The following is a 72,089-nucleotide window of genomic DNA, read 5'->3' on the forward strand; positions in this document are numbered from 1 at the left end:
TGAGATGGCAGTGATCCGTAATGGAGAGCGCTTCAGACCACTCGGGGCCCCGAATTCCAAACATAATTTACTGACATAATCAATGTGTTTCTTTATGAACGTGGTGTTAGGCCACCAGAACCTACAATTGTCGGATTTCTCAGGCAGATATTTTCTATCATTTTATGACAATTGTTCAAGTAAAATATAATAATTTGTAAGAAAAGAGAGAGAGAGAGAGAGAGAGAGAGAGAGAGAGAGAGAGAGAGAGTTTTGTGATTAAAGAAGTTAATATTTTTTTTTAGCGAGTGTACTTCACACTCACCTTTATTAATAGAAGCACTATGACAGACCCTCCATGTTACCAGAGAAAATAATCGAAGCTGAACAGCGGGTGTGAAATGAAATTGCCAAGAGAACCGTGCTAGTCATGAAATATATAAAGGCATGTGTAGTTGTAGATGTTTTTTGTGGTATCACTGTGGCAACCAATGTTGGCCTGTCGGTGGTGGGAATCACGATTACATTTACTATTGCAGGCACACCAATCGGAATTGTTGTTGGAGCCATATCAGTAGTAACCGTTGTCACCGGTAGGTCTGATAAAATAATCTCATCACTGATGTATTCACTAATACGTGTCTTTTTAAAACTTTTCACAGCGACACAAAGCATTCTCATGACAATTACCAAGCTGTACCCGATGGCTATTGAGGATAAAACGATTAGCATGGCTAAGTTAAATACTGTATTGGTGGAAATCGAAAACAACCGGCGACTGCAAGGAAATATACAGTATCGGAGCAATAACAACTGATGTACAGGCAGTTAAAATCGAGTACACGTTTACAGCCCGAGAGCCTTAACAGTGTTAACAAATTTAGCTTGAAGGCTTTAACAATGTAGGGATCGGATGCTAAGCGGACGTCTGTCAATAAGCCTTTTCCAAAACTGTAATAATGATACTACTTTCAAAATCAGAAATATATTACAAAGAAATAGGGCCTTGTTTGTATGCTCTATTTGCCAGTGATTTATGTGATAAGTTACTTATTGCAAAGATTATGAAAGGGTAGACCTGAACATTTTTGAAATTATATAGATAGTTGCATTTATTTATTCTTTAGTGAGAACAGTTGGATGTAAATTGTACCTGGTTTCTGGGCCATACGGACGCTTTTTAGTTATTTTCTGTACATCAGTTTGTAGACATTAGATATGCAAAAATAGGAGCCCATCAACGTATGATTAAACCGTGCATGAATTTTTTTTTTTTAACAAAGGGGGAGTAATTGTGTGAGAAAAAGTTATAGAGGTCTGTCAGTTAATGTAAAAGTAGTGTTATGACTTTATGGTCACAAACTTATGTAACAGAAAATACTTATGTAACAGAAAAGAAAAAACAACAAAAACTTAACAAACAATTTAATTATCAAAGTTATAAATAAAAAATGTAATAGGAACTTAATATATGAAATGTACTGGTCCTCCAACAACCGTGACGTTGTCCAGAATTCCTTCGAATAATTTAACAGTTCCAAAATAATATTATAGTCCAAATAATAAGCACTTTAAAATTCCACTGAACAGTCCAAACAAATGTTTTTCCTCTCGAAAAATTTCTAAGTACGCGACAAAACACATATGCAGACATACATCAGGAACACAATAAGTGTGAATGACTCCGAAAATCGGAATGAATGTGAATGCTTAAATTTTTCTGTATGATATGCGCTGTATATGGCGACTGTACTTCACGTCAGACACCACGTGGCAGCATATACTATTGATTTTGCATCGAATTAAGCATATTCACGTGACCTCGCGCAACCAATAGGAAATTACATAATTATTCTCGAAACACCGATATCTCATCAGTCACTGAACAACTATACCTAAGGCGCCATTTAAGTTTTATTATTAAGATTATTATTAATAAATGTCAACACATATGTAAACATCTATTTATAGCTCCTATGCAAGATTATACTGTTGAACAGATTGATTTTGGAAATATCTTGACACACTCCATAGAAGGCACTGTTACATACAGTACATTTATATAGGAAATTTGCTAGGGACAAAATAGAATTGGCTATTGTGAACAGGTGACGCCAAGTTAAGGTTAGGACAGGTTTGACTATATATATATATATATATATATATATATATATATATATATATATATATATATATATATATATATATCAGCATCTGATGCTAGTCAAGTTCTTTGTTTGCCTTGACAACAACTGTTTGTTGTTTCTTTAAAACGACATGTCAAAAGAGAATATGATTGTTTTCTGATTATGTTCTATGACACATGAATATTAAAATCATGTGCTTCCAAACAACCTACAGAGACAGATTTCCAATGATATTCCTTGCATCTGCTAGAATATTATTATATAACACAGGTATTATTATATTAACACAGTTAAGTGTCGTTGCCAATGCATCCTGTCTTTTTACCTAGTTTATACCCAAAACACATTTTTTTAAAAAGTTTTAATTCAACATTACTTTAAATTTATCATTGTATACACTTATATGCTCTATTAATCACTACTATTGATGACACGATTTTAGAACTTGGATTGTTCTGCTTTCTGACATTTTGAGTACACATGCATATACATGGTTATTATATCACAAAACTTTTGTTTCTAGTTAGCATACTTGTCAACTACTTGACGTTTCTGGGCCATACGGACGCTTTTTAGTTATTTTCTGTACATCAGTTTGTAGACATTAGATATGCAAAAATAGGAGCCCATCAACGTATGATTAAACCTTGCATGAATTTTTTTTTTTAACAAAGGGGGAGTAATTGTGTGAGAAAAAGTTATAGAGGTCTGTCAGTTAATGTAAAAGTAGTGTTATGACTTTATGGTCACAAACTTATGTAACAGAAAATACTTATGTAACAGAAAAGAAAAAACAACAAAAACTTAACAAACAATTTAATTATCAAAGTTATAAATAAAAAATGTAATAGGAACTTAATATATGAAATGTACTGGTCCTCCAACAACCGTGACGTTGTCAAGATGGCGTTGTCCAGAATTCCTTCGAATAATTTAACAGTTCCAAAATAATATTATAGTCCAAATAATAAGCAATTTAAAATTCCACTGAACAGTCCAAACAAATGTTTTTCCTCTCGAAAAATTTCTAAGTACGCGATAAAACACATATGCAGACATACATCAGGAACACAATAAGTGTGAATGACTCCGAAAATCGGAATGAATGTGAATGCTTAAATTTTTTTGTATGATATGCGCTGTATACGGCGACTGTACTTCACGTCAGACACCACGTGGCAGCATATACTATTGATTTTGCATCGAATTAAGCATATTCACGTGACCTCGCGCAACCAATAGGAAATTATAGAATTATTCTCGAAACACCGATATCTCATCAGTCACTGAACAACTATATCTAAGGCGCCATTTAAGTCTTATTATTAAGATTATTATTATATGCTCTATTAATCACTACTATTGATGACACGATTTTAGAATTTGGATTGTTCTGCTTTCTGACATTTTGAGTACACATGCATATACATGGTTATTATATCACAAAACTTTTGTTTCTAGTTAGCATACTTGTCAACTACTTGATACAGAATGATCTGATGGAAATGGCATACTTTAAGTGTGTCGTGTAGAACATTTCTTTTGAAGAGCTGATGTACACAATGTCACCATTTAAAAAAAATGAACAACAGATAAAAGAGGGGTATGTAGAATTTTAGGATTTTTCAATAATTTTAAATTTTAAACAAAATGTAAACTTAAGGCATTCACCATAAAATTTGCAAGACAATAAATCCAAGATTATATACAATAATAACCAATAATTTAAAGTTTGCAACAATAGGATAATCTTGTAACACATTTTAAAGCTGATCTCAGTTTTTCCTTATAAGATTCTGATCTTACGATGTAAAAGCTCGATTCATCATTGGTGGTCATCATAGTATATTCCTATCTAAATTAAGCAGTACCTAAGTATTTGCAAATGCAAATACAGTGCTAAAAATCTGATAGCTAGGTGCCTGGGGCCACTCTAATTTCAGATTGGGCCCTTTCTGTATTTTAAGTGAAGTGCCTGTTAGGCTTGTTGAAAAAATAAAATCTGATTTGCCTGTGAAAACTTCAATCACACTGACAAACTAGAAATTTATTTAGAAGTTCTTTAAAGACTAATAAATCAATAAATCCTCATGATAGTCCCTTACCCTTAGGAAGATCATCTACTTACACATTCAGTCAAAGCTGTAAGCTTTGTGTACAAAGCTAAGCATGTGACCTATCAATGGAGAACATAAGTACCTATAATTAATGCTCACTTGGCTTTAACATGTAATTCTACCAATTGTAAGAAAAAATACCATTTTTAAGGAAGTCTACTGCACATAGTTTTATAGTTGAAATCTATCACTTCTGAAACTTAACTGATTTTTGAAAACAAAAATGAAAACCCAAATTTTTATATGTTCTACCCATGCATTACAGAAACCAGCCAGAACCAGTCTACTAGGTACAAAATTGTTTTTCAGCACTTGTTGCAACCAGAGCAATGATGCATGATCCAATAATGTGATTATGGCTAATATGTATACACAACAAGCTTTTAACTGATACCTAATTGTTGCAATCTGGACAGTTTAGGCCAAATACGCAATGTTGTTTTGAGGTATTATAATGATGGGATCAAATGCGGTCCATAATGGCTTTCGAGTCTTGATTAAAAATTAGCTGTCTTTTTGCGGAGGCATACATGCCAACCATGAGAGTAGTATAACTGTAATTATAGCTGATATAAGTGGCCAAAAAACACAGAGCATAAAAGTATAATCTATTATGTCATAATTACAGTACACTGGGTGAAAAAATGTACATTTTTCTTTTGCTATGAACCTTGTTTTGCAGCTGGACAAAATACTTGTCACAAAGAACTGAAATGCAAACACAAAACATTCTGACACATTATTATTATTATTTAACACCGACTTTAACTAGTCCACATGTGTTTCTTTGCTGAATGATCGCGAAGTGCAAAAATTCTGCAATGAGCATTACAGCGTACTCAGTTCGAGTGCTGTGTTGCATCACTATCATATTCTTCTTTTCAAATTTGTAAAACGGTGTTGATTTGTCCTTTTCCTGATCTGACAAGTTTTAAATTTGAAAAGATCAATCTGCTTTAACATTTTAGTCACAGAACATCCATAAGTCACATTCTTATGCTGCTTTCATATAACATGTGGCACCATTTTATTTCAAAGTACAGACTGGTCCACTAACATACTATATTATCAATATAATGAGTTTGTCAGGCAAAGTTTCAAATCGAGAAACCCATATGTTTTCTTGGAAATGTGTCAGATACAGTTGCCATAAACAGAAACAAAGGAAAGTACTTGTATATCTAGGATGGACAAATGTACTCTTATGCTCTTCTTATGCAACAGTCTTCTTTTTTTAGAACATTCTCAAATTTATATGATGAATTGAATTAAAGTGATGATAATGAAAATGACAAACACAACCTTTTATTGCCTTATTTTTAATGTACCAGAAAAGCATAATCCATATACAAGCAAGCGTGAAGTGTAATTAGGTGGGAATAAAAAGCATAATGATCACACCAAATGTGTAATGGTTGGAATGTGTGGAGGTGCGTTAAAAAAGGAAAGATAAATGAAGTAATTAATTTACGGTAGGCAGTATTACTCAAGCATTTTGATTTTTTTTTCTTGTTTAACTGCTATTGCAACGTTGATGTTTCAAGTTAAAGTTTGATGAATAATAATTGAGCTGTCATTTGCTCACACTTACACCAGTATAATGCAACACTGGTTAAACATAGTACGTTGCACATATGAACAACATCAAAACTGTAGAGAAACTGTATAAAGCAAGATGCGCTTCAGATGCTAATGAATATTAACATCGCTAATCCACTGAATAATGACAATGATGGATCAATTGGACAATGAATGACAGAATAATGAAATAAGTAATTTAATATGATTCTGTTTATTTCTTTTCATATTTGAACATAGGCATTAACATTTTGGAGATGTTATAAAATCGGCTTTAACATGTTAATATTACTGCTTTAATTTTTGGTTACCATAGTATCAAAACTATTCGCAAATTCAATGTAAGACCAAAATATATTTCTATATTTTAAATATTTAAGACCAGTACATTCAAGAAAAATGTAAGCACAAAATATACAGCTAAACTCTGCTGACTTTAAGTATTCAATCTTAATACTTTGCTGAAAACAAAAAACCTGTTGTGTGCCCATATTTGGTGGAAGGTGGACAATCTAAACCAAATAATGAGAAAATTTTGCTTTTCTCAATTATAAATTTTAAAAAAAATTAAAAGCATCACTAATTTGGTAAGAAAGTAATAAGCTCATAATAAATTAATACTGAAAAATATGTAAATATGTCATGATTTTTAAAAACTCTAAGCAGGATTTGGTTGCCATGGTAACCACTATAAAGAAAATTATCATTGCACTATAAGTAAGCTCAAAAGGATGCCAACGTTTCAATTAATGGATTAATCCTATGCAAATCAAACAGTTCAACCTCAGACAGATGCACAGTCAAAACGTAAATGGCTGAAAAAGGGCAATTTTTCTGATAGCAATTTCAGCATGATCAATCTGACAATCCATCCATAAAAAGATAGTTACTGCACACAGACCTGTGATACGCAAGTCAGATTTGGTCCATGTTATATCTGTTCTAAACATTTTGGAACTATCTATTTAATGGGATGATGAAATTTTATCATTTGGACACAGGTAAGTCCATTCTGGAAAAAATAGCAAGGCAATAATGGTAAGTAAACTATTAAAACAAGATTTTCAAAATGGCACAATTTTCATTTTGGCTCATCTAGATATAATATAAAATGATCTGGTGAAAACTCCATACTAGTATGACCGTGTATTCAGAAGCCATAGCAATAACAATATTTTCAAGATGATTTTGGATGTCCAAGGAGTACCAGTTTCATTTAGGACAAACTAGACCTTGGGATTATTGTGTGTGCATGTGTGTAAAGTTTTGTTCAGTCTTCCAAGAAACATGAACTGACAGAAGACAGACAACAGGCCATCCCATGAACTTTTCTAGTCTAAAACCAATGTACCTCTTTGTAGATCCTGCATTAGCTGTTAAAGAGTGCTGTCTCACAGGCAAATGGGTATGTCTGACTGGTCAGTAATCCTTACAGTGGTACAACTCGGCTATATTAATAACACATTAAAGTTCCTGCAACAATATACTAAGCATTCCATCACTATGCAAAATAACTGCCAAAAGTATAACTTCTGAATACACTCTTCCATTTTCTTCTTCTGAACAAAAAATGTAGATAAAAACAAAGACTTCAACACAAAGGTGCCTTAACCGGATATATAAATAAAGACTGTACATTCACATACAACACACTGCATTTCTGATAAAATATATAGTACCTATTTCACTAATATCCAAAACAGTTAATTAAGCACAGTATTTTAAAAATGTAAATTGTCAAGAATGTTGTATAAATCCTGATAAAATCAAAACATACAAATGTTTTAAATTAAAAAGGGAATAAATATGAAAAGGAGAGCATCAGCAGTGGCTTGCCACAGCAAAATCACCATACTCTGCCATCACCAACAGACTGTAACCTAGGAGTCATTATGCAAACTGTATCATAAATATAAAGTATCTTCTTGCTATGACCATATGTAAATACATTTTTTATCAGAAATATTTAAAATTGTCATATTGGATGCTTTTTACATTTTGTCCTTCAATCCCTCTCCTGGACATAGATAGTAGCCAATAATAGCACTCCTTTAAAACATGCAAACTTTTGTGAATTTCCATCCTGTGGTGCAGATCTGGAAATGTTCAGTTGAATAGATGGACAGGTGCTTACAAAATTTACTGCTTCTCAATATAAAATATATTTCCTAAAATCACTGCAATTCATCTGCAATGTCAACATATTTGTGTCCAAAACAGAATATACCTTACATACTGTATAGAAATTCATCCTGCTGCATTGCAGCGAAGGTATTCACACATTATCTATTTTTTTTTTTTTTACTTTGTCTGCAATTTGGCAGCTAAATGTCTTCATATTTATATACAAAGCAAATTTAAATCATGTAATGACAATAAAAGTTACTGTATATAGTGATGTTCCAGTTAATCTTATTGGTTGAGCACTTGTAACTTTCACGAAATAACCAATCAAGTGAAAACAATTTCTATTATCTTCAGAGGTCTCGCTAGGATTTTAAAACTAGGAGTCTAGGACTCCCATTTTGGTGAAAATAGGAGTCCCACCATCAAAAGTTGCAGTCCCTTCTTTCCTACAGAATCAATACAGACATGAGTGCATCTATTTTTAGATGGAGAGGTTTTCGTAATGTAATCACTCACTTTAATATAGCTTCATTACAACTTTCCATTGACAGGATTGCAAATTTATGGTTTATTTATTTGTCTACGTCCTTGTAGTAATTTTAGGCAATGGTTAAATAGTATCTGATTTGCTGTTTTCCCTGTATTTTCACAAATACGTGTCAAGTCGGAAAATAGCTTAGACCTTAAAGTGCACCTCGAAAATTCCACAACATAGCATTGTCCTATACATTTCTGACCTACATAATTTGCAGTTTAAAGTGAATTCTTTAATAAAATAATACATTGGCTTTGCTTTCAATGATTTGCATATTTTCTGAAAATATTTGCCCGATGATTTACGAAAACAATCTAATAAACTGGTACATCCCAGATTTAGCGAAGTCTGCCATTATTTCCCGTTAGGCCTACTGGTTCACTTACAGTTTCAAACTAATTTTATGACGAAATAGTGTATAAGAGACGGTTAATATATATCCAGATCACCGATTCTGATCTTAAAACACATGTTTGTATGTTTTATCATCAAAGGATATCATGCAGGAAATTGATAGTTGCTACCTTACTTGGAAAAGGATTAATGGTCAATCAGCTATCAAAACATATGCTTTTGAATGGGCAAGAGTTTGTCAACGACACTGATATAAAAACAAGGCCTAGCTACTGATCTATTGATGAATACATTTCGCTAACAACACTAGATCTAACCGGGCTAAGGCGAGGGGCATTTTTAAAAAAAGTATAGTCAGTCGATGTACCTCTTAAATAGCTCTTGTTCGTCCATCAGAGTGATACTGAATTTTGTCAATCCAAGTAAGGACTTATTCCTAACACTAAGCTAGGCATCACACACTTTCTTACACATAGCTAGTGCCCTATCCGAGCTATCAATTCTAGCAGCTTTAGCACTCATCTGAATCTCGTTACAATCTTGGTAAGTTTGACGTTTAACCCCAAAATACTTATCCAAATTTACAAATGGCATTTTGTCTAAGTCTCAACATGTCTTGATTCTCGTGCACTACTTATTCCGATACATTCGGAAATTAACACAATAACAAAAGCTAAAGTTGTTTATTTGATGTACTTTAACAAATGACCACATGTACATCTCTGGGTCTTTCTGACTCTGGATTCAATCGCTGTAAATATCATTACATTTTCCCACTCGGCCGCCAATCAAAGCCTTTGAACTTGCCACCCAGCTATTGCATCATGTTCTTTTTTATGTACTCTTATAATGGCAACATAAATGTACATCAAGGGATTTCAGTCACTGAATTATGTCATTGTACATATCAGCACAGCAAACTGATCAACACATTTTCCCACAAAGCAGGACTGGCAAGTCTTTTGAATTTTGCCATCCACCTATTACATGCGCACGGAGGACTCTTGCCTCAGTGATTTTCTGCGTCCCAGATAAAAAATTGGCGTCCAAATACGCGTAATTAAGTGTTTCCGAGATCTCTGAGCTTGGTCAAAATTGTTCTCCGGTTTCATGATTCAGGTTACTTAAAAAATAGCCATTGATCTGTCTCGACCTTTTGTTGACAAATTAATGACTTATGAACCAAGCACCACATGTACATGTCATTTGTTCCAATAAATTAGGTAAAAATACACAAAAATGACAGAATTCCAACAGCTGGTCTGTTCCTGGATAACATATCCAAATGTATATATTAATTAAGTGAAGAAAAATAGTTCAAAACCACAAATGTCATATGACAAAATGAACCATCAGGGATTAGTAGATCCAACTGAAACTGATTCCTCTGTATCATCTGGCTGGTGAATGGCTTGAGACAAATTTATCCTATAAGAGACTGTTTCAATTTGTGCCTTACTCACATGTAGCACTCTTTCTATTTGTTCTTGACTTGTCACAATAAATGGTGTCTTTAGCTGTCCCCAACTGTATGAATTTAAATTTCCAAACTCATCTTCAAGCAAGTTGCAGCCTCCTATGTTGATTCCATTCTCTCCTACAGCATCAAAATGCACTTCCATTGCATGGGATGAGCCAAGATAAATTCTGAGATCTCCTACATCTCTCAATATGACAACATACTTGATGTTGTTATCCTTGAAGATCTTGAAGATTGGCTGAAAAAGGCAATAATTCTTTATTGTAGAGGCCATGGTGTATAGATAAAAAATAAGTTAAAATATTCAAGTACTAAGTTAAAATATTCAAGTACTATTAAGAACGAAATTTATGAAACAACTACAAGATACAATGTTTAAAACTCTCACTTAAACATTTGTCTTTATTATTATTCTTTACATCTGTACTAACTTGCATATATCTAACCTGAACAAAAAAATGGCCACCAATCTCTCACGCAATACAAAACATGATCATGGGAAAATCCTATGCTGGGTCATTCAGTTTAGCACCATTGGAAATGAATACATTTTGTCGATCTAACACAGCAATCACTATTTTTAAATGTGTCAAGTTAAAGGATTTATTAATCAAATCAGAGAAGAAATGCATTGTACTCAAAATATAATACAAGATAGTTGTGTGAGTTGTCTGAAGCCAGAAAAGTTTCTTGAAGTCACAGTCTTGAAACTCAATGTACTTGAAGTCACAGACATGTATTTCACTGCATGTCAGTAAAGTAGGAAAGTTCTTCTGAACATGTTTTCTTATATGGTAACCAACTTCTCTCAAGATCTTTCGAGCAGAGACCAAAATTTTTCCAATGCATCTGTACATGTCCAGCAAAATACTAGATAAACAATTTTAAGAAGATGAGACACAGACAGTCGAAAATGATAGCTTTCCAAGACATCCAAATGAGTTGCACAAGGGTTATTTTGACTGCATTACTTCATTACAGTCTCGCAGGAGTTGTCTCTCTTTCATTACAGCTTTCCTTTACACTACATTTAAAGTAACTCATTTCTGTATGCAAAACGGGAAAACAATAGCCAATATCCTCTCATTTTCAACCAGTTCCTAGGAGGGGAGTGGGATTTGTCAATAGTTTTCCTTTTTGACACAAAAGTGCCTATGACAACATTGCTCAATAAGGAATTTGTTGGGCGTTTGTGTGTGTGTGTGGGGTTGGGGGTTGGTTTTAAAGGCATTTTTAACACATTATTGGCTATAATATGCAGAGGCAATGGGATTTGCCCAGTAAGTGCCTTTCCCCAATGACACACAAAGGCAGCAGACCTGGGCTGGTATTGAACCAGCAACCCTTGGATTATAAGTCTGGCACTATACCAACTGAACAACTGCAAGATAGATGATTAATAAACAAGACAGCTTTCATTAGCAAGTAAACTATAATCTTTCACTTGCACTTTTGGTTAGTATATGAATATTGTACATTAAGCTAGCTGCTTTTTGAGACAATTCTATATTATTACCTTGAATGAGAATGTTTAAGCCATATGTATTATATTCTTGACAAGTTTGTGAACAGCGGCAATGCTGAAGTGGGATTTTACTGCATATATAGAATGTAAAACGTGATCATTTCAGCTGTCGGAATAGTGTTCAAGTGTAATTCATTTTTAAAGAAAATAGCTATCAGTAAAGCCCAACAAAACATTTCAGAACTCTAGCGAGATCGAGTTTTACCCGGTAAAGCATGCCATCGTAGCGATGAACACTAACGACACTTGCATTACCTTCAAGCCTCTTTGAACCCTATTGAATTTATATTTGAATTGCTGCTTTTGCAATGTTGTGTGACAATATTCAAAAAGGGGAAATGTTGGGCATGTGGAATTTAGAGTTTGGACTTGTGGAATTTCAGTCATGGCTTGTGAGTTTATTTAGGCCACCAGCCCAGTACTGGTGTCTAAAAATTGTTTCTTTGAGCAATGTCTTATCTTGAATTCATGGAAATTCTTTTTGCCCAGTAGAACATCAGTTACTTTGAGGGACTTTAGTTTACTGTATTTACCTAGTTGAAGCTTGTTCTTATAAAAGTGCCAGTTTATTATGTAGTTGTAGTTTATTATAAATGTATTTTTTTAAAAATTATTTTGTTCAGTATGAACCTAGACATTGTTTTTATTTTGTTCTTTGTTCCTTGAGAATGAATTAATAGTATGTACAATTGTATATTCTGTGGAACTATGTATGTCAATATGTAAATCACTGAGGGCTACAAGTAGTATTAGTTTCATGCAACTAACAGTGCCACCCTCTTTAAATAAAGTCATAATTATTATTATTATTATTTATTATTATAAACTCTTGTCCCCATACCTATCATTTCATCTCACTAATATGAACAAACTTGAAAAGCTCTGAGATTTGTCTTTACTGATTTCAAGAAACACTATTCTGAACTCTGAGATTTGTCCAACTCTCCACACAAGGATGGTGACCACAGCACCTGAAGTTTTCCAAATTTTGTAAGAACTGTCCAACACTTAAATGATCTGGTAGTTTAAAAACACTAACACTGGAGATACCAATTACAGAGGTCTCGCTAGGATTCTAAAACTAGAGTCCAGGACTCCCATTTTGGTAAAAATAGGAGTCCCACCAACAAACGCTGCAGTCCTTCTTTCCTACAAAATCAACACAGATGTGAGTGCATCTATTTTTAGATGGAGAGGTTTTCGTAATGTAATCACTCACTTTCAAATAGCTTCATTACAAGAGTCCACTGACAGGATTGCAAATTTATGGTTTATTTGTCTACGTCCTTGTAGTAATTTTAGGCAATGGTTAAATAGTATCTGATTTTCTGTTTTTCCCCAGTATTTTCGCAAATATGTGTCAAGTCAGAAAATAGCTTAGACCTTAAAGCGCATCTCGCGAATTCCACAACATAGCATTGTTCTATACGTTTCTGACCTACATAATTTGCAGTTTAAAGTTAAATCTTTAATAAAATAATACATTGGCTTTGCTTTCAATGATTTGCATATTTTCTGAAATTATCTGCCTGATGATTTACAAAAACAGAATCTAATAAACTGGTACACCCCAGACTTTGCGAAGTCCACCATTATTTCCCGTTAGTTTCAAACTAATTTTAAGACGAAATAGTGTATAAAAGGCAGTTAATATATATCCAGATCACCGATTCTGATCTTAAAACACATGTTAGTATGTTTTATCATCAAAGGATATCATGCAAGAAATTGATAGTTGCTACCTTACTCAGAAAAGGGTTAATGGTCAGTGAAAACATGCTTCTGAATGGGCAAGAGTTTGTTTGACAACTTAATTGATAACAAAACTAGGCCTAGCTACTGATGTCTTGATGAATACATTTCGCTAAAACACTAGAACTAACTGGACAAAAGCGAGGTGCATTTTAAAAAAGTATGGTCAGTCAATGTACCTCTTAAATAGCTCTTGTTCTTCCAGCAGAGTAATACTGAATTTTGTAATCAAAGTATGGACTTATTCCAAACACTAAGCTAGGCATCACACACTTTCTTACACTTAGCTACTGTCCTATCGGAACTACAAATTCTAGCAGCTTAAGCACTCTTCTGAATCTCGTTACAATCTTCTTAAGTTTGCCGTTTAACCCCAAAATACTTATCCAAATTTACGAATGGCATTTTGTCTAAGTCTCAACATGTTTTGATTCTGAGGTCATGTGCACTACTTATTCTGAAACATTTGGAAATGAACACAATAACAAAAGCTAAAGTTGTTTATTTGATGTACTTTTATAAATGACCGCATGTACATCTCTGGGTCTTTCTGACTCTGAATTCAATCAATGCATGGCTGAGCAAATTTTTTTTTAACACTAGTCCAGGACAAGTGGTTTCAGAAAATTCACTAATCCCACCTTTCTCTTCACTAGTCCCACCTTACATTTCACTGGTCCCAAAATGGTAATCACTTGCCGAGATTTGATGAGACGTATGTACTTAATCCATAGAAAGAAAAAATATACACAACATAATTATTTCTTAAAAGAATTTAATTTTTCGAAAACATTGGTTATTATACATTTCGATTCCTCATCTTCATTGATATATGTTTTAGGTGATGGATTTGAAAATATGTCCATGTATATTTCTACCACCTGCACCAGCACTAAGCTAGCAGTTGATAGCTGTGTCTGGGTTAAGGTCATCAAGCTCTGGTCCATTTGCAGAAATGTTCATTAGCATTTGTAAACTCTTTTGGTTTAAGGAATTCCTGAAAGAAGTCTTGATTAAGTTCATTGAACTAAATCCTCATTCACACTCAGAAATTGCTACCGCACACTCAATATCCATCTTACGTTTTATCCCTCTATTTTCAACAAATTTACCTTTGCCAAATCGCCATTATTACCTTCCTTGCGAAAATAATTTAGCAAACTTATTTTATCCACTGAGTAACCATCAGCTTGCTTGACAACTACTTCTAAAGTGATCATAACATCAATTTTCTCTTTTAAATACGAACTGAAACCAGCTCATTAATTAGCGTAATTGTTTCACTTCAAAACACAATATCACACGTGGAAGTTAATAATCTGTATCATCAATTACAAATTAAAGAATTATTACTGTCATTTAATCAGTTCATAAAGGAAACCAACACTGATGTCGGTAAAGTACCTTTCATTAATTTAAATGCACTGACTCGCTGGATTAAAATCATAGTGAACCGCTCGTTATGATCTAGATTGAGTAAACTCACTGCAACAAAACCGCTTACAACACTGCTAATTGATCATACTGGCTTTCTTTTGTTTGACGTGTTTTGATTTCCCGATAATTTGGTCGCTTAGCCCAATATGCAGTCGAGCGGTAACAGGATGTACATGTATACGCGAAGAGGGGTAGAATCAAGTATTCAGTACACCCAGGGGGCATGATTGGCCAAAGATTAAAGCATGAAAATAATAACTAGCCCAAAGTTTTTAAAAAGCACTTGTCCCAGACTAGCGACTTGGAATATTTTACTTGTCTGACTTCAAAAATGACTAGTCCGGGACGTCGGGCTATAAGTACATTTTCCCATTCAGCCGCCAGTCAAAACCTTTGAACTTGCCGCCCAGCTATTGCATTATGTTCATTTTGATGCACTCTTATAATGGCAACATGTATGTACATCAAGGGGAGCAGCAGAGAGGGTGAACAGACCACTTAAGGGAGTGGTCACCCTTGTGTTTTACCAAAAAAAAAATAGTGACCACTCATAGAGGTCAATTACCACGTCTACGATTATTGTTTGTCCCAAACAGAATTGTAGACGAGCCCTCTCTGCTGCTATCAGTCTTGGGAATCATCATCTGAATCATGGGAATCTTCATCTGAATCTTCGGAATTTGTTCTATGTTTCAAGTAATATTCAAGTTCTGATGGTGGTTTTTTTATTTTTGGATTTATGTTCTTTCTGTGTTTATAATATATCATCAAACTTCTGTATCGATCTCCACCGCAATTTTTACAAATCTGATATAATCCTCTAACGCCGTTGTTACATCCAACACAACTTCGTGGACCAGCATGAGGATTTTTCTTTATAAGATAATTATGTTTCTTGCAATATTCTCCACGGCATTTTTTATTACAATTGTTAGTGGTTCCTTGACGTAACCACGCACAGTTGTTCATTATATTAATGATATCTGTTTAATTCAATTTAATTTTATCATCACCCCTCTCTGCTGCTCCTCTTCTGCTGATATTAATTAAATTATTATGTTATAATAAAATGATACATCCAGAATCTCATACTGCAAGAACAGCTCGAGAACGATTAGAAGCAATTAAAAAATTTCTTCCTGTCAAAGACTCATTTAGAAAAAATCTACAAGCGCAGCAAGAAGCAAAAGTTGAGTATGAAGAAGACACTAAAAAACTGTTCAAACCCGTCACTGCAGCTACTGAACAAGTTGCAACTGTCATCAAAGAAGATCTTCTTCCGGTATCAGAAAAAATAGCAAGAAGAACTAAACAGGCAAAGAAGATTTTACGAGACCTTCCAACTGACATAGCTGCGGCTCAACCTCCACCCGTTGGTGAGGAAATACTTGAAGGTATTGGAGAACTTTGTACTGAAGTCGCCGATGTGAGAGAGAAACTTGCATCTAAATCCAAATCAGGAGGAGAGAGCTTAAAATTAATTGCAAGATTTAACGAAGGAGTTGTTGAGGAAATTAGAAATATTGAAAGAGAGAAATTACCTGAGATGATATCAAAAAATATATCTAATAAATCTAATTTTTTAAAACCCTCTCATGAAAATACAAGTGATGATAATTTCATTAAATGGATATATCGCGTATATTACAATAAAAAACAAGCTAGAGGTCAAGAATTTAAAAGATTTAATGAAGAAGTAAATAGACTTAGAGGGAGACGGGAACAACTAGGACAAGGAGAGTCCTCCCAGTATCAGCTTCCTCCACCTCTGCAACATATAGAACAACAACAATATTCTTCGCCGCAGCAGAGGTTGGCGTCAAAATTTAAAATAACTGAGCAAGCAAGAAAACAAAAGGACCGGGAAGATCTGGAATTGGGTGAAATTAGACGAATGAAAGGATTATACTCACCATCTAAGAAATCAGACGAAGGAGCTACTGGCAGTGGTCTGGGAAATAATTTTATTTGTCCTGATAATATCATCAATGACGTGTCACGGTTAGAAGTTCTCATAGGAGGAAAACGTGCCGGAAATAATTCACCAGAAATAACCAATGAAGCAGCTGATATTTGTCGGCGACTATTTCAAGGTGGTATCATGGATATTGGCGTTTACCGAGAACTTATTGATGAGCTCGTTGATGACTAGTTGTTAGATAAATGGTAAATAAAATAAGATGATTGTGCATGATAATCATCGTAAACCCACACAGGTTAGAGCGGTAAACTCACGATTACCAATCTATAGTGTTATTTACGGAAATGGACTTGGTGATGTCATTCGGGGATTATTCACGAGGATAGCTCCAAAAGTAGCACCTGTTGCAAAACAATTATCGATGAAGGCTATTGATATTGTTCGTGATAAAGCTCCTGGTGCAATTGTCAATGTTGCTGGTAAGGCGTTCTCGGCGATCAAAGAAAGACTAGCACGATTACTGCGACGAAAACAACAACCACCGGTGAAACTGGCAAGTACTGAGGTGATGCCCGCAGACGTAAGTAAAATAATAAATCAGGCTGCAAATCAAAAACTAGCGGCGATATCTGAAGAAGCAGAAAAAATATAACAGCAAATTTAATAGCAGGAAGCGGTCTTCGTCGACGATGATCATCATTTGAAAAATGGTAACTATAATAAAAATGTTCAGGCGCGAATCAGACCCAGCATTTGATATGGAGGCACCTGTCCTTAAGTACGAGTCGGTACGTGATTATCAATTTTATTCTTATGACGCAAGACTACCAAATCAGCGAGGGAGAATCGAATTACAGGTTCATGATACAAGTAGATATTTCTTGCCCGCTGAAGCGTTTATTAAAGTAGAAGGTAGACTTGTAACGAATGTTGTAGCTAATACGGCATATGCTGCTAATTTGCGTGTTGGTTTTGTCAACAACGGGATCATGGCATTATTTAGTGGCGCCACATATATGATTGATGGAAAAAATATTGAATCAATTCAGAATGATGTCGACGTTGCTACAACAATAATTGGTCTGGCGAGATATTCTGACGACTTTACAAGATCGGCTGGTCCAACAATGATGTTTGCCAAGGATATTACTGACAACGCTGATCATGTTCAGTATACTAAGTTACTGGCAACACGAAATACTGCAGCTGATCCACAAATGGCTGATTTTGAGCACGTAGACAGACCAGGTGCTGATTTTGATATTATAAAAAGCGTTAATGCGACTTACAACCTGGGATTTGCAACACGCCGAGCAGCGCTGTCAGGAAATGATAGAAATTTTTCGTGTGCAATTCCATTATCTCACATCTTTGGATTTTGCAGAAATGTTAGAAAAGTCATCTTTGGAGCTAAACACACAATTGTGCTCGTAAGAAAAGGTGATGATAATGATACAATCTGGCGAGGTGCTGGTGTTGCTGAGGGTAAAGTAAATATATCAAAACTTTCACTATGGATGCCAGTAATGACTCCATCTATTACTGAGGAACAAAAATTACTATCTTTTATGGATCAAGGCGGTAAATCATTGCTATCATGGTTAACAGTAACCACAGATGCTGCTCAAAGCAATATTAATGGTTTATTTACATGGCATATAGCATCACAACAGGGTGTTTCTGCACCACGACATATTTTTATTGCACTACAAGATAATGCTCGGACGAATAATCAAGAACGTTCACATATGATATTTGACAACCTTGGAGTTAATGAAGTTTCCTTACGGATAAATGGACATCAAGAACCAGCCGAGGATATACAAATAAATTTTGTTCAAAATCATGTAGCGCGCGCATATCATCGTTTAATGTCATTCATGGGACGTGATCAAAATATAGATACCGGTTTGCAAATATCACAACTAGATTTTACAGGTCTATATCCGATTTATTATTTTTCACTAGAACATCTTGATTTATCCAAACAATCTGTTGTTGATATACACTTTCGAGCTCATGTTACTAACCCTCCTCCTGATATACCCGGTCCACCAATTGTTCCCGGCTTCTACAGAGCGATCGCGGTCATACTTCGCGACAAAGCCATGTTACTTGAAGGTGGCAGTGGTCGAATGAGGGTCGTTGATGCACCGGTGGAAAATATTTAATCGTGTTATTTAGAAAAATATTATTTATATAAAAATGTCGTATAGTCATGTTAATGTTACTCTGACTCCTGGTCAGGTAAAAAAGCTTCAATCAAAAACCGCCAACAAATGCGGAACTAAAATATCACTAAAACGAGATCATATTAGTGGTGGTCCAAACAAATTATCGTTGACAAATAATCAGATTAAACATTTCAATAAAGCCCTAGAATCAAAAACTGGAGTTCAATTCCATCTCTCCCCGAGCACCATCAAAGACATGGTTAAAACAGGTGGTATATTTCCACTACTTGCGGCCATTCCGGCATTAATAGCTGCAGCTGCTCCAGCCGTAGCAAAAGCGGCCGCGTTAGGTGCTGTTGGAACAGCCGCTGGAATGGCACTAAAGAAAGCAACAGGGCAAGGATACAAAAAAAAGGGACGCGGCTTAAGATTGCCAGGATCTCGTTGGGGGAGAGGCCTAAGGCTTCCAGGGTCATTTCGTTAGACGTTCCAGCATCAAATTTTGATTTACTTAATGCCGCTAAAAAATTAAAAATATCTGCCTTTAGAGGTGTTTTTATGCGAGATCAATTACCGAAACAACCAAACAAACTAGAAACAGGTATTATTAATCTTGACAAACGTTCCGGACCCGGTACTCATTGGGTATCATACGCGGTTGACCCGCGTGGAATTGTTTATTTTGATTCGTACGGGTTAGCTCCACCTGTTGAATTTATCAAGTATGTCGCACCACTCCACGCAACAACCAGAGGTTCCAAAGTTTGGTATTCAACGCTACCCACACAAACAATGACAGATCCGCCAATATGCGGCCGTGAAGTAATTAATGTACTCGACGCTATATCAAAATCATCCAGGCCGCCACATAAAGTCGTGCACGATTATACAAGCAACCGAAATGTTGCGCGTAAGGCGTTTTAAACAGATCTTAGATCCAAAGGATCTTATATAATGGTTGACATTTACGGAAGATCTTCTTCACGCGTTAAGAAAAAGCTCGGCGACGTTGATCTGTCGAAGTATGTGACTAAGGATGACCTCGCTGATATCATGAACCTGGCTGGAGTTGACCCAGATGAAGTTGTTATTTTTCAAGATCGATATGGTAAACTAAAAACCAGCAATATCAAATGGAATGATATAGTTCGACGAGTACTTGGTGCAGTTACGGATAATATTCCCGTGTTTACTGACGGTGGTAGAATCAGAGATTCAAGTATGTCACTTAAAACCATCAGAGATGAAATTGCAAAAAGTGTTGCTAATCGCGTGAGAAACACCGGTGACACAATGATGGGTGAACTTAGCATGAACGGGAACAAAATAGTAGTTTTAAGAGATCCAACATCTGACGAAGACGCAGCAACAAAAAAATACGTCGACGTCAACTATGGCACCGTAGACGGTAAATTATCCACGTTACGGGCTGAGTATGACGTTCACGCAGGAGCTTTTGGAAGATTTCGAAGAAATTTTCAAAAAACCGATGATACCATAGATAAATTCTTCGGTACTCCACGCGCCATTGACATGAAACTCGTTGATATCAAAAATAACCTAGACACGATCAAACAAACACAGCAAGACGTCGTAGCGGGAATTCCTGAGATTGTCAGCAAAACCAATTTGATTAAAATTCCAGCTGGAATAACTCCCGGGCATATCACAAACATCGTATGCACGGTATCATCGGGATTTGCAACATGGTCGCAGCAAAATAATACTATCAAATATACCGCAACAGTCACTGGCGTGTACAGGTTGTCCGTGTTCAGTGCTGCAAAATTTGAAATATTTACAACGTTTCCATGGCGTCATTCCACAGACAGGTTTTCCGGGGTTGTATCTGTTGTATTAAATAGCGGAACCGAAGAAATATTTATTCTGGAAGCAGATGATAAGAAATTAACCGCAACATCCTTCTGGTGGTGTTTGGAATTTGTAGCTGAAACACCTCAATTGGTTACTGCATAAAAATATATATGGACGGTGCACAATACAGATACAATCAAGCACGTGAATGGCAGGCGGCGCTAAAAGATCAAGTCGATCAATATACAGTAAAAGTAAAAAAATATCGACGACGATTGGTTATCGTTGATGTGATTGTTTATTCAGTATCCGCTGTTGTTGCTGGAACCGGTGTAATATTATCAGCGTTGACAACGATGGCACCAGTAGCTGTAACTATTTGTATTTCAGCAGCAACAACTATTGCAGGTGTGCTTAATATCATCACAAAAAAAATATGTACTTGTACGAACGAAAAATTATCCGATTACAAAATAAAATTACATACAGCGACGGTAGCATACTCGAAATTATCCTCGTTGTTATCAGCGAGTCTCAGTGATGGAATTATATCTGATTTCGAATTTTCAATGATAACCAAAATATACGACGAAGGTATTAAAGATACAAGTATCAATAATGACAGAATTACTCCAGCAGATCGTGACCAACACAACTCCGCCAAAGATAACGATGATCTCGGTAAGTTCAATTAATCCTGAATTTAGTGTTAATTTTCCCACTGCAATTCCAGTAAAAGAAATAGCACTAGCACAATTACGAGTATATTACAGCTGGCCAAATATCAGATCAAAATCATTTAATGGTACACCAGCAAATAATTCGCTTGTATTTGCTAACAACAACAAACCCGATGGAACACCTGACTGGGTTGTTGTTGGTATACCAACTGGCAGTTACGAGATTGAAGAGATCAGTGAGGAATTTGCGCGTAGAATAAAATCAATAACAGGAAAAGAATCAAAAATATCAATTAATGTTCATGAACCCACCCTGTCCTCGACGATTGAAATAAACTCGCCTGATTATGCCGTTGATATTTATCAATCCACGATAAGATCCGTACTAGGTTGGCCTGAAATATCACCACCGATAACACCAGAACCGAAAAAGTCTGATTATGTCACGGACAGACAATCATATCATGAAATTAATCCATCATACGGGGAAGAACTACGTATTTTAAAAGGTAAATCGATGCTCAGCAGGTTTTTCGTTTTCAGTTATGATGAGTTATGGGCTTTTAACGATTCCGGGGAAAAAGCAAATAGTTTTAGTCTTCATCGGAGTGATATTATTAAATATTTTCAGGAAATCAATCAAGAATGTAAAAAACAACTAGATCAACTAAATCAATATTTTAACGAAAATATTTTGGACATATCAGCGTCATCGCGTGAAAAAATCATCACGCGTGTGGAAATATTAAATCAGCTTGTATCAGATATGGAATATTTTAATAACCGAATAGTTCAAGCGATGGTTAGTTTAGAATCATTTGAAGGATATGATGCAAAAAGATGGTTAGAAAAATATAAATTAACAGAAGCCGATGTACCAAATTTTAAATTTCCCCGGTATAGTGTAACCGAGTTAAGAAAATCTGTCGGTGATGTCATTGATGAGTTTTTTCCTAAAATACTCGATGCGTGGAAAAAACTAGCACCACCAGCAGCTGTTCTTAGACATGATAATGATCCACACGGCGGTGGAAGACACGTATCTCCGGGGATCGTTAATATAACACCGACGGTCGCGGTCAATCTGGTTTGTGACGTAATCGATGGCAGCTATCAAATAGATCTCGGAAGATCAAATCAAGCTCAACAAGGATACATCCTGTACACGTTCACACCACAAGTTCCCCCTGGAAGTTTAATCGTGCAAGAACCAACTAATCCTGTGTATTTACGGTGTCACAATAATATGTTAACACGAATCAATTTTAAACTCACAGACCACCTTAATCGCTTAATTGACATACGTGAAGAAGAGCTTGTAATAAATCTGTATGTAAAGTCGTAAGACTTTTGTCGTAGATCTTTATGTAACGGAGGGTTTACCAACTCATCCATCAGAGTTATAAATAAATAAATAATAATTCAGAAATAAAATAATAATTCAGAAATAAATAATTTGTAAAATTAAGAAATTTGTACAATTTTATGTTTTTGATGGGTAAATGGTAGTCAAAATTAAGAAATTTGTACAATTTTATGTTTTTGATGGGGTAAATGGTAGTCAAATTAAGAAATTTGTACAATTTTATGTTTTTGATGGGGTAAATGGTAGTCAAAATTAAGAAATTTGTACAATTTTGTTAAATTTCAGTAAAAAAAACAAATTAATTCAGTAAATAAATAAATTAATTCAGAAATAAATTAATTCGGTGAATAAATAATTTGTAAAATTAAGAAATTTGTACAATTTTATGTTTTTGATGGGGTAAATGGTAGTCAAAATTAAGAAATTTGTACAATTTTATGTTTTTGATGGGGTAAATGGTACTCAAATTAAGAAATTTGTACAATTTTGTAAATTTGATGGGGTAAATGGTAGTCAAAATTAAGAAATTTGTACAATTTTGTTAAATTTCAGTAAAAAAACAAATAAATCCTCAGTAAAAATAATATTATTAATAAATAAAATTAATTTATAATAAATAAAATTTATAATAAATAAAATTTATTAGGAACAATTTGACAAAGTTAGAACTTTCTTGATTTTGACTACCAATACACGTGGTCAGCGTTGACATGGACCCCAGTTACCAAAACTTTCATTTTCATTATCACCAGTAACGAAGTTACTTTGGATCGTTTCACCAGTAACGAAGTTACTCTGGATCGTTTCACCAGTAACGAAGTTACTTTGGATCGTTTCACCAGTAACGAAGTTACTCTGGATCGTTTCACGATCTAACATTATTTTTCTTAATAGTCTTATACGGGTACTAATCGTTTTCTTTGCCTCATACTCGTGGGATAATAACGATTTAATTCTTTCTACGGCGGCAGAGAGAGGAACGAACTCCTTCACATGATCATCTTCTACGGTAGCTAGCGACTGAAACATTGCCGCCTGAATCCGTTTCATGAGCCTGTATTCAGATGATAGTGTGTGTGTCCCCTGGGTTTTACGTTCTTGTAAAATCTCAAAGTCAGAAACTATTTTTTCAGGATTAAGTTCATCAGATATATTAATTCCATCTTTTTTTAATTTTTTAATAGCAACAATTACATCATTGATATTTTCATGGTTCATTATATAATATATGAATCTTTAAAATAAAAAAAAAATATCCCTAGAACACCTATCGAGTGTATTAGCGAGTTCGTCGGGATGTTTCAGGGACAGCACAACCAAGAACTCGTAGCTTGCCACCGCAATCTACCAAGTTCATTAGGCAAATATTCCCTCTACGAGAGCCCCTAACCCGCCAAACAACGGTCTAGTGGCCCATGAGGGAGGACAGCACAATCCTCATTAAACTCGTAGCTTGCCACCGCAATCTACCAAGTTTAGAGGATATACACATAACATATAACTAACTAAGGACGGCACAATCCTCATTAAACTCGTAGCTTGCCACCGCAATCTACCAAGTTTAGAGGATATACACATAACATATAACTAACTAAGGACAGCACAGTCCTCATTAAACTCGTAGCTTGCCACCGCAATCTACCAAGTTTAGAGGATATACACATAACATATAACTAACTAAGGACAGCACAGTCCTCATTAAACTCGTAGCTTGCCACCGCAATCTACCAAGTTTAGAGGATATACATATAACATATATACAATGAAATGGATATATACAATGAAATGGTTATATACAATGAATGAAGAGCCCCTATCGAGTGTATTAGCGAGCTCAGATTATGAATGAACGGCACAAACATATAACTTAACTAAGGACAGTACAAACATGTACGCTCAGCAAAATCCCACCCACAATAATTAATCCAGTGGGTGATACGAAAATATGTATCACCCACAAGTCAATGTTGTGGGTGGGAATTTTGCTGAGCGGGGGGGGGGGGGGTTTTGCGGTTCCCCCCACTATTATAAAAATCGCAATTATGCGTACACCACCGACAAATTGTCAGCCATGGGGGTTTGATCCTGGACCGCGAGCGTCACAGTCCAATACCATACTGATTGAGCTATCAAACCTTGTTACGAACATATGTTTTGGAAGTTAATATATAGTTAGCTATATAGCTAAGGAACCAATATTTACACTAAACAGTGGTTTCTGAATAATAACAGTTTCTGTATTTATAACAGCGGTTTCTGAATAATAACAGTTTCTGAATAATAACAGTTTCTGAATAATAACAGTTTCTGTATTTATAACAGCGGTTTTCCTAAGCAGACTGAGAATCAATAACAACAGTTTCTGTATTTATAACAGCGGTTTTCCTAAGCAGACTGAGAATCAATAATAACAGTGGCATGAACACACACCTGCAGGTCGATTACCATGACAACGGTTTCTGTTCTACACACAGCTTCCTACGGATCAATAACATTGTCATGATCTCTCGTAATGTTGTATGATGGGGAAATATTTAAAAAACATAAATAATACTTCTACGAGTAATTAATTACGATATAATTAATTACGATGTAATTAGTTAAACTGACTAATTACGATCATAAAAAATCAAAAATCTACGAAGAAAACTATATATTACAAAGTAATCTCCCTTTTATATAATCAAAATTCAGTAGTGTATGGAGGACCTACTGTGACATAAATTAAAAAAATTAATTCAATGTGGTGATGATAGTTAATAATGTGGTGATGATAGTTATTGATACTGAAATGTAATTTTCTGCTTATATTTTTTCGAGAAAGTAGATCTGGTTATATTTTCTGCGACGTATTTTACCACAAGCGAGTCAATATCAAAATATGTCGCAGCCGCGTTCATAGACTGAAACATAATTTCTTTGCCGGTTTCTATGTTTGTGGAAATTACCGCCCTTCTAGAAACTGTCTTACATCTTCCCGTATTACCACATGCAGAGTTCACGCTTCGTGTGACAACACGAAGGTTGGATAAATTATTGTTTTGAGGATTTCCATCAATATGATCAATAACAAGACCGTCATTGATCATCCCATTATGACATTCATACGTAAATCTATGACACAGATAATGTTTCTTCCCAACAGTAAACATTAGATAGCCAGTATTAGAAACAACGCCAACTGGTCTCTTCAACTTGCAGTGTCTGATGATACCATTAATATTTGATTCATAGTTTGTTATGACAGGATGTGGGACAAATATATTTTGCTCCATTATAATAATATTATACGTTTAAATCATTGTTTGTCTGAAATCTTGATATATAATCCCTCACGGATTTTATAGCGTTTTCACCGCTATTATTTTTTTTGTCATAATATCTTTTAAGTTCTCTGAACCGTTTCCCGCCGCACTTCCCACATAATTCTGTCTTTCCTCGCACTCCAATACCACACCGTAGACATGGTATTGGTCCTAGACTTCCTCGTCGTATGTTTTGTGAGTGCATCCAACAAAATTCCTTTCTACAGGATTTGTTGCATCGATTTACCGAGCCAATCATCAACCATCTGCATTGGGACATTGTATATATATATATATAATTTTCTTTATTTAAATATTTGTTTTAATTATATGAACGAGTTTGAGAGATTATCCCAAACTAGGCCTGTTAAATATAAATTCAACCTTGACAGATTATCTTCTGACTTGCCAGTATGAGATCTGGTTGATCCGAAAAATAAAAGTTTGATCTCGAAAATTCACGACGCCAAGAAAGAATTTTACACGGATGGTGCATCTCATACATGGTCAACGTTCAAGATCATACGCACTGACGGAGTCAAGGAAGCTGTCACGGACGCCACAATGAACGACAAGTGAGCGGCAACTATCATTAACTACATCGCTGAATACGAGGGCAATCAAAAATATTTCTTCAGAGTAAAATTTATTGTATTAACAGAAACAGATAGTTGGATTATCCGTGACAAATATGATCCTGTCCTTGGCAATAATAAAACTATCATATTAAGTAAAAATTCCAGACCGGGTCTACTGACAGGTATTGACAAACCGTATTATGAACGAGCGTATCCTGTAACGGCGGTTATTTATGGAATCTATGAGATAAATAAAAAACCCAACGTTGATAAACTAGCGCCGATGAAATTTTCAAGGTTAAATTGTGTAGCCGAGCGAGTAATAGAACACTTTACAAACGCGATGCGTGGAAATGGATTAACCGATTTAAGGCGTGAAAAAATAAACTCGTGGGCTGATTCGGTTAAGGATACCGGTGCTACAATAAAAGATGTTGCTGAGTTAGGAAAAATATTAAAATTTCCAATAACTGTGGCGACAATAACGGGAGAAGTACTGTACCAGTCAAAATATAAATCGAAGGGAGCTCCAATAAATATTATCGATCATAACGCGCACGCATGGACTAACGCAGTAACAATATTTCCACGTGATCGAACTGTTAGATTTTACTCCCCAGATAATTCTGGGGCAGATATGTTTGATTTTATTAAAGAAATAAGTAAAACCGATCCTGTATCGGTATGGTTATTTAAAAGTAATGAGGAGGGTGAATTTGATCAGTTTGTCAAACCAAACGGTGAAATATATCGCACAGAATCCCTCCATGAAGAGATGAAAAATCTTGCGACGTTTTTACAGTGCAAGCACGTGGAAAATACTGACAAATTACTAACTAATTGTTTTACCGTTCCATCTGTTGCGGCTCATTTCGCCAGAGAACGAAATTCATGGAAACCAACACGATTTGATTTACTCGAGGACGTACGCGCAAGTTGCGTCGAATATGGACATGGCGGATTATGGAATACCAAATACAATTACAATGATGTTATTTCGGTTGATATGGTTGCATGTTATCCAGGAAGTTTTCTGGGATACGGAGATTGCTCTACGTACTTTGAAAGATTTGGTCACCCAACAAACGAGATGACGCGAGTGGCAATTAATGGACCATTACCTGATTTTGATCTGACTGGATTCGCCTGTATTGAATCGTTCGAGTTTAACGAAAATCTTCACAAGATTTGTTATGTTTGGTTTGGTAGACATTTTTGTGAAAAACGTTGGGCACCTATAGTTTTGTTGCGATATATGCTAGATTGTATGATACTGACATCGTTGGTGGTCAGTGAGGCAATTATATCATATCATGCACAGACCAAAGTTTGGTTGCCCATGTCAGATTCTGAAATTATCAGCGAGTTTAAGGATGTTTCCGAAGATGATATTCCTAATAAACTCAAAACCGCAAAAGATCTCGGTAGAAAAATTATAGGTAAATTTACTCAAGGTGGTGCATATGATTATAAAAGACATCATGCACGATTAATTTTAGATGATGCCGAGTACGATTTTATAATCGCTGACACAACAGCGAAAAATATATTTGTAAATCGAGAGAGTGTTTATTTATCCGACGGAACAAAATTAGGTACGATCGTTAGTTACATAAATGACGTATCCCCGCAATATACTCATCTAAGATCTTCCATGTTGGCTTATGTTTCTATAAATTTATTATCGATGATTAATAGATTTCCTGAGACCGCAGTCAGAGTCGCAACAGATTCGTTTTATATTTCAAGTAAATATTTAGAACCTGTTATGAAATTTACAAGTAATGATGAACGATGGGGTTCGTGGAGAATAAAAAAGGAACTATTACACAATTATGTAGAATCAGCAGATGTTCCAGTGAGAGATTTTTATCGTGAGGGTAATAAAATATCAGAAATGTCTAAAGCACCATCGTTGAGTGATCCAATAACGAGATATAAGACAGTATATCTCAATGGACCTGGTGGATGCGGCAAAACAACTCGAACGATTAATGTTTTTAGAAATTCAGATATAATCGTGCTGACACCCACACAAAGACTCGCACGTGAGATGAAACAGCGGCAAGTACAATCGTGCACGTATCATAGTTTCTTTCGGTGGCGCGGAGATACATGGACTCCTGAACGGATGGGAGAAAAATATATACCTAAAATAATTATTTGGGATGAGATATGCACGGTGTCATTGGATACATTAAAAATGTTTCTTGATTGGTTGTTGACGAAAAATACCGCCATAATAATGTGTGGTGATCATGGTCAACCGCCGCCCTTTGTTGGACCATCTCCACATGATTGGTTAAAAAATTTTGTTGATTATTACGAAGAAATAGATGATGATCATAGAGCTCTTGATGCAAATTTGAGGGAGTTTAAAAAACACTCAGAATTACCCGTACCGTTGTGTTATAGACCATCAGATACACGAAAACAGAATATTAATGTTGATATTCCAGGACCCTTGACAGAGTCAAGGAAACAGAATCTCGTATTAAATGATATTGTCGCCGTTGATATCAGTGTGGTTGAAGATGCAATAAACGCTGACAAATCTCCATGGGTGTTGGGATACGCCATGACAATCAACTCGTCTCAGGGATTAACTATTTCTGATACACGAGTCTGGATTGTAGACGATCGCATCGAGTGATCAAATTTAGTTTATTTAGCGGTATCGAGGGTCAGAAATATATCTCAATTACGTAGAATTATAATTCCTGAAATCGTTGATAAATTTAACATCATCGATGATGATATAATAAGAAAAAAATTAATCGGATACAAACAATCTGATAAAAAAATAAACGTGACTTTGATCTTGATGTTGAATTTATTATTGAGTTAAAACAGCAGCAGAACAATCATTGCACCAGTTGTAATTGTATAATGTTATGGCGGTATTCGAGTAATGATTCAAGACAATTTACCGTAGATAGAAAAGATAATAGTCGCGGTCATACACGAGAAAATACCATGCTAACCTGTCTTGAGTGTAATCGAAGTAGAGGCGCTGGCACTAGTGCTAGTTAAGTGATCGAAATCACCGGAGTGATCGCGGTGGTAGTTGTGTATCCGCGGGAATTATTTGTAGTTGTTCACGTGTAAATCCACGTTGAGGAGCGGCCGAATCTAATCTGTAGATTGCAGGTCTGGAAACGCCTACGTTTCTTCCAGTGGATCTTGTCACGGTAGATATTTTGTGTGTGGTAACACTCCAAATAGGATCAGTCGCTCTCGCTTTACCACCTTCAAGTTCACCAGGCTCATATAAATATCTGACTGTGACATCACCTAATATTTTTTGTTTTCCAGCATCTTTTCGTTGTGTTGGTATATTTTTTTTTGTGACCGCGCTAATGGGTTTCATGTTGGTTGTTCGTGTGATCTCATTATTTAATGCAGCTATCACGCCTGGTAATCTTGCCACCCATTCGCGAGATTTTTTGTCCTGAATAAATTCCCTCGCGTATTGATATCCAAATAACCGCTCAGCAAGTGTTCGATTAAATCGCTCAACAATTGCTTGATCACGGTGAATTGCAGTATGACCTCGTCGTATTTTGGTATTATGCTGTTTCATCAACGATGATACTGGACCAAGAAATTCCTTACCAGGATCAACCTGTAGTAGCTGTGGCCATCGCAGACCACCTTGTGGTCCGAGTCCTCGTTGATAAATTCGTTCAAACGCATCGGCTACTTCAGATGATGTTTTCGCTGATAGCGGCTCTGCTTCTTTATATCTACTTGCAACATCAACTACGGTTAGCGCGTACTTGTACGTTTTTCCACGCACAGTATCATGCGGTAAAAACAGAATATCAGCTTGATGAACTTCATTAGGAACACTGACATCGAAATACGCGTACTGAATTTGTTTAGGACGTGGTAGATAAATTTGCCATATTGCCTGCCTGGACAACCACGCTTTAGCAGTAGAATGTTTAACCGCTGCTGCATCAGCGAGTTTACCAATTGCTGCTTTGCCTCTCCAGTATCCTCTCGGTGAATAATAAATTGATTCCATTATTAATTACCAGCCCCAATCGCTAATTTACCTTTCATCGAGGATCTTACTAACCAATTAGCTAATGATTCTCTAATATTTTTATTTTTTATAGAATTTAATGAATGAATTAATTTTACATCTGCAATATGCCTATGTTGTAGATTTTGACTTTTATAAGCTACATCATGAGCATGACAAGCTCGATCAATAGCATTTATTGGTTCCTCGCCTGGTTTTGGTTGATCCTGATTATCGAGCCTGATATCGAGTCTGGTACCAGGACCGCAATAATTATATCCTGGTAGATGTTTTTCCCCACTGTATTTAGCCCATGGAGCACCTGGAAACTTTGACATCAAATTAGCAATATCACCACCCCGCTTATTAGGTAAAAACGAAAATTTCTTTCTACCGCATATAGAACATTTTCCACCGTACGCTATTTTTTTATTTTTTGTTATAACTGTGGCTAAATCAGTAGTTGGAGTTTTAACTCTACAGCGTAAACAATATAAATTCATGTTATAATATATATGGATATAATTGATTTCTCAGCAACTCGGCAGCGAGAGCCAGTTAAGCATCATCCTGCGCTACCGAACTCCATCAGAATGATTATCATAGGACCATCTGGATCGGGTAAGACGCAATTATTACTTAATCTGATAATGAGATGGTTGAAATGGGATAAGTTGTATTTAGTAGCACCATCCGTTGATGATCAACGATGTTATGATGTACTTAAAGATTTCAATGAAAACGCGCGATTACTGGATGAGGATAATGATGTTATAGAGTTTATAACCGATATTGATGAAGCACCATCCGTAGATTCCATAGACGGATTTATTAATAATTTAGTTGTATACGACGATGTGATGCTAGATAAACAATCAAATCCAGCCAGAATATTTTCCCGAGGTAGACACAAAAATACAGACGTGATCTATGTTACTCAACGATATACACAAATTCCGAAGGTGATCAGAGACAACTGCAACATTTTAGTTGTGTTTAATGGCGTAGACACACACACGTTGCGAAATATTCATCAAACTTGGTGTGGTGGTGACATGGATATAATTAAATTCAAAAATTTCTTCTCACGAGCGCAAGCTACTCCGCATGGATTTATAACAATAAATTTACATGATCCAAGAACAAGATATTGTGTGGGTATTGATAAAATATTTGGGTAACAGGGGTGATGATAAAATTAAATTGAATTAAACAGATATCATTAATATAATGAACACTTGTGCGTGGTTACGTCAAGGAACCACTAACAATTGTAATAAAAAATGCCGTGGAGAATATTGCAAGAAACATAATTATCTTATAAAGAAAAATCCTCATGCTGGTCCACAAAGTTGTGTTGGATGTAACAACGGCGTTAGAGGATTATATCAGATTTGTAAAAATTGCGGTGGAGATCGATACAGAAGTTTGATGATATATTATAAACACAGAAAGAACATAAATCCAAAAATAAAAAAACCACCATCAGAACTTGAATATTACTTGAAACATAGAACAAATTCCGAAGATTCAGATGAAGATTCCCATGATTCAGATGATGATTCCCAAGACTGATAGCAGCAGAGAGGGCTCGTCTACAATTCTGTTTGGGACAAACAATAATCGTAGACGTGGTAATTGACCTCTATGAGTGGTCACTATTTTTTTTTGGTAAAACACAAGGGTGACCACTCCCTTAAGTGGTCTGTTCACCCTCTCTGCTGCTAGGGGTCTTTCAGTCACTGAATTCTGTCATTGTAAATATCAGTACAGCTAACTGATCAACACATTTTTCCACAATGCAGGTGGCTGAAGCAGGACTGGCAAGTCTTTGAATTTTGCTATGCACACTCCCACCTCAGTGATTTTCTGCATCCCAGATAAAAAAACTGGTGCCCAAACATGCATAATTAAGCATTTCCAAGATCTCTGAATTATACGAGGCAGCTGTCAGCACCATTTTTATAAATATTTGGTATGATCAACTGGGGTTTGAACCTGTAACATCCCAAATCCAAGGCAGATGCTCTAACCATAGACATACAACGTAAGACACATCACCCGATGTTTTTGTTTGGGGGGTGATGATGGGTCTTACTGCCTAAAAAACAGTGCATTTTTTTCTTTTTGTTAAAGAATATTATTTAAACTTAACATGATTTTGGCATTCTCAGCTTTTATCGCTTTCCAGCCAACTGAAATGTAATCCAACGAAACTTGAAAACAGGTCCATTTCTTTTGTGAGAATATGAATTTATTGGAGAAAAGACATTAGACTAAGTAAAGTCTGACTAAAACATTATGACTTTACTTTGAAGAAAAGCATCATTATTTTAGTTGCCAGTTGTGAGAGATATTGAAATTCCTGAAAATTCTACTTTCGTTACAATGTTAGTTGACATCAAAATACGCTACACAGCACCGTTAGTTAGGCAGTAATACCCTGACACACACAATATAAATATCAGCATCGTGGGCCTTACATGTAGGACTAGAAGGTGTACATACCTGACATTAGTCCTACAATGTAAGACAGCACATGTTGTATTTGTTTAAGTGCCATGTTTTACTATCCAAATAACAGGCTTGTATAGCGTGCTCCGATGTCATTGACAGCAGAACGAGTAGTCAAAGTTTCAGGAATATCTCACACATTAGGCAGCATATATTGACGCTCTTCCAATAATTTATGTGTAATTAATATACGGTCATTATTCTGGCAGAAGGAAAATCTGACACTAGCAAATGGATGCATTTTCATGTTCCGTTGACATACATTTCAATTTGTTGCAACGAGATGGTAGGGTAAGTAAAGTCTGACAAAAACATTATAACTTTATTTTGTAGGAAAGAGTCGTTATTGTTTGCCAGCTGTGTGATATTTCTAAAACTCTGACTTTCGTTATACTGGTAGTCGACATCAAAACACGCTACACAGCGCCGTTAGTTAGGTAGTAAGAAACATCATCCCCCAGAACAAACGTATTGGGTGATATGTCTTACGCTGTAGGACTAGCCTGACATCAATTTCAAGAACACAAGCCCAAATCACATAGTTCACAAATATATCCATATTTTTAAATAGTAAACGATAATAGCTGAAAAAGTCACAGCCTTAAGTTAAGAAATTGACCAGAGGCCAACTTACGAAACTGTACCCTGCCACCCGAGATAATTTTGTTTTCCCTTCAGATTATTGCTTTTTTTTTTTCATCATCAGCCTCGCGTCGAGCACCTGTGCAAAAGCGTAAAGGAACGACAACCGTTTTCCTAAACTCGTGCAGTCCCTAATTTTCGATCCCCGGCCGAGTCCTACCAAAGACTTACAAAAATGGTACTAACAGCTAGGAATAGGACTGGTCGGCCTGGTGTCAGGATAATGTGACCGGGTGGGACATCATGCTTACATGTCTGCGGCATTATGCCCCATAGTACTAATATTAGTACCCTTACTCGTACCTCGTGGACAACCACAACAAATCAAGTTGAGGCTACGACATCGTAGCTATATGCCCCAGAACTAGACATCACTACAAACTGTTACACTGCAGACATCGCAGCAATATGACTGAAAAATTGTTAAAGCTACGTTAAAAATCCAAACCACACACACACACACATTTCTAAATAACATTCGTGATAAAATTCAGTACTCACCATTTCATGTTTTAAAGCTGTTTAATTTGTTCCCACTCTGAACCTGAAAATATTCGAGCACTCTCGGTCTTTTCTGTGAAAATATTCGAGCACTATCGGTCTTTTCTGTAGAGAAAGACCCAAAGATATAGTTTTCCCACAATTCTCCGTAACCTGGTACGAAGCATCATGGGAGGCCAAGTTGGCAGGCTAATCTTCCTTTCGTTCTGATGCTGTTGTTGTTGTTGGGTTTAACTCCATTTTTCAGCACACGATAGGCTCTACATGGCGGCCAGTAATAATGGTGGAGGAAGAACCCGGGAAAACCCCGGAAAGAACCACCGACCCACGAGAAGCTACTGGCAAGCTTTCTCACATACCCACATTGGCCGGTCGAACTCATGCAGACAGAGGTGAGATGGCAGTGTTCCGTAACGGTGAGCGCTTTAGACCACTCAGGAAGTTATATTTTTAATATACAAGGCATGTAGCATATGGCAACATTCCATGTAAAGAGCATGTCAGTCCAATGACTATCAATTTTTCCATGTTGAAAGTCCAGTTGTTAATATACTGCTAATAGCGAATAAATATCCAAAACATTCATGAAACGACTTGTCTGCTTGTTGCCTGTTTAAAAATATTTATTTTCCTTTCTTCTTTCCTGTGTGGTATAATAAAGAACTCGGCTTTACCAATCACTGCCGCCTTAATTGTCTCGGTGAATTAAAGTTTCGGGCTCGGCCAATGTGGGTATCGGAGAAAACTTGCTAGTAGCTTTCCGTAGTCGGTAATTCTTCCACCAGTTATACTGGGCGCCATGTACTGTCTACCGTGTGCTTAAAAATGGCACGACAACAACAACGATCTCTTCTTCTGCCGATCCATCGCTTGCACTTCTCCAAGTTACGTCTTGGTTTCGGGAAGGGAATAAACAGAACTCCTCCATTTTGACCATCTGGATCACAGGGGCTCGTTACAAAGAAAATCAAGGGATGGGGGGTTCTAATCTGTAATAATATAACACAAGAGAAGACACCGGTCCGCACCCCTCGGCAGTTCCAACACCGCTATTTTATCCTAATTGCGAATATCAGAATTGCAAAGCCCCCACTGACACCTCTTCACCATTATGAATCGAACAACTGCCGAACCGTCATCTTCATTTAAATTATAGACGTTTTCGCCCATACGAGCATGTACTCTGTTACCCAACCGATGCGAAATTTGTAAGTATAAACAATAGCCGGGTCGATATCGACAGACGTTACGAGTCGGACGGAAATGGAGGACCTAAACAATGCTTGGAGGCGTGTATAATAGCATTCGCTGATTGGTTAATCGAGCAGAATGATTGACAAGTGGCGATAGGCCTGTTGGCAGCAGATTGTTGGTCTGGTTCAAGTAGCTTGTTAGTCTGGTTCATCCAGTTGACTGACTTCAAATTGCGTGCTATGCAGGGAACCGGACTGAATATCTTTGGGCATTCATAATTTCTGCATCCAGACTACGGCAGGCTTGACATGGAAAACATTTGGTTTACTAGGTCTTATCATTCATCTTGCTTTACAACGGTCTAATTTCGTCATCATAGAATTTCTCAATATAAATCTGAGAAAATCTTGGGAATACATTTCAATATGCTATTGGTAATAAATATTTAGTTTTAAAACAAATATAGCAGGCTAGAGGGATTGACTGTAATGTTGTGACCGACAACATCAGAATTTCATAGCTGTGAGTTGTTCTAAATGTTTTTCACGGATATAAGTATGTATCAATTTACTGAAAATGTCATCGAATAATCATTTGAAACGGTGGCCTGGTACGTTCTTTGCTTTATCCTGTCTTGAAATTAGCGTCTCTTCAGATGAACCATTATTAAGTAGGCTACCACATAAGACGAACTCTTTTAAAAGAAAGGACAATATACTGTACTTACTGTATTCCTTGTGACGATTAAGGGTGAGCATCCCTTTCAAGCGAGCATTCAGTTAAACGAACACAAATGTGTTAGAATATAGTCAACAAAAGTACATGTACATTTGGGAGATTTATAATCATCGTTACTTAATAAAACCGTGTATATTTTTCATTGCAAGTATTACACTTGTCTTATATTTTACTTGTATTAATTTTATCATAGAATGTTTTGTTTATGACATTGGCACTGTTTTTTTTGGTTTGTTTGTTTAAAGAAAATACCAATATGAAATAAAATATTTGTCAATAAATATTATGTAATTTCTTCCTTTATAGTGTAGTGTATCAAAATCTGAACGCAGTGCGGCCGAAACAACCCGGAAGAATAGTACGTCAATGTACGACTTTCATTACAATTTTATTAAGGATGAGTGGCCTGATGCAGAGTTGCTGTTTATAGATACTGACTCGTTGATGTACAAGATAGAATCTGATGATATTTACACAGAATCTTATGAACACCGGGATCAGTTTGAGCTTTCTGATTATCCAACAAATAGCGGCCATCACCGCGATGACAATAAAAAAGTAATTGTAAAGTTTAAAGATGAAGTTTCTATGAAAATTATAATGGAATTTATTGGATTACGTAGTAAAATGTATTGCCTAAAATTGTCTGATAATAAAGTTAAAAAAAGAGTCAAGAAAATAAAAAGAAATGTGGTTGGTAAGGTAATAGGATTTGATAATTATAAGTCGGCGTTAGACGGTTTTAGTGGTCATGTTGAAATGATGGCAATAAAATCAAACTGTCACAAAATTGAGACGGATGTTATAATAAAATCTGGTCTTTGTAATTTCGATGAAAAAAAGATAATGTTCTGATGGAATTAATACATTTACGTTGGGATATAACATGTCTGATAGTGTTGATTTTAGCTAGGTGGATTTTTTTAGATTGGTTATTACAGTACATCTCCGCGATTTCATTTCAAAATAAGGATAGTAACAATTTGGTATGAAATATAATGGAAGATATTACGGTGTAAAGATACCACGTTCAATACGAAGAGAATTATTTTCCAGGGTAAGCATATAACGATTATACAGTATATCACGTACTTCAAAAATAGAAACAAGGTAAGTTGTCTCTTGTTTGTACTCATTATTCAGAATATTTTGATAAAATTTCTTTGATCACAAAAGAGCTCGTTAAAACTATTGACAATCTTTATAATCAAATATCGCAAAACAAACACACAAAAATTACAGTTGATGATGAGCTAAACAAATGTTACGTTAATAAGACAATAGTTACTCAAGGAAACTTTATCAAAATGTTAGAACGTGATTCTCTTATCAGCAGTAAAATAAATATGTACTTGCTTTGTCATGATGATGAGAGTTATGTTATTGCAAATGCTAAAACGTTAAAAATATCTCGAGAAATCTCTAGCAATTTTGTGTGAAATATCAGATATAAAAATTGATTGCAATTTTATGTGAGATATATCAGTAGTATTATAAACGAGGTGTTTCTGGATCTAACCCTATTTTGTTTGACGACGGCGACGATTCAATGGCACGTCCTCGTGTTGGTAATCGATTATGAAATAGACGCTGTTGCCTCAAAAAAGTTGTTTAAGTAGTTCTTTAGACTAACCTGGGGGGGGGGGGAAAGAATCATGTCAAGTTCAAAATAAGGTTTTGGCCCAGAACACCCCCTTTATAAGACTACTCATGCCGTTGCTGGCCAGTTTGTTATTCAAACACAAATCCATTTCGCTGAACAAGGAATGCAGGAAACTGTTGACGGGAGCTACTTTGGTATCGACTTCTGGGGCGGTGTCGTCCCTGTGGAGAACTTTTAGGTACAAGTAACTGCTATTTAGATCGATGTAATCCTCAGTATGTCCTTTGTTTTCAAATTCGATGGGAGCTGGGGCCATGAAAGAGAAGGCGGGATGAAATTCGATCCATTGGATTCTTGCATCGTCATCATTGTGGGTGGCATGGCAAACAGATCCCATTCTGACTTGAAACATTCTCAAGATTCTCCATGCATATTTTTTTCTTCTTTTTCATAATCAAAAAAGTCTAATTCTCTGACGGATCTTGTTTTCTTAGTCTTTCTCGCAACGTGTTTGCGAACTTCTCTAGAGGGGTGTCTTTCTCGTCTCTTTCTGCCTTGTCGTTGCTGTGGCGTGAAGGAAGAAGGAATGCATAGTTCAACAGCGTTCAGCGTATTTGTACGAGTTTCTCGTCGAGCCAGAATGTCTTTTCCAGTTTGAAGCAACACATTTTTGCCTGCTCTCAACAAGACTTCTTAGGGATTTTGTTTGTCGATAATAACATTTTGGGGAAATTCTTTACCTTGCGTCAAAGCGGCATCAATCCTCGCGTCACCATCGGTTTCAAGGCGGGTGCCACCCAACGAATGCATATCTTCTAAGCATATATCCTAAGCTTTGTTCTCGTTGTGCTATCGACTCCTCGGTAAATCGGATACATGACGTAAAAGTCGTTAGAGAATCGTTTTCGAAGATGTAGCTCACCATGAATTTCCCTTTTTGAGAATGGAATATTTTGTCCCTTTATCTCCTTATACAGCAAAGTTGACACTATCGAAATACGACTTACTGACGGGCAAATGGTGAGTATGTACAAATTCACGGTGAAAGTGATAGGTGTTTCCACCATCCTAGTTATTAGTCATAACAGAGTACACTTTGAAAGGAATGACTTGCAGTAACGACGCAGATGTGTACCCCACCACGTTGTACTGCACCACATTGGAGTACACAAAAATCAAATTCAATCCTTCGTTCAATTCTACAGGATGACGAAATAACTTAAAAAATCGCTTGTTGCTGGTGATACCAATGTCAGCGGAAACATGACCATTACATGATTTGATCTTCTCTCCACCCATCATGTCAAACAAACTATGATTCAAAATGATGGACTACGTTTACGTATCCTTAAATTTCACAAGCAGGCGACGAGTATTTCTGTGGTACACGATCGTGACAGTTTTGTTATTAGTTTAAATAAGGGATTTGCCAAATTGAGTGTCGAAAATGCTGGCAACCGTTAAAAGAATAGTCTGCAGGAACTGTCATCTCATAGCTGCTCAGTGGGGAATTGTGTAACGCTGAAGTTTTGTTTTCTTAAAAACCAATCGGGCAAGTAGAATATTCCTTTTAACACTTCACCGTTTATGTCTTCCGATTTATAGGCGAGGATGACTGTCACGTACTCGTCCAATGACATGAAACAATTCGGTGGTCCAGTTGGGTAAATAATCTTTCCCATCGTCAACAGCCCGGGTTTCTTGCGGACAGCAGTCGGGGACGTACAAAACAGACACTCAAGGACGTCCACTTCGTTGTCGGTAGTTACTTCTTCGGGGACGCATCCGATGCTCCGTTGGTAAGGTTGGTTGTAAGGTCTGACCAGACGCATTAAGACTTCGATGTACTTGAGAGTATGTTGATGCGTAAAATATTTCCACATGCGTTCTTTTCAGGTGCATTTAAAACGTTCAACGATGCTGACTTTGGTTTCGGGATTTTCGTCGGAGTAAAAATGGATGTCTCGATTCTTCAGTTCCTTTTGGAAAGCTTGGTTCAGAAATTCGGCGCCTTTGTCTGTTTGTCGTCGGAGAAAGTGACGACCGCTTTCTTTCAACAACAGTTTTAAGGCTCGCACTAACTAATAACTCGATTTGGAAGTCAAAGGTACGACCCAGGCAAATTTGGAAAAGATGTCGATGACACAAAATAAGTATTTGTAGCCGTGACTGTAGGTGGCCAAATGAGAGACATTGGCTTAATCGGTTTGCCATTGATGATAGATTCCCTCCACTTGGTTGCGACTTCTTGGAAAGTTTCGTAGAATGGATTTGTGTAACATGTACGTGGCTTGTTCTTGTAACCATCGATGTATTCGAGGTAAGCTTACATTTTTTAGTTGGTTTTTGGCAGCACGATACAATTTTCGGACTCCTCCGTAACCCGCAGGATGCGTAGGATTGTAGTAAACGCTACCTAAAAGATTCTACATCAGGACTTTCTCTTCACTAAGTCACCCACTGTTCACTGATGCTACTCTTGCTTTGGTGGGGTGGTTTGGATACGACTTGGCGTGTCCGACGTTCCACAGGAGTAGATGTCGAGGGTAGTGGTGGTGTTGGTGGCAGTGGGATCGCTTTTTGCCGATAAGCCTCAAGGACTAACTCATAACCCTTTAAGATGCAGCCTTTAACCGGATCATAGTCAGCACTTTGCTGTACTGATAGGGAAGCATATATTATTCGGGCATTGCCAAAATGTGCGCTCTGTAATTATAGAATAGAGTCCAATGCTCTCTTGGCCATTTCGAATTTTCAGCAATTTTTTAAAATGAGGAAAATATTTATTTATTTCTTTTTCTCTGAAAGGGGACACTAACCTAATATTCTTAGTAACATCAAAACCTGAATTTGTATGTAAAGTGGGGATATGCATTTCACTTATTAACTCTAAGTTTTTAAAATCTAAATTGAAATTCTCTTTCTTCCTTTACTTTTTGCATTTGAATTTGCATTTGTCTCTCTCACATATTTCTCCAATTGCATTTGCACTTGTTTCTTTCTCTCTTCTTTCTTCAACAGGATTTGTTTTCTTCTGTCTGTAACTGCATTTGTTTCTATCTCTCCTCTTTCTCCAGTAGCATTTTCCTCTCTCTTTTATCCTTATCTAATAGCATTTGCATGTGTTTCTCCTCTTTCTCCAATTGCATTCTCCTCTCTCTTTCCTCCTTTTATAATTGCATTTGTTTCTCCTCTTTCTCCAGTTGTATTTGGATTTGATTTTCCTCTTTATCTTTCTGAAGTTCAAGGTTTCATAACTCTAATTCCATCTTGTATTTTAATTTTAATTCCTTTAAATTTTATGTTTGAATCTGATACAAAGTTACTAATCAAAACCAAAGCACTTTATCCAAAACATTCTTTTCCACCAAATAGTGGACAAAATTATTTTTTATTTCTTGATTCGTTAAAGACGCTTTTGCCTCAGAAAGATCATATTTTCTGGCAAGCTGAAGCAATTCATCTTTTTTCAAACAGTCTAACTGCTCCTGGGTAGGATTTGAAATAAAGATCTGCATTTTTTGGTAACATTGTAAAAAGATTGTTGATTGCACTAAAGATTTCTACAATTTGAAATAATATTTGAGATTTTAAAAATTCCGAAACATAGGGAATTTAAATTTCAAAAACAAAGTATTCTGAAATATTTTAGCAAAATTCGTATCCCGGACGAGCCCCCAATTTTCTGCTACGAGTATATCCTCTTAAAATAAGTAACAGAAAAGAGTAAAGACAACAAGCTTTGTAAAATTTAACAAATAATTTATATCCCTAGACTGCAAACTGAAAAATGATATATAAAAAAGAACTTACGGTATTGCGAATTAAATCCAAAAATAATCCAAGAATTAAAGACACAAGTTCTAGAAATAAGACGTCCTGACTAAAACTCAGTTCAAGTATCGAAGAGTTTTAAAATTGAAGGCGATGACGTATCTGTTATGTCATGCGAAGTGCTGATGTGTCAACAGTCTCTTGTTGAATCACATAAATATTATTCCAGGTTTGAATTTAGTATACATTCCAATGAATGTCTTTATCCAAGAATTTTGTCAGAGCACTTTTGTATTTCCAGAGAAAATAATCACTTGAATTCAATAATTTGAAGAAAATAAAATTCAGCCCAAACTGGTCACACCATAATACTTTTTAAAGTGCCAGATGTTAAAGCACGACTGGTAAAATCCTCAACGTCACAAGATAATATATTTCTCTGCTTGACTTCAGGTAACAACTAGCATTTTCTAAAAACAACCATTGCCTAATGGAAAATAACTTTCTAGAATGATCTAATGAGCCTTGTTTATTTACAACACAATAGCCTACAAAATTCAATTATGAATCTCCAAACCACAACATGACTTGCATCAACAGACAATTTAAATGATTGGCTGACATTCGGAGATGTAAGAACCGGTGCACTCTTAAGTATGGCTTTTAACTTATCAAAAGAGTCCTGACATTTTTCAGTCCATTGAAACTTGTTTTTCTTGCTCCATAAATTTGCCGGGGGTTCAGCAATTATGGAAAAATTGAAACAGAATTTCCGATAGTATGCAGCAGTACCCCAAAATCGCATCAGTTGCTTTTTATGGATAGGCACGGGGATATCAGAGATAGCATTGACCTTAGAATATATAGGTTTAACTTGTCCATGTCCCACCATAAGTGCTAGAAATGTTACACAAGCACGGAAAAACTCACTTTTGGATAAATTAGTTGTCAAACTTGCATCAGTGAGTCTGTCAAAGAATTTCCGAATTTTCGCTAAATGTTCTTTCCATGTGTCATTGTAGATGATGACATCATCGATGTAAGCATCACAATTATCTAGACCAGATGTAATCATGTTTATTAAAAGTTGAAAAGTACTTGGTGAATCTTTCTTTCCAAACGGCATCACTTTGTATTGATAAAGTCCATCTGGAGTCATGAATGCCGAACTTTCCTTTGCGTCACTGGAATTTGCCAAAATCTTTTTAGACGGTCAAATTTGGTGACATACTTGGCATTTCCATTTTATCAATGCAATCATCGATTCTTGGTAATGGAAATTAATGTTCAAGTCACACTGTTATCTGGTTTCCGAACATGGTGAACACGGGCTACTTTTACTCGGCTCTTTAAAATCATTCTCCAGCAAATACTGAATATCCTTTTTCAAGCATTCCTGTTTGAGAGAGCTCATCGTGTACGATTGTTGATTCACAAGTGTGGAATTTACAATTTCAACGTCATGGTAGATTTTGTTTGTTCTTGTAGGAACATGTGGATATAAGAGCTCACGTTCAAGTAACAATTTAATTTAAGTTCGTTCCTTTCTTGTTGTTGCAAATGTGAAAGTTTCTGGTCCATATCATTCATAATTTCTGAATTCTGAAGATTTGTTACTTCAAAATCAATTGAGTCCAATTGCATTCCTTCGCTTAAATCTTCACTGAGTGGGACATGTAACAACTAAATTAATTACATGATTAACCCGGCTATCTCTCTCAACATACTCCTTTAACACATTTATGTGGCAAAGTTGCTTATGTTTTCGCCTCACGGGAGTATTTATGCTATAATTTAAATCATTTACTTTCTTTTCAACTGTGTAAGGACCATAATACTTGGCCTGAAGAGGATTTTGTGGTATGGACAAGAGAGCCAGAACTCTATCACCAGGCTGAAAATTCCTTTTCCTTTGTATTTGTATCATACCTTAATTTCATTTTTGACTGACTAGAGTGCAGATTAGTTCTTGCAACCCCATAAGCCTTTGACAACTTATACTTAAAATTGGAAACATAATCGAGAAGATTGATTTCGGTATCTTCATTAAAAAGAAGTTTCTCTTTTAACAACTTCAATAGTCCACGCTAAGTGTGTCAAAAAACTAGTTCAAAGGGACTGAATCCTAAAGAGTCTTGAACTGGTTCCCTAACAGCAAACAAAAGTAAACGAATGCCTTCATCCCAATCTGTACCTGTATCGAAACAATATGACGAATTATATTTTTCAAAGTTTGATGAAATCTTTCTAAGCCCCTTGGCTCTAAGGGTGATAGGCAGAAGATTTGAATTGTTGGATGCCTACCTAGTTCGTACATAATTTGCTTTAATATTCCATACATAAATTTGACCCTTGATGAGATTGGACAGATTTGGGAAGGCCAAATTCAGTATTAAAAAAACTTTATCAAAGCTTTTACTATTGTTTTAGTTTTGATATTCCTCAAAGGAACTGCGTCTGGGAATTTTGTTGACGCACACATTATGGTCAACAAGTATTGGTTACCTGACTTAGTCTTAGGTAATGGACCAACACAATCTACCATTATTCTGCGAAATGGCTCGTCAAATGCAGGGATAGGTTGCAGATGAGCCTTAGGTATCTTCTGATTGAGGTTTCTGAATGAACAAAGACTTATTTTTTTCTCTTTATCATAAACATAAAAAGAAGAGGTAATTAATCGGACATTAAAGTGGTTTGTTTTTTTTTAAAATAAAAAATGAAACAACCCCCCCCAAAGAAAACAACTACCTCCAACCCCCCACTTTTGAACATTTTGTGAAATAACTTTTCTAGCAAGAAAAACAATAAGTTAGTTGAGGAAGACTAATGAAATTTGCAAGATAAATTAATTTTCGTTTGTAATTTAACAGATTGGATATTCAGGCCATTACAGATAAAACATTTTCTTTTACACGTTTATGAACATTTTGGTCAAGGACTTTTTTTTTGATGTAAAAATGACCAGGTAGAGAAAATAAAGTTTTTCGTACGGATATATAGATGACTTTATTAGATTTTCTTGTTACTGAAATTTATCAAATTTTTTAAAACTAAATTTTGATTTTCTTTGTACTGACTTGTTTGTTCTACAGAGAGGGTTATATGTTTTACAACCCAAATGTTGAAAAAAATAACTTTACGATAACTTAAAGCTTCGAGTGACAATAGAGTACCTCACATACAAAATGGATCCAAATTAGATTGTTGTTGTATTGTTCCTGATGCTTCAGATTTCATGATACTCGGATATAGATATTGTAGATATGGGCCATTACCTTGTCCATCAATTGAGTGAAAACCCAAGGACTGGTGGTGAGTTCAAATGGGAGTGCCCTGAACTTATATATGCTGTCTTTGTAGGCATATCACAGGAATTACCTGGAAGCTAAGTGAATGGTGACGTGAAGGTATGCATTTTGTAAGTCCTCACTGACTGCATATGCTCTCTACTGGACGGCATTTAGAACCCATCGTTGTGTTTGCATCATGAATCAAGGGGTGTGAATGAAATGATTGAGAGTGCTTTGGTCTATGACAAGGCGAAGAGCACTGTTGGCCTATGGAACCAGAAAACTTCTCAAATTAAAACCCAGAGAATTTACGTTGTGAACGGTTTCTACCCCACTTTTGTGGAGAAGGGCATTGAGTAGTGGTTTCTTATGTGTTGGTGGGGACATTTATAACTGGAAGAACCTTGGACGAAAGAGGCGGTGCTATGAAGATGATTCTGCATCGCTTGGAAACCAATATTGATTCCATAGGTCATCGTGTCAAATCCTGGCCCATTTGACAGGAAAGAATTGGAACCTTCCACCCACCAGGATCAGTAATAAGGCCTGCATGGAGACAATACCATTTTTTGACAAGATGTCATGTAGAGAAACGTAGGCAGAAATTACTGTTTTCTCTCTGCCTCTTGTTCACTTTCTTCGTGAGCACTGTGCTTTGCATCATATCTAGGTTTCTCAGGAGTGCTTCCTAATGGTCTGAGCCCTTTTTGTTGATTTCTTGAAAATCCTTCTGCTGTGACTGTGATTGTGAGAGGGAAAATAGTCTCCTTGGTGGCTTGTTTGCAGATTTCATCAACCTGACCATTACAGATTATGAGTGTAGTGGGTACTCATGTTGTTGTGGTGGGTTTAATGCCATTTTCAGCAAACTATAGGCTACAGAAGACGGCCAGTATCACAGGCTGAGGATAAAGCTGGGCAAATCCCAGTCAAAACAACTAACCAACAGGAAGCTACTGGCAAGCTTTATCACATACCCACATCGGCCGATCCCAAAACTTGAACCCATGCGGACAGATGTGACATGACAGTGATTGGTAAACACTTTAGACCACTCTGCCACCCGGGGACCCTAGCTTGTCCTTAAGGTGATCTTTAAGAAAGGTGGAGATTGAGAGCACTGCATCTTGTTCCGCCAGTTGAAAGCTAGTAGCTTCTGTTACAGCAATGACCAGGGTATGTTAGGCAGCTCTGTTCAAGACTAGGGCTATTCTGGAAACATACTCCCATGCATGTCCTGTGGGATGATAAACTGTGTTCAGCCTGTTGAAAGATCGCCTTTAATACCATATCTAACGTAGAGCTCACAGTAACAATGTTGCACACTAGATGTTGCGTGTCATTAAAATAATTTCATTCCATATATAAAGAGTATGACTTAGTCATCCCCATAGCTGCAATGCCTGGGCCAACTGCTGAGATGCCCATATGGAAAACTGGAGTGTGGGTATTAGTTTGAGGGAAAGTTTCTTTGCAAGAAAAAGACTCAGTTGAAACTGGGTCCTATAACTGATGATGTAGACATCCCGAAAGGTCAGTAACTCTACCGAACTGTGGAAATAATTTGAAAGATGGTTCACTTCTTACATCACCCGGCTAACAAACTGAGTTCCTTGGTCGGTTAGTATCTCTTCAGGTATACCAACTCTGCACCAAACTCCTAACAAAGCTTCAGCCACCGTTACTGAATCAATGTTCTTTAACGCAACGGCCTCCGGGTATCGGGTAGCATAATCGACAGTCGTTAACACATAACGATTACCACTATCCAACGCAGGCTTTATCGGACCAATCAAATCCATCGCCACCCTCTAGAAAGGTTCATCAATCAGAGGGGTGGTTCCTAGTGACATTGGGCGATGCGATGTCATAGGTGCCAACCGCTGACACCTGTCACACGATAGACAAAACCTCCTTACATCCCCATACACACATGGTCAGTAGAATGCCCACATTCCAACATATCTCTCGTCTTTGTCACGCCCATGTGACTACCAAGTAAACTCTTATGTGCTAGCCTAAGCACTTTTTCTCTCTTGGATCGAGGTACAATCACTTGCTTATGCCTCTCGGATCCCTTCCGGGCGTATCGATTCAAGATACCCCGTGTCAGTACGAACTCTACCTCACAGTCTGGCAAGTTCCGTACCGACGCCTCCTTTGCATACCCGCGTATCCTGTTGAGGGTAGAATCTTCCTCTTGAAGTCTCCTTAATTCACCAGGTAGCAAATTATCTATGGGCGATGTCGAGGGGTTCAGGGGCTTTGACCCTGACCTTCGCTTCATAGACCTAGTCTCTATGGACCCCACGTGTACCTACATCCTAGAATTACTTCGTGAGACAATCCAGACAAGCACGCTGCTTGAATTCGTCCTTTCACATACGGCGAATCAAGGTCGATGTAGACTGAGAGAGAATCTTTAGTCCTATTAGCAAATTGGACTTCCACTCTCTCACGTGTATAATCTGCAGATTTGACAAATTTGCTATCCAGCAAGGCTGGATAACTACATCCGGTGTCATACAACACGATAGCCTTCTTTCCATTTACCGTAGCTGTTGTTGTATTAGACCATTCTACTAATTTACACCTTCTACCAGTGCCTGATGTCACTGCATTTATCGTGGGACGATATTTCCTGCAGTTTTTGAGAATATGGCCAGGTTTTTTTCAGCCGTAGCATACCACTTTAGCTTTCTTAGTAGGGATACCCTTATCTACCCCGTGGGTCTTTCCTGTGCCACGGAACTGATCATGGCTGAGATTATCAGCCCTTGGTTTCCCACCATTGTGACCATTCAACTTATGACGTGTCAAACCGTTAGCTCTCCCAAAGTCAGTGGCGCTGGGTCGATCCCTGCCACCCCAGGTGGTTGGACGAGAGTGTGCACTCTCATATCGCTCCGCCATCACACTGATATATTCTAAGGTAGCGAAATCACACTCCGCTAATAATACGATCAGGCCTTTCCGATACGCACTGAGAACATTTTCTTTCAGGATCTCTTTCCGTATACCTTCATAAGTGAGCGCGTTGCCTGTCGGTTTAATCTATTTATCAAAAAGCACGCGTACGCGAATATGAAATTGCGTGTATCTCTGTTGTCCTCTTAGACGACTCTCTGAAAAGTTTACGAAAACTTTCAGCCGATAGCTCGAAGTGCCTAAACAGCGCTTGCTTGAGACATTATACAGATGTTAAATACACCAATGCAAGATCGGGATGAACTCCCGAAATATGTACCCAAATCGAGGTACATATCTCTCCATATCAACCGTTTCGTTGATCCTGATACATACCAACACCAAATAGGGTTCCGCTACAGTCAGTTATAAATGTAAAAAATGTTCACAAGAGATGTTTTGAAAGCGCAATTTTATCAGCGATCGATTCGGCTATTGACCACAAAGACCTGTCATCAAAATACTGGCAGCACCCGAAACTCAATTTTGGTGATATCAAATTTCCCGTGGAGGCAAACTGAATAAATTTGAAACACTTAACCCAGGTATCATTGTTAATGTGTTCGCTTGGGATAAAGGCTTTTATCCATCTTGCACTAGCACCACATGGACAATATGGACGAACCGAGATTGATTTATTCTTGCTGAGTGATATGTTTGGTTCAAAGTAGGTATCGCACAAGGTATGGATAAAGAATCTTGCCTGGTTGCTTAAGCGACACAGTAAGAACAAGGGTAAGAAATGTCGTGACTGCCATGCATGTGACACGTTAGATCCTGAACATTAATTTTAATCACCAAGAATGGTTTTGGATGCATTGTTGTCAAAAGCCAAACTCGAGTTGGAATTTCTCACTGATATTGTGCAGCATCTGATTATCAAGAGTTCACTTCATGGCAGGATTTCTATATTGAATCACATATATACTCGCATAAACAACCCTAACATACAAGGTCATGATCTATCTTCCCTAACAGTTACATCATGTTTCGTGACACCAATAACCTCAATTGTGGACAATGATGCAACCGTTGTGGCTGGCGGGTTCACTAGACTGATCCCACACACACTGACGTGCAAAAACACATATACGATTACATCGACAGTGACCATGGATACATCTTTGAAGTTGATCTAGAATGCCCTGAATATTTACATGATGTACACAACGATTATCCGCTGATGCCAGAAACTTTGTCAGTGCCTGGTACGTGCTTGACTCTGTATCAGTGAGCAATCATTGATGAATGCGGATGTAAATACACTGAATGTACTAAACTAGTACCAAGCCTTGGGACCAAAGACAATTATTTACTGCACGTGCAAAACCTCCAGCTCTATCTGATATTGGTTATGCGAGTAAGCAAGATCCGTCGAATGCTTGAATTTCGGCAGCATGCTTGGATTTCACCGTATATATAAATGAATCAAGCCATTTTGCCAGGATCGGGTCAAGATGTTGTTCATCGACACTGAATTGCTGCTGATACATATCACAACCATCGACGTGTACGCGGATTTGGCTGAGCCATGTTTGGTCAATGAATCTGATACCAGCCATTATCCAAAATAGCATCCTTTGGTTAGTACCACCAATAAGAAAGTTGTTCGTAAGTTCAAAGATGAATGCTTGGGTAAACCAGTCGAAGGGTATCTGGGAGTGCGACCTCAATTGTACTTGATTGTAGTTGGTTGCTCTAAGAACATTGAAAAAGCAAAATATGTTCCACGGGTTATTGTGTAAAAAGATCTCAAACACGACATGTAAGTGTAATGTCTTCGAGACCGACCTGAATTCGCACACACGGCAAATATCATATGGTGTCAGAAACAACGCATGAAGTTTTACCGATACCCTAAAGTGAGTTTGTCACCGCTTGATACCAAGCGATGGATACTCCCCGATGGTATTATGACTCATGCGTTTGGATATCATACTATTGTGAATTAAGTTACGGTAGACACGTCAACATGTGGAAACAAATTTTGGTAATAGTTACGTATTCGCTGAAACAATTTGGAATTCCTCTCGCACAAATGTTTGACTTGGTGGACGAAGTCCACACTGTGGCGGTCCGTAACGTGTTCTTTGTTTTGGAGTATCGATCCGTTCCGAAATCGTAAATACACGACGTTGTTCACCTTCTAACTCTCCAGGTGCTTACAGCTACCGAACAAATTTGTTTCTGACTGGTTACAACGATGCCGGCTGTGAAATCATTTTCTGAGTAAATGTGAAAGTCTTTTGTCGAATCACATTAGCTGGTTTTAATCCAACCGTTCGTGTGACTTCATTGTCTAGCGCTGCTATGATTAATGGAAGTCGTGATACCCATTCGTGTGATCGTTCTGCACTCGAAAGACTAGTCCCTTACATTCGAGACATGATCAATAGTTGCTGTGCGTACTTATGACTAAATAACTGTTCTACAATTGTGCGATTAAATTGCTCCACAATAGCTTGGCCACGATGTATATTAACATGTCCAACACGAACTCTCACACGGTGTTTTGATAACAGCGCAGCAACAGATCTGATAAATTCTTTACCAAGATCCACTTGAAACAATCGTGGCCATGTTAGTGGCGAACGTTTACAAATTCGTCTGAGTGCATCTGCGACACTTGCAGAATCTTTTGATGTCAATGGTTCAGATTCTTTCCATTTGCTCGCAACATCGACAATGATTAACGCGTGTTTGTAGGTGTACAATCGACCTTTTCGATCACGTACATGATCATGTGAAATAAGAGATCAGCCTGATGGACCTCTTTAAGTGTTTGGACATTAAACCAACCACGTGAAATCTTTGTTGGCACTGTAATAGGAAAAAATTGCGCAGCGCTTGTTTGATCAACCACGTTCCAGCCATACCGTGAATAACCTTTTCCGCATTTGCCAGTACCCACTCGGACTGTAGTATATTTTTGATAACGTTCAGCTTTTTCTGCCCATTGTTTTAACTGTATTAATATAAGTTGCTTTTAATGAGAGGACTTCCAAATGCATTATTGACTTTTATACCTCCTTTGATGATCCATATTGCGATTCATTCTCAAGCATCTGGTCCCGCAATCGGATTCAAGTCATGGTTGAGATTCATGTCAACGTATAGTCATGTCGGTAACACGAACGCGATTTACGGGTGCCTCACCAGGCTTTGTTTGGTTGTAAGAATCAAGTCGTACATCCAGCCGTATACCGGGTCAACGTAATTGTATTAAGGGATATGTTGTTCACCAGGATATTTACTCTTTGGTGTCCCTGGTAACCTTGTTAATGCAGCAGCGATATCAATGCCGACACTTTTAAAAAACCCGGACCTTAGGCGTCCAGTGCTTTTCCGTATGAAGGTGAACATTTTGCTCCACATCAAAACACAAGTTCCAGTAATCGCTTCTCGTTTCTCGTCCATTGCGTATTGTATTTGCAGTACGTGTTTTTGCTCGACATCGTAATACAATATAAAGACACAATTGCATTATATACTGTATTATTCAATGACATCTCGAAAAAGAAAATTCTCATATGAATCAGAAAAGACTAAAGACGTTTGCACAACTAAACCATCAAAGCACGGTGATGCTTTCCAAATTCAGTTCGTGCACTAATCATTGGCCCTGCTGGATCAGGAAAATGTTAAATGGTTGTTAAATATGATATTACGATGGTTGAAGTGGGACCGGGAGTATGTGCTTGTGCCATCAGCTAATGATCAACCGTGTAATGATGTTTTAAAAGATTTTCAAAAAGCGTTTAGTGGGAGTACTACCAACATTTATTTTTTTTCTACCATCGATGAAGTACCTACCATTAACGATTTGGATGCAAATAAAAACAATCTTGTAGTGAGGTCGACACTAAGACAATGGCGTTATCTATTTGAATCGACGATATGCACATGTGCCTATAGTAATTCGTGACGACAGTAACGTGTTCATATTTCGTAGCATTGGCGCACATGGTCTTGGAAACATTCATTTTACTTGGTGTGCCGCCAACCATTCGTTGGATGAATTTCGAGACAGTTTGGGTGGATCACAAATGATTAGTCCAGTTTTCTCACTATTAGTATGAATGGAACTTGCAGGGGTAAATATCGTGCGGGTCTGGACACGAATGTGTCTCACGCGGACGCGTCTCGCACGTCAGTTTAACAATCTTAAAAATTATATAAAATGTCTGCCAATGATGTCCTAGAAGAGTTTGGGAAGCAACACCATAAAGCCGCTTATGAACACCAGGAACGGATTCGTAATGTTGTAGAAGGTCGCAAAAAAGTCAAAGATATGTTATAAAAAGACCTCATGCTGTGCTTTGAACAAACATTTGCACCGCTGACTAAACCAACAAAGGAAATTACCAAGGATATTAAGAAGGCTACAAGTGCAACGGTGGAACAGGTGGCAGTGCTAACTGAACAGAAGAAGAACCAGTTCCAATTAGCAAAATGCTAAGCGCACACAGGATATGAAAAAAGCAACACAAACAACTGCACAGACTATTAAACAGCTACCAGCGCGCGCTTAGAGATCAGAGGTCCAATAAGAGGTGGCCAAGGCAACAACACCATCCAAATACAAGTCAAAATTACCACATGCTGAAATATTTAACGAGTTTTGTCGTCAACAAATCGAAAAGGATTTTTGTAGCATTTGTAGCAAATTTTCAAAACGATTGGACAAACTATGTAGTTATAAGGTTCGTTCCAAAAAGTCAGCAGCTGACAATCGGGCCAAGTGGGTTGATCGAGAGAGGTTTAATAAGGGTACGACATCAGGTGAGGAAAGGAAGGAATTTAAACGTTAAGTGAAAACATGTTAAGAACGTTCAACTTGGAGTAAACAAGATCAGGAAGAACGGCAACCGGAACAACCATAGAGGTGGACTTTACTGCAGTTGACCTAATATCCATTCACAACCGTTTGGTGGTCTGGTCATAATTAACTCACTTGTGTTTTCAGAGGACTCTGGCAACACCTTAAATACTATTGAACTTATTGCCGCCGAATACGACACGGAATCGATCAATCAAGAAATTCAGCGATGAATCATGTTCGTGACCACCAAAGACTAAACTTTATATACGCACCATTGAGTCCACGCTCTGTTCTGTAGTCGCAGTAGAATCTCAAACATATGCGGTTGACGCTGCAGAGTCGCCAGTACGATCAGTTTTAGGTTGGCCTAACGACATTTCAGATGATAAACGATTCTTATTTATAGGATATCATATCGCTTCTGACATAGCATATCTCCAAAGATGAAATTTATAAATGTAATTTCAAAGGTAAGAGAATAATCTAACATCTTGTTATTTATGTCAAATTCTGTGAACATGAATATACAACGCCCGTTTCTAATTTACAAAGGCACTGCATTCTATAATAGTTGATCAGAAATATCGCATTAATAATTAAAAGGTTTAGTCATTAGGGTAGTTATTGATATACAACATTTACCTTTGATCATGGAAATTTTGTCAAACTAATATTTCCTTACCATCAACTGGAAATATGTTGCACCTCTCCTAAAAAAGGTTTTGTCATGCACACAGAATTATGAGATATACACCATATAGGTTGAAAGACCATATTGGAACAATAAGAAGTAATATTCCAAAATTCTGCTGTCCATATTTGTTTTTGTTTTTTAATGTCATTGCCATTTGCTGCATCGTCGAACGTACAACAATGGTGGAAGTGCAAGGCACTAACCATCTGTTTTTACTTTTGAACAAGATGTGCAATGAGAACATAGGAATCGTAAACTGCTGATGTTTGAATACAATAATCGAGTTTTCAGATAAATTGAGTCGTTTCAACATAAATTTAACTAATGACAATATCAATTATATTAAAGATTAGAAAATTGTTTTTGAGTAGCAGAAAATTGGTTTTAGGTTATCATTGCAGATTATTCCATATTTAAATGACCTATTTTGTCGTATTAAAACTCATAAATTCTGTGGTGACTTTAATCTTTTACTATACATTATGTTTGCTTTTACGATTTTATAACTCAACTAGCATTCTGCGTACTTTATTCTTCACATCAACATGTTCAATATCTGATTACTATCGTTTGCATTCAGCCGCATAGTATTGTAATGTTTGTGACAATATATTCATTTGTCAATCTAAAATATCAATTGATTATTAATCTGAGCGAAATAATGTATTGATTTGTAATTGTACATACATTTTAGGAAGGAAATACATTCTTAAGTTGCACTTTAAAATCGCGTGCAAGCACTTGAAAATGTCACTTGTGAGATACCAAAAAACGTAATTCGGATAAATGAGAACACATTGAGAGACCCAGAACAACTCTGTGAAAGAACCAAAGTTATTCTGACGGCTAGCCTAATCCCTTTAATCAGCGTAGGACTTCTAGTTCGTGTTTAAAAAAATTCTTTTATAAAATTAAAAAGTGTTGTTCGGTTCGGGCCCCGGGGATATATCCCCGGTTGACCCCTCCCCCTTGTCGGCCCTGTATAGCACAATTATTGCAGAACCAAGCGTGCATGGAATATTTAGATGCCAGTTGAACTGATAATTTAATCGCCATTACTCTGATGAAAATTCTGCTAGAGCGTGGTTAATTCTCCTGAAATTAGAGCAAGGAGATCAGATTATATGTCCTTTTAATTCCAGAGAAAACTTTCCTGGTGGGAGCGAGAGGCAACACCCGAGAATCGGAGAGACGGACGACACGTTGAGACCACGTGGGAGGTCTATTGTGACGTAAGCAGTGGGGTGGAGGCGTAGTACCGGAAGGAAGCGTGGAAGAGATTTCCAGAAGTGCAAGGATAGCACGGAATCGAGGGTACCGGAAGTACCAGAGGAGAGGAACGAGAGGCGGACAGATGAGTAACAGAATCAACACCGAAGAGAAACATACTCTCTTAAGATTGTAATTTCATATGATGATAGTAATTGGCAACGGAATAGGTCATTGTTTGTATTTGTCGAAAGAATTACGGTTGATAAATTGTCGTTGTGTGCCAGCAAAATCGACTCCAGAATGGTGGAATGAGATGTAGCATTTAAACTAACATATTTCAAACCATTATTAGAAAAGTCTATCTCACGGTATATCGGCATATTTGGATCAATGCTTATATTTAAAAATCGATATTGTTGTTCTTCATTTCGATACGACCCTTTGCTTCGCGGTTGCAGTTTCGACCTTTGTAAGTAACATTTTGCTGGGTTACTGTCTCTGAAACAACGTTGTTCATCTTCAAATTACTGTCCTGAAAGGGGTGGGAAGAAACAGTCATAAAACGCGAAAATATTTCTAGTATTGATTGAAATGATAAGCCACGTAATTCTTGAATAGCTTAAGTCGAAAAGCTGCATATTCGGCAACGGTTGTTGTGTAAATCTCTCGTTGGAATACTATGTGAAGCTGCTAAAATCAGCCTCTACCATCCGCAATAGAGAAGATCCAAGTAGAGAAAGTGCTTCTGGGTCTCCCTTTCTAAAATATGCCTGTGAAAGATCCAACCGCCTGTTATTCAAACGCTGTAACGGAAGGAAGAACGTTTTATCCAACTCGCCTGGCGTCACAAACCTAGCCAGGGTTCAACTCGTCAAGGTTGCTGGTAAATTTGCTGACCTTAAAAGCATTTACAACCGTATCAAATGATGGACGAACGTTTCCTGAAAGGTCGAGAGTTTGCAATTGTGTTAGATGACTCACTTTGATGATGTTAATGTAAAATGAAGGAGGAAAGGAAATCTGAAGATCCGTTCAGTTTCTTTGTAACGCTTGCACCAAGAAAGAAGAGCTTATCACATTTGCCCAGTGGGTTTGACTGAAGTGATATTGATGAAGATATTCGTGAGACAGATTTGTATGAAGTGCCGAAGCGGACAAAAGCTGCTCCAATGAGAAAGTTGCAGTTGAAATTTCAATGTTGTATGTCGAGAAATCCAATATCACGTGTTGGATCAAATTGCATGTCCTTAACGTTCCATTTTCTATATCGAGATTTTAGATTTTATAAGTTGAATTATATAGTGGTGGTTTCAAGTTTTGTTTCCTATGTCGACGTTTTACAGTGTATATTTTGAATTATATAGCGGTGGTTGAAATTTCAATATCATATGCTGAGAATCCCTAATTCACACGTTGAATGGAACTGTTTGTGATGAAAGTTCTATTTCATGTGGCGAGAAGATAGATTTCATAGCAACGATAAGCAGCTTCCTTGTTTAAAAATAGCACGGTCCATTCACGAAGAAATTCATAGTAATTCTCCACCTGTCAATGGTAACTTTCAAACTGTAAATGCACGAAATGTAATGGCGCCTCATAATTGAATACACGATTGATGTAACACTTAATACTCGATATTATTTGGAATTGTTAAAGTGGAAATTATGTAATGTTACTTTGAACACTAGCACATCATTGCACCCTAGAAAAATAACAATTCTGACAAGCACAATAAAATGTTCCATCACCGCTGTGTAATTCAACAGATACAATCTGAAAACTCAACATACGAAATGGAACTTTCAGCACAATCCTTGTGATTCAACATGTTACATTGAAACTCTCGACTTATGACATTAAAATTTCAACAACCGCCGTGTTATTCAAAAGATACTATCTAAGAACTTGACATTGGACATCGAATTTTCAAACAGCGCTGTGTAATTTAACAGATGAAATCTAAATACTCAACATATGAAATGGAACTTTCAACATAAACTCTTTGAACCAATACGTAAATTAGGAATTCTCGACGTATGACATTGAAATTTCAACCACTGCCGTGTAATTCAAACGACACAATCTAAAACCTCGACGTATAAAATATAACTTTCAACCACTACTGTTTAATTCAATACATGCAATCTAAAATCTCGACCTAAAAAATGAAACTTTAAGGACAATCATTTTTGATAGAACACGTTAAATTGGAATTCTGGACATATGACATTAAAATTTCAACGGCAACGTTCTGATTGGACCAACTTATGTTAATTTTACAACGGTCGTGTTCAGAGGAAGCGTGTCTGGAATATCGCTTTCACAAGAAAGGTTCAAATTTCCATCATCAACAGCATACTCCCATAAAACAGGGGCAGTCAGACTCCACGTAAACGACGGAAGCCAACATGAAGAGTGAAAAGGTGAGGATTTCTCTATACGATTTATACATTTTCGTGTCCCTCAAAAGGCCTCCTGTGAATAATAATAATAATAATAATAATAATAATAATAATAATAATAATAAAGATAATGACGGTGATGATGAAGAAGAAAAATAGCAATGGTTACAACGTACAGGGTTTTCACTTTCATTTTTGTACATATCACACGTTGAAAAAAATGATTCCATAAGGCAGTCACATATTAAAAATGTTACCTTCTCGACATGTTTTCACTGATTTTATTTTTACTTTAATATTTTTAATTTACTTGACGTTATTGGGGTTATTTTATATATTGTATGCTTATTTTTACTTGGCATCTATATGCAACAAGATCTCATTAAGGTTTTATTTTATTCCATTTTTGGCATTGGGAAAGTTGTTATCCGAGCATTTATTGACAATCAGTCACATTAAACCTTACACGCATATTCTTTCCTATTGTATTTAAAGTAAAGGAAATTCCAATCTTTCGTACTGGCATCCTTGTTTGAAAAAGCCAGATTTTAGTAACGATTATGAGTAATGCATTATAATTAAACCTTGATACAACAGTGCATGCTTCTGTCCATTAACTATTTATTTAGGTTGCCATATAGATTCACACAAAACACCAATAAAAATAGTATATATGTATATATCGTTAGTTAATTAGTAAGTATACTTACGTATGTCTGAGGAATCTAGTGTAAATGTGGCTGAAATATGTTTTACTGCATTTCAAAAGTAATGTATACATTATTCATGATAATATTTATAGGTTACTGCATTTGTATGGGAAAATATTAACGAGTTTGTTTTCCGATCAATACTGCACGACCTTCAGGAGTGAAGTGTTCATCCGAGAAAACGAGTTCATATTTTCCCATACAAATGCAGTAATCTTTTTATTATAAACTCATTTTCTTATTCTACCTAAGGCTTACTTATTTAAAAAATACACTACAGGAAACAAAGTAATTGAATTTATGTTGTATTTCAAAATAAATACACTACCGTAGATTCTTCAATATACAATACCAATATTAATGCGTACATAGTACCGCCCAGCGACCTTTGAACTTAGTCGTGCGCTTGACATCACTTTCAAAAAGAATTGTCGTTTTGGTCTACTTAAAATTGAAATTTAGAGTCATATTGTTCGGGAATTAATGGACTTTTTTTGAGGGGGGGGGAGGGGGCTGTCGATTCTTCTCAGTTCCGGTGATAACGGGCTGGATTTATTAGCTTTGTCAATTCCACATAAAGTACATGTGTATGTGATTTGAGCAGGGAGGAACGCACCTTGACTCAGCTGCATGTGTGTTTCTGTTTTGTCATTTAATATTTGGAATCATAATGTGGGAAAAATATGAATTCTTTCAGCTGTAATTATCATAAAGACACTATGGAATATCACGTTCATTTCATTTTGAGTGTAGTGAGGAGAATGCTATTGCAGTTGGAAATGTGGTCGAAATTACAGTACAGTTTTGCAGTGTGTAATCAAGTTTAGAACCCGTGACATAACTCATGTAATTGGGATTTGCAGAACTAAAAAAGTACATTTTGAGGAAATTCAAGTGGAAAAATGTTAGTACATTTTTTGCCATTCTTATTACCAGCAAAAGAAGACATGTTTTTGCCTTGCCACTTGCATTCGTTTTGTAGGGACGCAAGCTATATTATGACCTGTATGGCGTCTATCGCTAGCCTAAATCAGAAACATTGTTATCAATAAAGTTAACGCAGAAAATTGCAAAGCAGCTGGTGTGTGACAGTCCATTAATCAAGCGGGAATAAGAATTCTTTGTCGTCTTGGCTTATTGGCTCTGAGACCCTTACTTTTCTACCAAAACCTTCAGTTGTACGTTTTTGCCCACAAATCTAGTACTTTGACTTTTAAAATGGTACGTCTCTGATAGATATGCGATAGCCCTTGCACTCAGTATGCTTCCGAGTTGACACAGATTTATGTACATTTTACTCAAAGTTAAACCGCCAAATATAGTGTGTGTGTGTGTGTGTGTGTGTGTGTGTGTGTGTGTGTTTGCACTTGTGCCTAAAGGTAAAATATGGTTCGACCTAAATCACCATCCTGATATTCTCTCTAACCGTGGTCCAGCTGGATTCTACATTAATTTTATTTTTGTCATCATAATTGAGATCACTAACTCACACTGACAACAGTTTAAAGCAGGAACAGTTTTCTGGTTAAAAACTCCAAAACATTAAAATGGTTGCCTATACCGAATATAAAGGTATCTCTAAACCTATATAAAATCTGTATAAATAAATTGCTTATTTTATGACTAAATAGAGATAAACAGTTTTATTAATATTTGTATTATGTATAATGCACATTTATTAAAGATAAAAAAGTAAATAAATAAATAAATTTGGAAAAAAAGAGAAAAACAAATAAAAATAATATATTATATCTTGATATATTATTGACGAATGATCAATATTTCTTCAGAAATCAATTTATATAATAACAAATTATGGTGTGCATAATACTTACTATCAAGTATTTTATAAATAATTAATCATAATGTATAGAGAATTATTTAAAAAGCATTTTCATTTTTAAAGAATTAATAAACTTATTTTTATGATAATAGTTTATACTTTCACTAATTATGTTATTCTGCAAAGTAGAATGATATAAAAAATATTCTTAACTAATTGTAAACAGGGGACATAATTTAAAAAATAATTAATGAATATCGTATTTTGAATTTAGACCTTTTGGATATACCGTATTAAGACGGTGAATCCAATAGGTTTTTTAGCAGACGTTCCATCTCAGAATAAACTTTAACAATAGGTTGGAAGGAGAAATCTTGCAAAGTATGGGAAATTTTGTTCAAATGTGCGGCAACATGAGATGAAAATGATTGATCGATATAATTTTTTTATATCTGATCTATGTTGGTTCATACGTTTAGATATTTGTTGACTGGTTTGTCCAGTATACTGGATACCACATATTTTGCATGTGATCAAATAAATAACATTTGATGTTGCACACTTAGTATCACAACGCATATTAAAAGTTTCTTTCCTATTATTACCATTGAAAGAAGTATTTTCATTAATAAAAGAACAGTGCGAACATCTAGGTCTATTACATTCAGTTGATGATCCTATTTTATATGATTTTTTTTTTCTAATTTGGAATTAGTTAGGAAATCTTTAAGATTTTTAGTCTTTTTATAAGCAAGTGTGGGTTTGCTTTCGTGTAGCAATTTAACACTTGCTTTACATGATAATTTTAATAAATCACAATATTTATTGACCCATATTTATTTATTTACCCATCAACCAAACCACACAGAAAAAAATAATACACCCATTCAAAACCATTCGAAAAATGAAAAAATTTAACAGCCCCAGGCACACAAAAGGTAACCTATGCAGATGCAGTAAAAAAATGGGGCGAAGAAAATTACATAGAGATCCAACATAACCGTTATAGCAACAATACAAAGACTAATGGAAACCCTCAAGGATCTGTTGCAAACAACACAAACAGCAGAAAGAGTAGGAGATTTATTAGAATACAAAACAAGAACAATTGGAGGAAGGAAAAGAAAAGAAAAAAGGAAATCGAAAGAGGTAAAGAAACTGTGTTAAACCTTTCTAAGCGAATTCTAACTAATAGTGATTACATTCTTCTAGGTAAGGGATTATCATTTTGTCCAAGAACCAAAGTGCATGATACTAATAATTTAGCAGAAGCATTTTTCAAATACACAAGATTGTTAAAATTAAAAGAATTTTTCTCACAATCATGTACATCTTCACAATATGAAAGTAGTTTTCATCTACAAAATAAGCCCGTTTTCAATAATAAAAAAATCATTTACACCTTCTAGTGGACGAGATATTTATCTCGATTTTTATGTTGAAGCAACTAAACAAGAAATTTTAAATAGCAGTCCTAAAAGAAAACATTTTACAAACATATCTAAAGAAGAACTAAATTATTTACGTAACTTATCACAAGACGAAAGTATTATTATTAAAAAGCTGACAAGTCTAGCACCATAGTAATACTGAATAAGGAGTATTATATTAAAGAAGTAGAAAGACAATTAAATGATGAAGAATATTATACAAAACTTTCCTATAATCCTTCTGAAAAAATAAAAGAAAAAATAAGCAAATGTATTAATCAGATCTTTATACACAATTGCTCCATATATGATGAACTAGATATCTCCCCAAATAAAATACGCATACCTCAGTTTTATATTTTACCAAAAAGTACATAAAACGGTTGATAAGTTACTACCTTTAGAATATCCAGGTAGATCCATTATTTCTAAATATAACTCAATTACAAATAATATATCGCAATATATTTATCACATTTTACAACCACTGATGAAATCACTACCTTCATATGTCAAAGATACTTTTGATTTCATTAACAAATTGAAAACTTTACCGAAACTAACTGAAAATTCATTCCTAGTTACACTTGATGTTGATTCAGTCTACACGAATTATCGAATATACCACACAATGATGGTATCGAAGCGTGTAAATATTATCTTGAAGAAAACGAATATAGACATAAACTATCAAAAGAACTTGTTTGTGATTTGATAAAACTTGTGCTCGAAAATAACTTTTTTTCAATTTGGTAATACAAACTATCTCCAAAAAATGGGAATGGCAATGGCACCTGCTTATGCATCTTTATTTATGGGAAAATTAGAAAATGATTTTCTAAATAAATGACTCTATAAACCAGATGTATGGTTAAGAGTTTTAGACGATATCTTTATGATTCTGAGTTATTCATTAGAAGACCATTATTATTTTATAGACAGTTTAAACAACTATTGTAAAAGAACATTTTTCATTTCCAGAAACAAGGGGACAAACACAAAGATATCCTTGCAGCCTCTAGGCCTCTTATTCAGTCATATCAACAATCAATACTAAACAATGTTTCAAACGCACAGTGTTTTTTTTATTTATCAGTGACTGTCTTACTTTTACAACAGAACTTAAAATGGTTTGATGTTGACTGTTAAGTTAGATTGATTCATCATTCTTTACCGGAATTTGCTACTGGTCATTTTTAATTAGTTAAACCATTGTTTTACGCAACTTTATATCAGAAAAATATTCAAAATACTAATGTCATTTTACATTTGGTGAATAGTTTATGGAGAGACAGCATAAATGACAAAAATATGGAAATGATGAAAAATGTGCACATCTTCTTACCAGCATGTGAACACAAATCTCATGTCAAAACTTAAATCAAAACACCTCATGCTTTTAATATACATCGTACGAAAAGAATTGGAGATTAGGCAGAATATACCATTTTATGATGAATTTAACCTGAGAAATAAACGTGAACATATTTCGGTATAATATAATCAATAATATATTAATAATTCAATGTATTCACTTAAATACAACTATCAGCTACCAAAGGATGCTATTAATAATCCCGAAGAGCATGTATTTATAATTTTATTAATACAAAAAATTGGCAACAATATTGACCTTGTCCATCTTTTAATACAAAATTTGTATCTTAGAATATTATACATCATATTATTGTGCATTATTATTGTGCATGGTTAGCAAATTAGTATTTTGAATTGTTTCTTAACATTGCAGTGTTGTCACGACTGTCGTTGATAAAGATATTTTAATATTTATTTTTTTACATGTTTACAACACAGCACCATAGCACACTTTTGGCTGAAAACGTTTGACCTTTTCATAGGACCAAGTGCACCTGTGAAATAAGTAATGGCGTGCTTTCATGTACATGTTGGATGCTTGTGTGTATGCGTGCATGTGTGTGTGATTTGGATTTTTAACGTAGCTTTAACAATTTGTCAGTCATATCGATGCTTACAAATTATTCCTCTAGACCATAAGCGCAAGGCACATGTACGGCAATGCCTATTTTTTGAGTTGAAAAATGGATTCACCAAAAGGATAAGCCTATAATCACCAGTTTGTGTATTTGCACTGCCTAGAAATAAAATATAATCTAGCTTAAATTACCACCCTGATATTTTCTATGACGGTGGTTCAGCTAGATTCTACCTTCGCTCTTTTCAAGATAACCAAGCTGATTAACGAACCCAGACAACAATTTTAAGGTTAAAGTTTTCTGGTCAATGCTCCAAAACATTCCAATTCTTCGACGTATATTGCTCGTGAACATCCATGTAAATGTTATAAGCTTCTTATACTCATTTTTGAACAATTATAAAAGTTATAACTTAATTGCACACATATCATCAATACTTACCTTATTTAAGCAAATCGTTCTTTCTGTTTGCAATAGTCTGACACTTCCTGAATCATGCAACAGGAAGTAATGGACGCTTATATGCTCATTGTATAATGAGTTCGATTGGCTACAGGTGGATCATCTTTGCTAACCAAGGTTCCAATATGTTAACCCTATCTACACCATGGCGTATCGAGCAGATATTTATGTGCTTTGGGTCTGTGAATTTCATTGGATGCCGCGGCAAGCCAACGTATCCAATCAAAATTAAGTTGTTCAAATTTGAACACTGTTCTTATATCATTGAGACATGGGGAGCACACGACTTGAATGGGCTCATAAATAAGCAATTTTCCACTGCCGGTCCGTGTTTGTACAAATACCGTTCACTCAAATAAAGCTGTAATGGCTTCTCTCTGGTACGTAGTCATACTTTCGATGTTAAACTAACAAAGTATTCATTTGAAGTTAATTGTCTCCACCATTTTCGGCCGATGTCCAATGCATCGCTGTTACATGCTATTGGTTAGTTGGCATACTAAGAGAGGCAACTCATGAAATCCAATAGATGTCGCTAGGACAAAGCACTTAAATCTGTTCGATCCACCAAGGTGTAGATGGGGTTAACACATCGGAACCTTGGCTAGTGAAGATGCAGGATAGTAGTGAAGGGGGGGGGTAGATTAGCCTCAATGGGAATTAGCATTACAGAACCCTTTGGGTTAGATTAGCCTCAATGGAAATTTAACATGGAGAAAAATCGTGGGTCAGATTAGCCTCAATGGAAATTTAACATGGAGAAAAAATCGTGGGTCAGATTAGCCTCAATGGAAATTTAACATGGGAATAAATTGTGGGTTAATATACGTACAAGAGGAATTGAACATGGGATTTTTTTTTTTTTTTAAATTTTTTTTTAAAAAAAGGGGTAGGCAATGGAAAGGCTATCTCTTTTCGAGAAATATGGCTGGCCCTGAAAAGGGCCTTTGGGTTTATGTTAATGTATTCATTAACATAAAGGGCACCGCATTGGTCTTCTTCTTGTCCTTAGGCTGCGTCTCGCTGTTGGTCCGTAAATCAGCACTCTTTTCAGGCATCCTTGTCTTTCAACGTAGATCCTACGTATCCACAGGCTGGTGTTTGTCCTGTGGACAACGGTCCACTTGGATCGGACATACATGAGCAAGTCTGTCCGAAACATCATGGAAGACACAAGGGTGGATGACTCAACTGTGGTCCGCATCTTGAAGCGACGAGAACAGGTGAATCAATGCAGTGAACTGCGCTTATTTATAGGTAGAGGTAGGATTGAAACGGATTGAGTTCATTCACCAATCCTAACACGCGTTACAAAATTCAGTCAGCCCGCATCCAATCCGAAGAGAGCAGTCTGTCACGTCACGTAGTCTATATAGATTCGCTAGCTCTTGTGTGCAGTCAATCTATGCGACAGTGATTCAACATGACGGAAACTCAGAAAACGATCCAATGGGGTGCACCAACAGGGGAGACCGCCCAAGGGAACCCGGACTTACTTTCAGAAGAGGTGAATTGGGATTTTGTGGATTTTCTCTCCTCGCAAGAATTTGTTCCGGAACCTTCGTTACCTTCTTCATTACCGCAAGTGGAGAATTTTAGACAGAGACAGAAAGAAGAATTGGAGAAATTTATACAACGACAAAAGGAATCGGAACAGGCTTTTCTCCTACAGCAACAGCAAGAAGAAGAGGTAAGAAAAAAACAACAGCAGCAACAGCAAGAAGAAGAAGTAGCAGCAAAGAAACAAGAGGGTGAAAATCAAACGGTCACGGTACTGTTGGACATTTTAGCGGAGTTAAGAAGTCTGAAACAAATGTATCAGACTTCTTTATTACGACCGAAGAGAATACGACCTTCCCGAGCTAAACACGTCAACCCTGTGACTAAGCCTACCGTACCACCCTTAGTGATTTCAACCCAATCATTATCATCATCATCAACATTACGCAGTCCAGAAGTAGGCCTTGGCCGTGGCAAAGGCTTAAGGCAGTTAAAGTTGATTGCTTAAACTCACCCCTTCACCATGAAGAAAAAGGCCCTTTTCAGGGCCACCCACATTTCTCGAGAAGAAATACAATTTCAATTTGCCAATAAAAAAAAAAAAACCCACCCATTTTACCCTTATAGTACGTGTCTGTGTATGAGTGCGTGAGTGTACGTTCTTATTTTAAAATCAAAACTCAAAGACACTTACCTTATATCATTAATTTATTCTTTTATCCATTTTTTACAATCCAATTCATAACACAACACTTTAATAAAAAGTTCATTGACTTCTTCTTTCTCCTTGTTTAGTCTCTCTGTTTTTTAAATTTCTTCACCGTCTTTTCCTCATTTTCTTCCCTTCTTCTTTTCTTCTCCTGTTTCTTTGCCTCTTGTAAATAGAATTGTCTTCTTTCTTCCTCTTCTTCCTCTGAAGAATCCCTCTCTTCTTCTGAAGAATCCCTCTTTTCTTCTGACTCCTCTTGTTTCTTTTTTGGTCAATCTGGAGACCAATGTCCTTTTTCTTTACAATAATAACAGGTATCTTGACTTTTGTCTTTTTTAGTCCCTGTTTTTGTTCTTTTTTGACGGTCTGGACACTCTGAAGACCAATGCCCTTTCTTCTGACAGATATAGCAAGTATCTTGACTTTTATCTCTAAAGGAAGGAGAGTAGTCCGTAGGCTGGTCTGAAGAGAATTTTCTAATGACCCCTCGCAAAGCTCTGACGAAACGTTCCATCTGGTTAGTCTCTTCCATCGTTGTGCTCAGCTTGAGAGTGAAATGAATAGTGAAAGGACAAGACACACACCCTTTTATATACGCTGGTCTGCTATGACTATAAAGTAGCTCATGGTGTTTGAACTTGAGTCATTTGACTTTTTGCTTTCAAGATGAAACGATCCCATTCATTCGAGAAGAAAGAAGAAGAAAGTAAGAGGCAGAAACGTGATCTATCGCCTCGTACCAGGGCTGAAATCTTGGCACAAATTCATGCCATTGATTTTGAAGAGGACATGAGTGAACCAGAATCAGAACCCTCTAAACCAAGTTCACCACCCTTAGTCAACCCTGAAAAGTACTATTCCATTCGAGAGACGGAAAAGCGCTCCTCTAGAAAATTTAGAACCACGGCTTACAAATACACGGTGAAGTTTAAAGATTTCAAGGCTGAAGTGCCGTTAGAGAAAGCAGAAGTGTTTATCACTGGGGTGTGGGATTCTTTGCTCACTGCACTCAAGCAACAATGTCAACCCAAAGAAGACGACCGCTTGAGACTTTCCATACAACACGACGGTTTGAAATCCCCTGTTTGGATCGAGTTTAGCACCCCTGCAGAATTGACCGCTTCCAAAGTCATGGACAAGATTCAACACGTACAACAATCTAATGATCAGTTTGACATCACTGATGGTAAAGCCACACTGGACATGACCCACGTCTCTCCTCCTCAAGGAACTGGATTCAAAAAGATGTTATTGGTGAACGACCTTCGCAGCACCAAAAAGAGTCTCGTCCAAATTAACAACCCTCAAGACCAGATGTGCTTAGCCCGAGCCATCGTGGTGGGACGAACCTATGCCAACAAGAACGACACGGCAGAATGGAAAAGAGCCTGGAAAACTATTCGACAATCGGACCGAGCCAAACAACGAAACGAAGCAGAACTCCTGTTACAACAAGCCGGACTGTCCAAAGACACACCCTGTGGCATTCCTGAGATGCAAAAATTGCAAGATGTCCTAGCTCCACGATACACCTTGAAAGTGCACCCTCAAGAAGTGCGCGGACCTCTGTTGTTTCGAGGGCAAGACTTTAAGGACGGAAAATACATTCATGTCTATTATCACGATGAACATTTCGATACCATTACCAGTATCACCGGATTCCTGGGATACAGTTATTACTGTGAGAAATGTGACCATGGTTATAACAATCGAGAGCAACACAAGCATTGTGGATCGAAATGCACAGGATGTTTGGCCTCTTCACCCTGTCTGAGCGAAGAACCAGTGCCTTGTTCAACTTGTCTGCGCACGTTTGTCAGCCCTACCTGTTACCAACAACATTTGAAGACGCAAGGTTCACAGAAGAAATGCGCTTGTCAACTGCTGAGATTGTGCTCTACGTGTGAACAAGTCATACGTACCAATAATACCAAGGCACACGTATGTTCAGGAAAAAAGAAATGTCACATTTGTCACCACATCGTGGACTTGGAACACGAATGTTACGTGCAAAAATACCAACCCCCACCAGAGAAAGAGGACGGTCACAAGAAGAAAGGCAATTTCATCTTTTTCGATTTCGAATGCATGCAAGAGACTGGCATTCACATTCCTAATTTCTGCGTGGCTCATCGAGCGTGCGAGAAGTGCATTCAAGAACCTATCTTCAGTCATTGCCCTCACTGCAGCAAGATTCCCGGAGGGCGTGAAAAAATCTTTCGGGGGCCGAACACGTTAGCCGATTTTGCCCAATGGGTCTTAGACCCCGTCGACAAGACGTGGAGCCAAGAGGACATCGAACGTTACGGAGATTGTCATCGTCATGCCACGGTGATGGCTCACAATTTCTCTGGATACGATGGACAGTTTCTTTTGAGGTACTATACGGAACAAGGCACCGAGCGTCCTAAAGTGACTTTGAACGGAGCCAAAATCATTTTCATGCAAGTGGGACAAGTACAGTTTAAAGATTCGATGAGCTATTTGGCCATGCCTTTAAGTCGAATGCCTAAAACGTTTGGAATGACAGAAATGGCTAAAGGGTACTTTCTACACTTTTTCAATACGGAAGCCAATCAACACGCCGTTCTACCCCATTTACCTGAGGCTCACTATTACGACCCCGACAACATGCGTACCGAACAACGAGAAGCTTTCTACGCTTGGTACCAGGCTCACGCCTCGGACCCTTTCGACTTTCAGGAAGAAATGTTAAAGTATTGTCGTTCCGACGTGGACATTTTACGGCGTTGCTGTGGAAAATTTCGAGAACTGTTCATGGAACACGGAGGGGTCGATCCTTTGAAAGAAGCTTGCACCATTGCCAAAGCGTGTTCCTTAGTGTATCGACAACGATTCATGCCTGAAAACACCGTGGCTGTCATCAGCCCTCAAACGACCCACTATGTCAAACGTCAATACTCGGTCAAAGCCCTACGTTGGTTACATTACTTGTGCGACAAGGAAGACAAGTGGATTCAGCATGCCCGCAACGGAGGGGGCGAAAAGACCATCGGAACGTATTCGGTCGATGGCTGGGACCCCAAGATCGTGTACGAGTTTAACGGTTGCTTATTTCATGGATGTCCCGTCTGTTACCCTGACCGTGACACTAAAAATCAGTTTTTACAACGGACCATGGAAGACTTGTACCAGGACACTTGTCAGCGACGCCTAAAGTTAGAACAGGAAGGATACCAAGTGGTGGAAATGTGGGAACACGAATACGATCACCATATGAAAACCGATCCCGAGTTTAAACGCCTCGTGGAAAGTTACCAGTTCATGGACCCGCTGAACCCGAGGGATAGTTTGTACGGAGGAAGGACCAATGCCACCTGTTTGCTGTACCAAGCCGACGAAGAGAAAGGAGAAGAAATCAAATACTTGGACGTGTGTTCGCTGTATCCCTACGTGTGCAAATATTGTCGCTTTCCTGTAGGGCACCCGCAATTGCTGACGAAACACATCGACCTGAAAAACATTCGACAATACGAAGGCTTGATCAAGTATAAAGTTTTGCCTCCCACGAACCTATACCATCCCGTCTTACCTCACCATTGTCAAGGCAAACTGATGTTTCCCTTGTGTCGTACTTGTGCCGAAACGTGCAACCAAGACCAACCTTGTCAGCACAGCCAGGAAGAACGTGCCTTGACGGGAACCTGGGTCAGCGTAGAATTGTTCAAAGCTCTGGACATGGGATACCAACTGTTAGAAGTGTACGAAATTTGTCACTTTCCCAAGACACAACAATACCGCAAGGGTGACCCTACTCAGAAAGGCATTTTCGCAGACTACGTGGATGCCTTTTTGAAACTGAAGCAAGAAGCCAGCGGCTATCCTTCCTGGTGTCACACTCCCGAAGACCAAATAAAATTCAAAGAGAAATACTACGAACAAGAAGGCATCACTTTAGACCACATCGAGAAAAACGAAGGCAGGCGATCGTTTGCCAAAGTGATGTTAAATTGCTTGTGGGGTAAAATGGCACAACGACCGTGTTTACCCAAGACGGAATATTTGACAGAACCTTCCCGCTACTTCCAGATGATTCACGACAAAACCAAATACATGAAACACGTGGACGTCGTTCGAGAGAATTTGATCTTGGTCAATTACGAAGAAGATCTGGACTTTGTACAAGACGACCCTTTTGGAAATTCATCATTGCGGCTTACGTGACAGCCCATGCTCGCTTAAAATTGTACGAAGCTTTAGAACTGTTAGAAGAACGCGTCCTGTACTTTGACACGGACAGTTGCATTTACATCCACCACCCTATTCAGCATCACCCTGACATCGAAAGAGACCGTTTAGGAGCCTGGACAGACGAGCATCCCGACGACAAGATTCTAAGTTTCGTCAGTGGCGGTCCCAAAAATTACGGCTACGAATACCGGGACAAACAAGAAGTGCACACGACGTGCAAAGTGAAAAGAATGACTCTGAATTATCGTACCAGTCGAGTGGTCAACTTTGGGGTATTGAAAGAAGCCTTGCAATCGGGAGAGGATGGAAACTTTAAAGTGACCACCTATCAACCGAACAAGATTGTACGTTTACCCACTCACCACATCGTCAGTCGACCCTTGGAAAAAGTCTATCAAATTGTATACCAGAAGCGAGTGCGACTTCCCAATCATTTCACCTTACCGTATGGACACGTCGGTATTGGTCTGTATATAAAAAAGGAACCCTAGGCAAGATCGATAGTTCATTGTGACTACCAAGACCGAGCGAACAAGATGAATACTTTGAAAGAGGCATCGTTCCAGTTTGGGGATTGTAAAAAAGTTGTATGTTCCTCTAGTGTGACTAATATTGGACGGATAAGACCCATGCATTGCGACGGAAAATGTCCGGAAGGAAACTGCGATTGTCCATGTGGTTACCATTGTAATTGCGTAACGGAGTTTGCAGACGAGTGCGATTGTGAGCCTTGCGATGGATACGATGCTGTACCTTGTGACCTGAGCGATGCCGTAAAGCATCATGGGGACATTGTTCTCACTGCCCCTATCATGGAAAGTGATGCTGTGCGTGTCAAACCTGAGGGATGCGAAAGCGATGCCGCTCGTCCTCTTGGACATTTTACTGGGTTTCGTTTTAAAGGGGAATGTTCACCTTCACGTCTACCCCCCTACGGATGTCATCCAGCCCTGAGCAAACTCCTACCCGTGTCACTCAACCCTCATCGAAACGAACCTGTGAAAGACGAATATTCGTTTCCTGTGCGTTTGTCGGAATACTGCGACTTTGAAAATCGTCTTCAATCGTTCAAAGGAAAATGGCCTAAGTATCTGGGAGGACCGACCCCCGAAGAATTAGCCAGAGCCGGATTTTTCTACTAGGGCGAAGGAGATAAAGTCAAGTGCTTCAGTTGCGGTGTGTCACTTCACCACTGGGAACCGCAAGATTCGGCCTACGTAGAACATGCTCGATGGTCACCGAATTGTCATTACTTACCCTTAGTGGGACCGAGACATTGAAGTAACTTACCATGTCGTTGACGAAGAAGAAACCAGATTGGCTAGGAGTCAAATGTTGGACATCACCGAGACCAGTATTTAAACTTCATTTCAAAAACGATATTGAATCATTACCTAAAGAACTACAAGAGAAGATTTACAAGGAAGTTTGGCAGGGGTTTGCCAGAGTGAAATCTCAATGGGTCACTGTAGAACTTTTGTGTCGAGAAATTCATAAGAGGAAAGTGAAAAAAGTCAACCAGTGTGTTAGATTTCTTTGGGTCAAGGGTGCATTCCTCCTATTATATCGCTTTAGACCGTTTACATCAAAAGAGTTCAGTGACATTCTTGGACGTTACCCTGAATGGCAGTGGTCAGAAATTACTCACTATGTGGATTACTTTTGTGAATTGTACGGACTGACCTATTCATGAATACTTTACAAGAGAACATTCGTGCTTTGCCTGTGGAGTTGAGAGAAAGGATTTACCGAGAGCTGGTCAAAATACAAGTGAAACGTAAAGAACAATTGCATCCGTTACGTCACCGGTGTTTGAACCACTGGTACCTGAATGCTGTACAAGGACTGATTGAGTTGAAACTGTTCCATTGGACAGACATTTATCAACGACCTCCTGGTTATAAAAAGGAATGGTTTGGTATTGACGATTCTATCTACTACATTGTAAACGTACTGCATCGAATTCCAGAGGAAGAGTTAACGAATTACCAACATCTTTCACGCAATGTCAACTTGGTGAAAGAGGAAACTTCTGAACGAATTGTAATGTGTAGATTAGTGGTGAAACGATT

The 72,089-nt window shown here is 37.1% G+C and overlaps 1 protein-coding gene across 1 annotated transcript; it reads right to left on the reverse strand.

Moving 5' to 3' along the window:
* Positions 1-5,546: 5,546 nt before the first annotated feature.
* LOC149785317 (uncharacterized) lies at positions 5,547-35,854 on the reverse strand. Its single transcript, XM_089979212.1, has 2 exons — positions 34,558-35,854; positions 5,547-10,555 (listed from the first exon to the last, which is right to left on the reverse strand). Exons 1-2 carry the CDS (start codon positions 34,558-34,560, stop codon positions 10,190-10,192), a joined length of 369 nt encoding a protein of 122 aa, XP_089835338.1. The 5' UTR covers positions 34,561-35,854; the 3' UTR covers positions 5,547-10,189.
* Positions 35,855-72,089: the final 36,235 nt, after the last annotated feature.

The sequence above is a fragment of the Sinohyriopsis cumingii genome, chromosome 13, assembly GCF_028554795.1.
Source record: "Sinohyriopsis cumingii isolate HCF-2022 chromosome 13, ASM2855479v2, whole genome shotgun sequence".
Classification (NCBI taxonomy): domain Eukaryota; kingdom Metazoa; phylum Mollusca; class Bivalvia; order Unionida; family Unionidae; genus Sinohyriopsis; species Sinohyriopsis cumingii.